Source organism: Anoplopoma fimbria, chromosome 14 (genome assembly GCF_027596085.1).
Source record: "Anoplopoma fimbria isolate UVic2021 breed Golden Eagle Sablefish chromosome 14, Afim_UVic_2022, whole genome shotgun sequence".
Lineage (NCBI taxonomy): Eukaryota > Metazoa > Chordata > Actinopteri > Perciformes > Anoplopomatidae > Anoplopoma > Anoplopoma fimbria.
The window spans coordinates 8,633,473-8,701,262 of NC_072462.1; the positions used below are offsets into that span (position 1 = coordinate 8,633,473).

The window sequence follows — 67,790 nt, forward strand, 5'->3', positions numbered from 1 at the left end:
TATCGATCCCCTTAGCCATGAAGGCCCTCTTCTTCCTGTTGAGAAGGCCCTTCAACTCTTTGCTGATCCACGGCTTGTTGGTGTGGTAGCAGCGGACCTTCTTTGTTGGCACAATGGTGTCCTCACAGAAGTGAATGTAGTCTGTGATGCAACGAGAGAGGCCCTCGATGTCCTCCCCGTAGTCCTCCTGGAACAGTTCCCAGTTTGTGACCTGAAAACACTCCTGGAGGGTCTCCTCAGCGTCCTCCGACCAAACCTTCACAGTCCTTGTGCTGGCTGCCTGTTGCATAGCCAGTGGCTTGTAGGTGGCCACAAGTTCTATTAGGTTATGGTCAGATTCACCAAGGGGGGGGAGGGCAGAGGAGCTGTAGGCCCCCTTTACATTCACGTAAAAGAAGTCCAGGATCTTGTTCTCTCTCGTTGCAACACTGACATACTGTTTAAAGTTGGTCAGGACAGGAGAGAGGGAGACATGGTTAAAGTCCCCGCTGATCATCATGAGTGAATTGGGATGTTTAGTCTGAAGCCCCGCTGTAACAGAGTGGATGACGTCACTCGCGCTCCTCGCTGCAGCTGATGGTGGGATGTAAACAACAACAATGGCGTGTGAGTACTCCCGCGGTAGATAGTAGGGTCTCAAACCCACCGCCAGGAGCTCAATGTCGGGAGTGCAGAGTACAGTGCCTTCACAGTGACATGGCCGGGATTACACCATTTAGAGTTGACAAAGACGGCAAGACCTCCTCCTCTCTTCTTACTGCTCTGTTCCCCTCTGTCCGCCCGAACCAGCGTGAAGCCGGCTAGTTCGAGCAGACTGTCCGGTATATTCCCGTGCAGCCATGTCTCCGTGAAGCAGAGCAGACTACACTCCCTGTAGGCCCGCTGGTTGCTCACCAATGCTGACAGTTCATCCACTTTGTTAGCGAGGGACCTCACATTCCCCATAATGACCGTGGGGAGAAAAGGTTTAACTCTCCTGTCCCCCTCCATCCTCTCCCGGACCCTCACTCCGGCTCTTTTTCCGCGACGGGGTTGTCTCCATATCGCGTCGGGTATGCGGGGCGGAGGGAACGCCGGCTCCGCTCCGGTAGCGCAGAAGCTTGTCGCGGGTGTAGGTCAAAAACATGATTAAAAGTTCCAGTTGTGTGCAGAGAAGGGGGAAAAAACGCTACAACTAAAACGCTGAAGCGGGAACATACAATTACCAAAAAAAAGAAGACAACAACGAATAAAAATAGTAGAAAAAATACAAAAGTAGCAAAGCTGGTAGAGAGCTGCTGCGACAGGCTGCCGACCTCTGGCGCCATCGTGTCAATGTTCTCAATTGGCTGGTCTAACGTGACCGTGTTCTCAATTTGCTGGTGTAACAGAACGTTACTCAAATCTCCCGGTCTAACATGACCTGGTCTAAAGTGGCCTTTTCTCATTTACCTGCACTCTAAGAAAAGAAAACTTGAGAAAACTTAAAAAAGTAAAGCAACCAGCTGCAAAGCCTTTTTGAGTTTACTCAACTCAGGGCTAATGTGTTGTGTCAACTTAGGATAAGAAGTTCACTCAAAGTGCCATCTTAAATTTGTCAAACTTAACATTACTATTCAGACCTACTTATGTACTTAAGTTAAGAATACTTAAAATATTAAATTGGAGAAACTTGAAATGGTGTGTTCTTATATATTGGAAACATACATCAGCAGCACTGAACATTTTTTGTTGAGGGAACCTTACTTTAAACTTAAAATGTTTTGTTACTCAATTTCACTGCCCGTTAGTTGAGTATACTCCAAAATATTTGCAATGTAGCCTTCATTTTTATTCAATTACAAATATACACAGTTTTGTTCGGAAAAGCCAATAGTTAAAGAAAACAAAATCATCCTCAAACACGAAATGTTTAATAACAATTAGGAAAAGTTTGCTTGTAAAACAATATTAACGTCTGTCAATTTCTGTGTCAACATTTGAATAGTATACAGCAGAGGCTCAATATACATAAAAATCTATATTGCCAGAACCCCATTTTAAATCAAATGACAGCAACCAAAGTTTTGTCATGTAAAAACAACATGTGTCTGCATGGCACTATGTGGCAGTAACAACAATAAACAAAAACAAATCTTAAATTATAATACACCTAAAGTGCAGGACCAGAAATGGATAGTTCAGCTGTACTATACAAAGTAAGGTGAATAATAAACGTAATAAACATATAATACTTAAGAATGTTCTTAAGTTAAGAACACTTAAGGAGACATTAGCCTAAATCAAGCAGTGAAAAAAAACAGCACTGACCAAAGGTGCGATGGATAAAACATTAAAGTACTTTACACCAAAATGTGTGTAGTTACTAGACAACATATTGGGAACGAATCAGGAACAACCTGATTGTTGATGAGTCTTTAAGAAATACTTCCAAAATAACTTTATATTCACCATTGTGTGTTATCCTAATCCTATATGAACTGACAATAAGAAAAAAAATCAACAACAGTATGTGGCCTGCCAACAAAGTGAAAACTGAAGTAGCTTAAGAACTGTTAATAAGATGCAAAAACAACCATTTACCACAAGTTATGCTTTCTTGAGCATACACGGTACCAATGCTGGTACAAATATTCTTTCATTATGGCCACAGTTCAATATGAACATTTCAACAATTCTACAAATATTCGTCGCACTGAACAATGAATACAATGAACATTGGCCTTTAGAAACTTTATTGACCATTTTGGTCAACTCATACCATCCGCATTTGGTCAGGTTAACGACATTTCAGTCCCTAATGTAAATCTAGCCAAGATCATAGGCTTTTTAACATGCCAGGCTACTTCAGCAAATTGTTCTTTAAGGCCTGAACCCGGGCAGAGCACTGGGTCCCAAAGTTCATGAACACCTTTTGAATGACCTCAAAGGTGTACCTTAAATCCTTCGGATAATCCAGGTTCAGAGCATAAATTAGTCCAAACAGAAGGGCAAATGCAGTTGGGAAGTCGCATAAATCATCCAGGACAATCCGCTCCTCAACAACCAAGGCAATGCTTATTGTTGTTGGACTTGAGCGGACCGTCCCAACGTCATCTTCAACCACTGTGAGTATTCCAAGTGCAACTCCCTTGACACAAATTTCCTCCGGGTCTGTATTCTACAGAAAAACAAGCATACAGAGACTATAATAAATATTCACCCCCTCTTTAAGGTTTTCATTTTTTTCCTCCCATTCCCTAACAATACAATTTAAAAGTAAAAAAACATTTATTTATTTTTTTGCTGCAGATTTAAAAAAAATAATAATATATATATACACCATTGAGAAAGTGATTGATGACAAGTTTGCATTTGTGTTTTCTTGCTCAATGTGAGACCTTAATGACATTACACATTAGTCTTACCAGACATGTCTTCAGAAAGCCGTCCGGCTTGTCCCTCACGAAGAAAGGTAGACCTTTTAGAGCTGCAGTCTTTCTATGTGCAAGCACATCTGTTGTCTGAAAAATACAAAATGAAGATTAAAAATATCATATTGCCTAAATAAAATCGTTTGTCTCACACCTTTACCCAATTGACAATTATAATGCAAAAATTCAATGTAAACTATAAAAGACTTCCAGCATGTATTTTTGTAGTTCTTAAAAGTGGAAAGTAGCAACCACATCATATTTAGCAGCAAATATCCAAACCTACCCATATTACATGAATATAAGTGTCACCATAACAACAGTACAGTACAATATGCTTCCTTTCATTCTGTCCATTTTATAATTGATGTCTTGTGTCACACTAAACTGTTGTGAAAATGCCCCTTATAGTTTTGGTCCCACTTCAAATCTAATTGAGGATTTACTTCCTACTTATTGATTACCTGTTTGTCGAAGTTGTCTAGAAGGATCCTCATGTCCTTTCCAAGTGTTCCGCTTCGTTTTCTGTACAGCTTAATAAGCTGCGATGAGTGTGCATCCAATGATGACAGGAAGGTCTTCTTCAGGTCCACTCGAGTTATTCTGAAGAACTCTGCACAGATCTAAGAAAGGTGACAGTTTTCATGGACATGCTCAATGTCCAAAACTATGGCAAACTGAAATATTATGTACAATTGACTTAAACCTTTGAAATGATTTACAAAAGGGAGAACATTTGAAAAATATCTAGTTAACACATTAAAAAGATACCAACCTGTTCTTGTAAAAACAACCCAGGCCACCTCTCCATGACATCGGCAACAAGTGGTTCTTCATCCACTATTTCCTTCCTCCGCAGAGAAAAAGTCATTTCCATTTTGTAGTCAATGAGGGCCTTGTTGGGATGTCTTTTTTTAGTTTCTTCCTGCAATGCATTTCTTTCACTTTCAAGAGATTCATCAGTCTGCCCTACTGGATTGTCTGGAAGAAAGTTCACCTCACATCTTTTTGCTTTCTTTATACTAGGGATGGGAAGATTCACCGGTTCGCACCGATGCATCGTCATAAAAGCTCACGATGCGATGGCCCGGATCAAAAATGGGTGCATCGGATACAATGTGGGATGAACCGCGATGCATCGTACCTAAAAATTTTGCATCGGTATAATCCGGTACAATTGTATATTTCTAGATTCCCCCTCTCTAACTGTTTCCTAAACGCGCTCTCATCTCCACTGCTGTCAGTGGCAGATTCTCGTGAAGTGTCGCGGCCAAGTATCGCGCGAGTTGAAGGAGTGTTCGGGAGAGTTACAATGGCTGATGAGGAGTTATACGTCCCTAAAGCTTGCAATAAGTCCAAGGTTTGGCAAAACTTTGGCTTTGCAAAGAAAGATGGAAAATTGGATAAGACCCATGCAATATGCAAAATATGTCGTGCTGCCATAAAGTACACAGGCAGCACGACTAATTTAGGTACTCACCTGAAGAGGCGACATGGTGAGACGTCTGCCTCATCCTCCGATTCATCTATGGCTCACATACACATTACACATACATGTTTTCTTTTGTCAGAAACCTTGTTACTGATTTGTTGTCTGACAAACAAAAATGTTACATTCAGAACACACTTACACACATACACATAAATGTTTTCTTTTGTCAGAAACCTGGTTACTGATTTGTTGTCTGACAAATAAATAAATCATTATGTATCATATTAAATTGCATAGAATTGTATTATTTAGCATCGCATCTTGTTGAATCGCATCTTGTTGAATCGCATCGTGTCGAATCGTATCGTGTCGAATCGCACTGCATCGCAATAGGGGTGAATCGTATCGTATCGCATTAGTAGCTGCTTTTATGTATCTTGAATGTATCGGATCGTTGGCAGTGCATCGAGATGTGTATCGCATCGTCCTCCTGATGGAGATGCACATCCCTACTTTATACGCCTGTTCCCCTCTTCCTCTCTTTTCCGGTTTATGCCTACTTCACTACAGCCTGCATTCCGTAGTTTTTTACGATAGTTGCCAAGCTTATATTTAATACTCATGACCCACCCATGATAGCCTGTTCCCACTCCTGGGTCCTTAAGACATGGGTGCTTCTCAATTAGCGCAGCAGCCACTGATTCAATTTCCTGATTATTTGGGTATGCCTTGTGGGAAAAAACAGCCTTAGCTATTGTCACACACCGGGTCAGGCAGTGGCAAAATAAAGGGAGTCCACACATGAAATAAAGAGAAACTAATTTATTAGTAACTCGTTTTTACTGGTTAAAGTAAACATAAGTAATTATACTTAAACAAAAGAGATTATACTTAAGACCACATGGCGGGTGGAAGACGGAGCCCAAAGCTCAGCCTAGAAGCAGCAAAGAGAGACTGAACACATGGCTACCCAGCCCTTAAATCTCTGGATCCCTATACCCCCACAGGTGTGGCCAATTGGCCTGACGCCCTTTCCCAATCTCCACCCACAACCAATAGGCAGAGAGAGGGGCAGGGCGTCACACCCCCCTCCTACAGAAAAGGGGCCCCACCACATTATCCCCCCCACTCCTCCCCATCTACCCCCGTCCTCCACTCAGCAACCTGGAACCTAGGAGCACATTAAGAGTAGTGAGAAGGTAGACCTGGAAAAGAACAGAATAGACAAATCAGTGAGAACACCACCCAACTTTAAGGCAACCGAGAAAGGGCATCCGCTATCACATTTTCTGATCCCTTTATATGACGAATATCCAGATGGTACGGCTGTAAAAACAATGCCCACCGCATCAGCCGCTGATTTGGATTTTGAAGTGACCGCAGGAAAGTCAGTGGGTTGTGATCGGTATAAACAACCAACGGAGTTAGACCAGATCCCAAATAAACATCAAAATGCTGCAATGCCCATATTAATGCTAGTGCCTCCTTCTCGATCACCGAGTAATTGAACTGGTACTTATTAAACTTCCTAGAGAAGAAGGCCACAGGTTTTTCAACGCCGTGGTCTCCTGCCTGCATAAGTACAGCTCCTGCCCCCACGTTAGATGCATCCACCTGCAGGGAAAAAACCTCATTCAACCGGGGGGCATCCAACACAGGTGCTGCACACAAAAGTGCCTTGACCTTTTCAAATGCCAGTCTACATCTATCTGACCACACAAAGTGTGCCTCTTTTTTCAAAAGTGCAGTCAGAGGCTCTACAACTGATGAAAAATTCTGACAAAAGCTTCGGTAGTATCCCACCATCCCTAAAAAGCGCATTAGCCCTTTCTTGGTGGTTGGAGGGGGATATCTTACTATTGTATCCACCTTATCCTGTAACATACGCACCTGACCCTGACCGACCTCCTTACCCAAATAGGTGACTGTGGCCTTCGCAAACTCGCATTTTGCCAAATTAACAGTCAACCCTGCCCAGACCAACTTGTCCAACAATGCGCGAATGCGCTGAATATGTTCAGACCATGTATCACTGTATATTACCACGTCATCAAGGTACACTGCGCAGCCATCCAGCCCCGCCACAACCTGGTTCATAAGGCGCTGAAATGTTGCAGGCGCATTACGCAGGCCAAATGGCATAACATTGTACTTGTACAGACCAGAAGGTGTAATAAATGCACAAATTTCCTTTGCCCGCTTAGACAGGGGAACCTGCCAATAACCTTTCAAAAGGTCAAACTTAGTCACATAAACGGCAGACCCCACCTGATCTATACAGTCTTCCATGCGGGGAAGAGGAAACACATCTGGCTTCGTAACGTTATTAACTTTACGAAAGTCAGTACATGGCCTAAAAGTTGTGTCCGGCTTACTGACCAACAGACACGGCGATGCCCAACTTGAAACGCACGGCTCAGCAATATGATTGTCCAACATATACTGAACTTCTTTGTCTAAAAGCTTGCGCTTATCTGATGAAACCCGATAAAAACGCTGCTTTATAGGTGCTGCATCACCAATATCCACATCATGCTCAATAAGATGTGTGCGAGAAGGTACATCCGAAAACAGAACAGGATAGCTTTTAATAAGGGTACCCAACTCAGCACGTTTTTTATCATCCAAATTTGCCAACATGTAATCCAAATTTTTCAGTGACTCTGAATTTTTCAATCGCCCTTGCAAAACCACATCAGTGGTCGAACTCTCCTCCATGCTGACTGCCGGAGATGAGCTCAGAACTGCAGATGCACAAACAGAAGCATTAACCATACCACTCCCAAGTTCCCCTTTCCCCACTGTCTGACGTCCGTAAAAAGGTTTTAACAAATTCACATGACACAGTCTAGTGGCTTTCCTAGAGTTTGGAGTGGCAATGATGTAATTCAAGTCTGAAGCCTGCCGTACTACAGTGTACGGACCGGAGAATTTTGCCTCAAAGGGAGAAGTCACAATAGGTTGCAGAAACAAAACCTGGTCACCAGCCTGAAACCGCTTAGGCTCTGCACGCCTGTCATACAGAGCTTTCATTTTGTGCTGTGATTTTACCAATTTTTCTTTTGCACTTTCAACCGCCAAAACCAACCTATGCCTGAAGCCATTGACATAGTCAAGCAAATTTTGGGGAGGATTTGTTATTTCCCAGCTATCTCCCAACACAGCCATGGGACCCCGTACCTTGTGACCAAACACCAAATCATTGGGGCTAAAACCTGTGCTCTCCTGAACCACTTCTCTGGCTGCCAACAGGAGCCACGGCACCCCCTCCTCCCAGTCACACCCCAGCTCTGTACAATAAGAGCGCAGTAAAGACTTCAGCGTTTGATGAAAACGCTCTAGGGCGCCCTGTGATTGCGCATGATAAGCCGAAGCTTTATTATGCTTAATGTGAAGCTGCTGCAGTATTTCGGCAAACATACCGGATGTAAAATTCGAGCCTTGATCGCTCTGAATAATTTTTGGAATCCCAAACACCGAAATGAACTGTGTCAGGCAGGGCGTCACACTATGTTGTCTAAAATGTCCATTCTCATATCCCTTGGTGTAGTGAGAAGGGCTCCACTTTCCTTGAACAACGCATTCCCTTTTGCTAACCTCAATTCAACATCATAGGAGAACACTGGAACTGGGAATGGAGATGGCCACTGCTCGACATTCTCACGCTGCATAAGCTGTACTGACGTACCCTGGCTTGTACTGGTGGATGAAGATGATGAGATGCTTTCAGATTCCAGAATAGAGAGGGAGGTGATTGTAGATAGAGAAGGTGCTTCTTCTGGTTGTCCTGATCATTTCCACAGAATTTTCAGCACAGCTCTGTCTTGAGGAAGCTCTTTAATGTCTGTTAAATTGCAAAGTTCGTTTCCAAAATCAGGGTCCTCAAACTGAATCAAAAAGTCACCTTTAAGTTCGAGCCTTTCCTGAAGAATTTCTTTTAACTGCTCAACTGAAGGCAGGTTTTCTGAAATATCCACTCTCCTGATGTTATCAGGGGACACAAAGACACGTAGCAACATGTTCTGTAAAAGAATAATTTGTACATTAGAGCAAGGTCAAGACAGAATACGTAGCAATGGCCATGATTTTTTTCTTTATTAATTTAGATGTTCAAAAGTAAAACTGAAAAATACTGAGTATTGCATGTAGAATAGTTGCAACCTGATAGACTAATTTATCAATTAATATTTCTAAATAAGAAATAACTGCTACAAGTTCTCAATCTACCTTTTAGTGAAGAAGAAACTTTTTCAGCGAGACGATTTCCTTTCCCTGAACTGCATAAGATGTTAGAGGATAGTGATCATTAAGGTCTTCTGGCTCAAGGATTTGAATGTCAGTTGTTTCAGACACCTCGTAACACCTGAAATGTTCAATATACCACGAAGAAAGCTTTCTGCACAAGAAAGAGACCTTGTTACTTGAAGAATTAACAAGAACAGTAACAAGTTTGAAGAACTCTGGTAAGCCACTGAATTGCCCAGCGGATACAATCATGCCTTCACTGAAGTGGGTTCCATGTAAATGTACATCTGAAGCAAGAGACAAAATTTCCAGGTGTGGGTATCTGTTTTTCACTGCATTCCTCTGTGGGACTTCTAAACTAGATGTGCTGACTGTTTTGATGTTCTGCACTGACAAGGAAGGTGAAAAGAGGCTTGGACCACTTAGGTAGTGAGCCATCATTAGCTGGGGCTTGGTTGCCAGGGTTAGTAGAATATTTTTGAAGTTGCGGACATCATGCACAACCTTTTTGAAAAAGCTGTGTTTAGCCTCATATTTCATGGTCCATAGGTCTACTAATGGCCCAAAGCATCGTATCAACTGGGGATAGTGCTCCACAAAGTGGTGTTTTGGTCATAATCTCAGGTCAGGGAATGTCTCCCTGAGTAACTCCCTATGGTCACCAGTCTTTCTCTCAAGGAAACTCAAGCTGGCATCTGATAAGTCTGCTGATACAACCAACTTAAGAATCTCTTTCAGGTCCATCAATATCTCACAAGAGGCTTCATTTTCTGGGACAAGATTACCTATCATCAATGGCAGTAATCGCAGTAAGGCCCAATTCTCATGCCCATTCCCACCTATTGTTGCTTTTAAAAAGCTGGACTTGGAAATTTTTTGGGGCCTATTCACTCTGTCAGAGTCCTTGTATGGGAAGTTAATAATCCGACTGTTCAGAGTATCAAGACTGTAGAATCCCTTTGAGATCAGGTCTTTTAAGCAAATAGATAACTCAAACGGGACAATTCCTTCCAAAAAGTCGTGGAGAAGATCTGGCGGGAACCCAGTTATAGGATGAAAGTAAGACAAGTTCTTACTGAGGACACATTCTCTTTTAACACCCAGTACACTTTGGCAGTCAGTCTCTCTTAACTGGGCTACAATAGAGTTGTGTTGCTCAACAGTTCTCAACTCACAATGGGTGAAATTTTTGGTCTGTATGTCCTCTTTATTGACTAAGCAAAACCTGCAAAGATTTTGCACTTGAAAGCTTTCTTGGAAGCCAGCTAGAGCATGGGCTCCAAGATTGTCAGCACATACACAGAACACTGTTCCCTTCAAATGTGAATTAAACGCTTTGACAAATACACCTTGCTGCTCTATACGACTTAAATCTTTGAGTAGTGGATCGAAAAAAATTTCACATCATCACTTTTACCAAGCAGTGCAAGCTGTATTGAGGGAAGAGTCGAACGGAACTTGGCAGGCAAATTTAAAAGCACCCAGTATACTGCTGTAATCTTGTGTATCTTTCTTGAAGTCCCCAGTGGATTACAGACTTCAAAGTCATCAATTCCTTTTCCTGTGCCGATGTGAGGGAAGGACAGAGGATGTCGCATGTGCACAGATTGTAAAGCCCTCTGAGGCAAATTTGTAATTTGTGATTCTGGGCTATACAAAATAAACTGAATTGAATTGAATTGAATGTAGACACCTAATGAAATGCAGTTTCTCTGGCCTCCTAAAAGTGTGTTTAATTTGTAATACTGCCCATTCCGAAAAGACGTGTACTGCCCTGGTAAACAATCTTCATCAAAGACAACTTTTTCTAAGACATCTGGTCTGTTGAGCAAAACTTCAAGGACTTCAAACAATGAAACATATACAAAAGTGTTTTGATGTGCTCTATTATAAAAATACTCAACAGGATCAATAACTTGAAAGTGTCCTTTAAAATATTTAGTCCTACGATAATCAGTCGAGAGACAGCCCTTTTCTGTTGTAGCCAGAAGAATAGGATGTGAGTCTAAAATCAACTCCGTTAGTTCTTCTGCAAAAGACTCGTCAATACGACTTTGAAATGTTTTCAAAATGTCCTTGATGGATTGCTTGGCTGTAAATTTGGAGAATGACACAATATCACTAAATCCACTTATTATTTGCTGAGTTGCACTTTTAGAAACATGCAAAACAGTTTGCATGTAAAGAAACAATGATGCAAGTTTGTGTTCAATTGTACAATTGTCCAAAGGCTCTAGGTATGCGCTGCTCTCTATTTCAGAACAACCAACAGTAGGCTGTGGATCATTGTACTCTGCAGGCAATTCTTCATCTGCTTCTGGTAGATCAGTTGGGAATATTACAGATAATCTAAAATCATTAACACTGTAAGATTTGTGCTTCCGGCTTATATGACTACTGAAGGATGAAAGGACATTACTTGTAAATTCGCAGATTTTGAAAGGACAACAAACAGTCACATGCTGCTTCAAATGAGTCCTTAGATGGCCTATGTATTTTGCTGGCGTGCAGCAGTCTTTAAAGTCACACAGTTCACAACAAAATGTGCCGTTCACTTCAGGTTTACTAGACTGTTTATGTACTCTTGAAAGGTGGGATTTCAACGCACCAGTTGTCTTGAAGGTGCAGATGCAGTCTGCATACAGGCACGGGAGTGGCCAGAATCGCCCCTGGTAATGTCGTAGTCTGTAGTTCTTTAGGGGAACATCTTGACTGGGATGGGAAAACTTGCACTCCTTGCACTGCATCCAAATCCTATGAAGCAAGGAAAGATAAGAAAATGTCAACAATGTGCATAATTGTCAAAAATGCATGCAAATTTAAGAGCTTCACATCCCAGTTTTTTTAAAATTGCACAAAATAGGCAATACTGAAAGCAAACTGGCAGCTAAAGCCATCCAAAACTAACGAAGCAGCAACATGTTAGCTAGCTAACAAAAAAAAAAAGCGGCGCATACGTCGATAAAACGTTCTGCACATGCGTACAAATTAGTAACGTTAGCTTTGGTACAGACATTTACTTTAATACTTTAATACTTTAATAGTGCTAAACCGATAGCCGCAGGTCGCTATGCTAAATTACACATGACGTTATGAAAACGGGAAAAGGTGGGACGGGTCCGTCACGTTGTAAACAATCCCGTTTCAATGTTAACTTTTGTATTAAAAAAATAACACGTTAGCTGACCTACCAGTTAGCTAACTCACTCAAGAACATAGCAGCCTTACCTGGTTCATTTGTTGTCGAGGCAGAAGGCATTCTGCAGCAACACTGTAGAAGAAGAGGAGCGGAGTGGACTTGCTATCTGTTACCGAACTTTCTGAATTTCAAAGTGCGCATGCGCAGTGGTAGACGTTCTCTCTCACTCTCTCTCTCGTCTCTTTACTGAGCGTTGTGAACCCACAGACTTTCTGTTAAGGTCATGGACATTCTTACACATTAAGATTCAGGTAGAAAAGGTAGATGTCAATCTGAAAAAATAAAGTATCTAAGCAGAATAATAAACAATGGTATCAAAAGTCAATGGATCTTAAACAGGGGCTACAGAAAATAATTATTATTTATTTGATTGTATTTATTTTATTATTTAAAATATAAGACTAAAGTAGTGAACTCAAGTCACACGTGTGTTTTTACTCATGTCTACCCATGCGCAGTGGCCTTAGTTACCTCAGCAGATGCCCAAACCACTATCCAAAGTTTTCTCCACTTAACATTTTCAGTGGATGGCGCTTCTTATTAGTAAACTTGACATTGTGGGTTAGTTCAACTTTTTTCAAAGGTATTTGTTGACCCAACTTTGAAAAAGGTGTAAGGATAACAATTTTGAAGTTGGGCTTTTTAGAGTGTGGTCTAACGTGACCTTTTTCCATTCCCCAGGTCTAATGTGACAGTTTCTCATTTCCCGGTCGGAATGTGACCCGGTCCCGAGGACCCAATTTCTCATTTCTCAATTCCATGATCTTTCAAGATCCCGCCAGACTTTACTGTGGTCTATCTAGACCCCCACTATCATTTTCTGCAGTCTATCGAGACCCCCTATCCTTGTCTGTGGTCTATCTAGACCCTATCCTATCTTTTGCTATGGTTTACTTGACCCCTCTTAACTCTCTGGCCTAACTTCAATTCATACAAGTTTTATCCATAAACTTTCTCTCATGACTAATCTTCTGTTTCTGCTTAGTATTCCTCTGCAGCAGTAGGTAAGTTATTTATTTTATATATTTATATAAAATAATTATCTCTTTTGGGGGATTGTACCTGTCTGACCTCAGCATCACTGCCCCTCTGTTAGACGGTTTCGCCATGGAGTCCAATCGCCAAAGACTTTGCAATATTAATTTCTTATGTAATAAATTGTTGTTAAATTTTATTGAAGTCTCTCCTGATTTAAATATTATGAGCAGAGAAAGAAAAAAAATATTATTTAGTAAATTACTTACGGATGAAGCCGATTTTTGTGGACTTTAAGGCAAAGGATTACGAGGATTGTACACTCAGATGCTCACTCTGTGGGTACATCCCAAGTCTCTTAAATTGCCTCCTCGATTCCCTCACTTGCGTCGATTCCTTGTGTAGTAGTAGTATTTTGTTGTTGCGCTATATATATTGAATAACAGTAAATTCCCGCAGTTACTAAAGTAGACACTGTTATTTTGAAGGGGGGGTCGGCGAGTACTGGCGGAAGTGGAGTGGGAGTTTTATTTTGGCAATGACATTACCCGCGCTTCCATGGGTGGGGCTTCCTCTTTGCCTTGAACTCCTTGGGAAGGTACGCACTTTTATCGCTCTTCTGACTTTTATTAGTTTTAAGTTGTAAATAACATCAGAAGTTAGTGTACATGTTATATAATGTTGTTTTAATGATTTCATGTTAGTTTGTTGTGTATTTGTGTAAACCTGCATGTGATGAAGAGGTGTGTCTGCTGTAGCGAGTTGCTCGTATAGGTACTGTTAGCATGCTTAGCGAACATTGTGTTTGTTAGCTGAAAGCTAAGTAACGCTATGTATATTGTACAGGCGATGAGCAAGCAGCCACTTCATCCAGACATTGTTTTGTTTCCACAATTGCAGGTATGTGAGTTTATGTATGTCTTGTTGTATTATTTTCTTAATGTCCAACACGTACGTTAGATTGTTTAATCTATGTAAAGTGTATTGTATTTACTTTATTTAATCTTATTTATGTTAATTACTTTATTTAGTTTTAGTGATAATTAATGTATATATGTTCATTGGATGGGTTTCCTCTTTGCCTTGAACTCCTTGGGAAGGCGATGAGCAAGCAGCCACTTCATCCAGACATTGTTTTGTTTCCACAATTGCAGGTATATGTTGGAGGTCAGTGTGGAAGACAAACTCTGAAAAGCCTGTTATCGGTTTAGCTGTTGCTGGACAGACAATAAAAACAATTGAAAAGATGTATTTCGAAGTGTGTCTTGAAAAAAAAACATTCACAACGCAGAAGTAAAGACACTACACTTGCGTCTTAGTCCCGCCCACCAGGGATGCATGGAGAGACGCAAGGAAACCATGCGAGGAGAGAGGAAACGAGGAAATGTGTTTTAAGAGACATGAGATTTCCTTTTCTCCGAAGCGTCACGTGAAGTGACGTCCGTTTCTGACGACGGCGGCCGCTGATCACAGCAGAGCACCTGGTCGTGGCCGGTTTATGGTGAAATGATGTTCTTTCCACTTCCGGATTATAGCCCCAACAGTGCTCACTGGAACATTCAGAAGTTTAGAAATCCTTCTGTAACCAATGCCATCAGTATGTTTTGCAACAATAAGGTTGCGAAGGTCTTGAGAGAGCTCTTTGCTTTTACCCATCATGAGATGTTTCTTGTGTGACACCTTGGTAATGAGACACCTTTTTATAGGCCATCAGTTGGGACTGAACCAGCTGATATTAATTTGCACTGACAAGGGGCAGGATTGCTTTCTAATTACTGATAGATTTCAGTTGGTGTCTTGGCTTTCCATGCCTTTTTACACCTCCCATTCTTCATGTGTTCAATACTTTTTCCCTGTGTCATTCCATTTTATTACACATAACTTATTTGTTTGGTTTTCTTTGTATGGATAGATTACTTGGGCTGTTACCGACATCTGGTGAACATTTCATGTCAATAGCATCTTTAGAAATATATTTACTGAGAAAAATGGTGACGTGTTCAATACTTATTTTACCCGCTGTATATATTTTCCTTCATTAAATCCTGCCAAACACAACAACCTGTCTGTTCCTTGGAGAATGCGGTGTTGGAGAATATGATGTCATGCCGGCTGTATAGCTGAATAATATATTTCTTGCAACAACTTTTAGTGAGGACAGCATAGTGTATGTTATGTGTGTTATTTATTTTATGTATGTATGTTATGTATTCAATTGGTGGACCAGCAAAAATAAAATAATAAATAAGTAAAAGCATAATGAAGGATGACCAGATGGATTGATGTTCAGGTTAGATGTTCCATTAAAATATAATCTATCATTAAGTTTGTCCAGTGTGCGATATGTTTGGTTTTCCTTGATTTCCAATTCATGAGGATAGTAAAAAGAGCAATCGGCGGTTTGTTTTGTGATGATTAATTGTTGATATGTCTCTTAGTAAAGGAGATAATGGGATGCGGCAGCCCAGGAAGATGGATAGTGACTCTGTTATTTCTTTCCAAAAGTGTATCACTCTTAAAACTGCTTTACCTGTTTCCCACAGAAGGGCTGGTGATGACGTTGGGGAATAATTTATTTCTAGGAAGGATGCCCACAATTTTTTAATGAGACTGTCAAACTGAGGGTCTTTGAGCAGAGATGTATTGAAGCCCCATCTGGTGGTGGGTTTAGGTAGAGTAATTCTGTTTCATGTAAATGTTACAGGAGCATGGTTGCTAATAATGATAGGATGGATCTTTGAGTCTGAAATATTGGATATAAATGAGTTGCTTGTGAGGAAGAAGTTAATGCGTGAGTATGAATGGTGAACCGGTGAAGAGAATGAGTATTCTCTTGAGGTTGGGTGCTGGAATCGCCAACTATCACCAAGACCAAAATTGCTCATGAACTGTTTTATTTTGTCTATGGATTGCCAGGTTTGCTCATCGTTTCAAATATTGGTTCTGTCTAGTGATGGGTCGATAACTGTGTTAAAGTCGCCTCCTATTATGACTGGGCAGTTGGAAATGTTTGAGAAGGATGAAAAAATTATGAAAAAAGGATGGGTCATCAGTGTTTGGGCCATAAACATTACAGATTGTGACTGGACTGTTGTTGAATGTTATGGTTAAAATGATAAAACGGCCTTCAGGATCAGTGATGGTGAGGTTTTGGACAAATTAAACTTTTTTGTTAATTAAAATAGATACCCCTCTGTATTCAGCAATAAATACCTTGGTGATCTACCCCGGTAAGAAGTGAACCTACGTAGTAGGACTGAAAAAACAGGGCTAACCCTGAAGTTACCTCGCTAACCCCAAATCCTGCTTCGTAGTACAGGCTTCAAGTCTTTTAATATCTGGCCATTGAGTCAGCTTGTAGTGGTCAGCCATCTGGTCGCAACGGTATATGTTTAACTTTCTCAAGTAACACTCGCAGACTTGATGAGGGAGTGACTGTACATATAAAAATAAACTTTCCTCAGCCGCTGTAAAAAAAACAAATCAACAAACCTTTCCAGCTAGCATTAGTTATGTGTTTAGAGAATCATTCTGCTTTCACTTACTCTCCCCACACCAAAATACATCATCATGTTTACTACAGAAGAGAAAAGGTGTCTATTGTTTGAAAGAGATATCTACTGAAATTAGCATTCCAATTAACTAGCCCCGGGTTAGGGTCATCTTCATAGTTAATCCAAAGTGTCAGAAACCAGAAAACGACTTGCACCCTCGCCTTGTCCCCCCCGCCACCAGGAGGCTGCTTCGCTAAGAGTAGGGTGTGCATCAGATTCACAAGACCTTCCCCAAGTTAGCAGTTAGCTCAAATTCAGCCAGCACAAACCCCAGTACTGTTTATGGAGTGTTTCTGATAATATTCCCCAAAGGAAGCATATATAAGGTGAATAAAAATGGTCCAAGCACAGACCCTTATGACTGACTTTGGTTTTCATTGAAGTATCATTGTTTACATACTGAGATTGATCTGATAAAATACGACCTAAACCAGCTAAGTACTATTCCTTTAATGCCAATAGAATGCTCTAGTCTCTGTAATAAGATTTGATGGTCATGGTGTCGAACGCAGCACTAAGGTCCAACAAGACAAGTGCAGAGACAAATCCCTGCTGATAATTTGTATTTTTTACCAGTGCTCTCTCTGGGCTATGATGCACTCTAAATCCTGACTGAAAATCCTCAAATAAACTATTGTTATGTAGAAAGTCACACAGCTGGTTTGTGACTGCTTTCACGAGGATCTTAGAGAGGAAAGGAAGGTTAGAAGCAGGTCTATAGTTAGCCAACACCTCTGGATCGAGAGTAGGTTTCTTAAGAAGAGATTTAATTACAGCTACTTTAAAGGACTGTGGTGCATGGCCTGTTAGTAAAGACAGATTGATAATATCTAGTGAAGAGGTGCTAACTAAAGGTAAAACTTCCTTAAGAAGCCTAGTCGGGATAGGGTCTAAGAGACAGGTAGAGACTTTTGCCCAATGGCATACACGCCGGTAGAACAAATTCAAAGTTATTAGATAATGGTCCGATAAAAGACGGTTCTGTGGAAAGACTATCAAATTTTCTATTTTAATGCCATATGCCAGAACAAGAGGTTGAGGTTGAGGTCGAGGATGTGGTTAAAACAGTGAGTGGGTTTCTGTACACTCTGACAGAAGCCAATCGAATCCAATAATGATATAAACGCAGCACTAAGGCTATCATTTTTCGATATCTACATGAATATTAAAATCACCTACAATAATTACTTCCATCCATCCATTATCTTAACCTCTTATCCTGGTCAGGGTCGCGGGGGGTGCTGGAGCCGTTCCCAGCTAACATTGGGTGAAGGCAGGGTTCACCTTGGACAGGTTTCCAGACTATCGCAGGGCTGACATTTAGGCAGACATCCATTCATGCTCACACCCATACCTACCGGCAATCTAGAGTCATCAATCAACCTAAGCTGCATGTGTTTGGACTGTTGGAGGAAGCCGGAGAACCCGGAGAGAACCCACGTTGACACGGGGAGAACATGCAAACTCCACACAGAAGGCCGTCTAGCCCGAGAATTGAACCCGGGCCCCTCTTGCTGTGAGATAACGGTGCTAGCCATCACATCACCGTGCACACAATAATAACTTTATCTGTTTTAAGGACTAAATTTGATAAGAACTCTGAAAATTTGGGTTAGACACAGTCTCTTTAGGGGTTTGGGTGGGTTACTGCTCTAATGGAAGTGCAGATAACTGGTAAAACTGCAACTCTGCTTCCTGGTCTTAACTCTGGGTTGTGATGAATTAGGTTCACTAATACACTGGGTCAGATTTCTAGATATGATATCCGCTCCATCCAAATTGGGATGAATCCATCAGTCCTAATCAGACCAGGTTTTCCCCAGATAGTCTGCCAATTATCTGCAAATCCCACATTGTTTGCTGGATACCACCTCGACAGCAAGCGGCGGAATGATGACATGCGGCTATACATTTCATCATTAGTCAGGTTTGGGAAGGGCCAGAGAAAACTACCGAGTCCAACATTGTTTTTGCATATGTGCACACCAACTCTACGTTAACTTTTGTGTAATCAGGTGTCATTACTGCCGACGTGACTAACAATCTTACTGTATTTACTTTTATCCTTAGCCAGCAGTTATATATGTGATTTAATCTCGCCCACTCTGGCCCTGCAAATGCATGTGACTATGGCCCCTGGTTTCGCTAACTTAACTATGGGCATATAGCCGCAGATGGCTAATTTAAACTATAGGCCAACGCCACACATGAAGATTTTAAGATACCAGTGTTATTTTGACCAGCTCTCAGAGTTTCACCAATGCGGCCGGATTTTGTTTAGACTTGTTGTGTTGTTAGTTGGTAGTTGTTTATTTGGTGGAGGGGCTTTTTGTAACTGACAACTGTAAATTTAGAATGTATAAACCCATTTACATTGATAAAGCTGCCCCCTATTTATTTTGGGATAGGTATTTCACAGTGCACTTACAACATTGCTAGCCCGTATCCATGAGAACAATATCCAGTGAACTTGGGCTTCATGAGGTTCTTAAAGGGCTGTGACTGATGTGCACCAGAGCAACCCACAACACTTATAGGGGTAGAGTTTTTGTGAAATATACAACAGCCTTTACTATTTCAGTGCTGCAGTGGATTTCAGTGCTGGCAGGATGTTCAGTAGCAGAATGGTGCATGCAACATGTCCACATACCTTGTGGTAACCTCATGGATGGGGCTTTCCCGACTTCTGCAATGCCTTTAGGTTTAAAGATTTTAAAGCAATTTCCAGCAATAATTTGAAATGTAACTAAGCTGTCAGCATTCACACTGCATCTTTTTTGTATACATTTTTTTTTCTAGTTGGTTACTGTTATCTTTTACAATACATTGTTGGTTACTATGATTTTCTCTAGTAACTTCATAACTGTGATTTTCATAGCAATATTTTGATTACTTTAATTTTTGAATGAATATACAGTACATAGTTCTCTACTGTCCACAAACACAGTAAATTACTCTGGAACTCATAGGCATTATCATCTGGCTACTGCATGTAACTCCACATCGATTACACAATTATACTGAATTCAAGCACCAAATGGATTTTCATTGCATGCTATATGACAGTGGCATGAATTTAGGATTTTGCTTCATAGAGGGTTTGTGTTGTATTTGATATTTACTGTAAGAGAGAGATCAATAACCCTCAAGAACACAGGAGAGTTTTTCCTCATTTTATTTTGTGGTACATACAGTAGTTTTTATTTATAAATACCCTAACTGCATCGTCAAAACCATTACAGTCAAGATAGTTTTATTATGCAATTGCCAAAATCTGAAGAATGCAGAAAAACTGAAGAGGCAGCAGTCACAGTTCATGATATAATGATACAAATTAACTAACAATTGTATTAGTTTGAAACAAAAGAAAATCCAAAAACGCTTATTAACTAATAAAACACACAGCCATCCAGGTCATGGTATACCCAAAAGACCTAAGTCAAGGGGCAAATTAACTTACTTTTGAGACTTGAAGAAGTTAACGAGGTGTAGCAGAGGGAAGCCCTAACACTGGGCGTTTCTTAAAAATAGAAACAAGATCCGGCAAGTCCAACAACTAGACGGTTTCTGCCAGTGTATAGCTAGCCCCACGGTCTGCCAGTCCTAAATTGACTCCCTATTGCGCCATCACGTGTGTACACCCCCCAAAAACACCTATCTACTAACTGATTCATTCCCAACTCGCACCACCATTCAATTTTGTTTCCCTTATCTTTAATTAAGTTTAATTCAAAAGAGGAGAAAAGAGAGCAGGAGCGTGATTTGTCAGAGCAGCACACTCATACAAGTAGTAAAAACAAAGTAAGGTTGTTTAATCCCTTCCAATCTGTTTATAGATCCGCCACTGACAATCAAACTCAACTTAATTTTTCTGTATCGCTCAATATATACTCTACTCCGCTGTATAGGGAAGCCAGACGTTCATCCCAAAACCAGCAGTAAAACCCAGACTGGATTTACAGACTGACTGACCTATTCTGTGAGTTATTTTTTATTTTGAGAACACAATTGTACTCTGCTTTTTAACAAGGAAAACCTTATTTTTGTCCGAATTTACTTGGACAGAAATCTAAACAAAAGTGTAACGGAAAACCATAGTGGAATTTTGAGTTGGAAAATTGTTTATGAATTGTGGAATATGTTTTTTTGTGAAGTCTTAAAGATATGACTATTATGGTTCTGTTTTTGTTCTTCTGGTTGGTTATTATGGTTATTTAATGTTTAGGGTGCATATTTCGATTTGTGTGCATTCCTTTTGTAAGGTTTGACTCAAACTCAAAAAAGAAAATGTGACTGACCAATCTTAAATTCCAGGAAAAAGACCTGGCTGGCACCCCTAACCAAATATTAAAATGAATACAAAGAACATCAAATTGTCACAATGAAGGCCCCCTTTAGCGGCTGTATGCAAGACAGGGCTGTCAACTATCTCCAATGTAAACCCTCCGACGTCATAGTGGATGATAAGAGAACGTGTTTTTCTTTTAGATACTTAACATGTAGATTGCTTAGAGAAGTAACTCCAACAGTCTACTAACATCTGAAGGGCTAACACAGTCTCACAGCAGTTTGTGAAATAGTCACAAAATTGTATCTTTTGGTTTATCTTTTCTTTTTCTGTCAGTCGGAACAACAATATGCTTCAGAAACAAAAGTTAGGTTGAGGCTACAAAACAACTTTATTAGGTTTAGGAAAAACATCATGGTTTGGCTTAAGATAAGAACATAAAGCTAGGTTTAGGTAAGAAACCGACATTTTGGGAAATGATGTATAATTTCCCAAAATGTTCGTATCAATCTTTTTCAAATAAATTTGGATTTAACAGCGCTATGACATGTAAAAAAAGAGCATGCGCCGCATTTAAATGTTGATTTAGAAGTTGAATGTCGACCTCATGAATGTGTGGGTGTGTGTGAGTGAGTGTATGTACTTGATATGTGTGTTAACAATTGTGTTGAATTGTATGGAAATTTCAATATGCTTAAATGTTTTGAATGTGTAAGATAATAGAGCTCCGAATGAAATTTAAAAATCAAGTTTCATATTCTGTTTTGTGAACAGGAAGGCACTCAGAACTTATATAAAAAGTATTGGACAAATTAAAATTTTGACCTGATGATAGCGCTTGGTTAAATGTCAAAACTATGCTAAAAATAACCTTGTAAAATGTTTCACTAAATTCATGTTACATTTTTTTTTTATTGCTACCCTACTCATAACATTCCTTACAGGCTCTGCATGCAGCAGCTGTCTGGACGTTGACTGTCAAACCAAATGTAAGTAGAGACACAGGACATAGGGCTCTCTGCATCCTCTTCTCTCTGGTTTTCAGTGAATATTTCTGTGTGAATCTGAGGCTGGAATCCACCGCAGCATCTCTCTAAGGATGATCCTTCCTGAAGCTCAGGACCTGAGTTGGACTCCGTATCCCCAGGCTGAATTATCAGGTTGTATGACGAGTTAGATAATACACTTCTGAATGACGAAGATTGTAACCTTGACTGAGATGGAATGGCTGTAGTGAGTAAAGTGAGGCGTTGAGGGGTGCACTTTTTCAGGCGCTGGATTTGGTAAACCTTTGGAGTTTGTGCGAAAACAAATGGCATGTTCTCCGGGCTGGCATATTCGTTCATTGGTCCTCCTGCACTACAATGCAGCTCCAGAACATCCACAAAATCTGCTTCACTGTGATGACACTGTTCCATGTGAAGAGGAAGACATCTATGACCACCCTTGAAAAACAAAAGACCTCACATTAATTTAAAGATGGGTGGCAGCTGGGGGTTCAAAATGTGTATAATATCTGAAACAATGAAGCAGCAAAGCACTGAAATGTATTTTCACTGAATATTAACATTAAATTAAAGCTGCAAGCAGCGATGATCAGGCCCTCGCACTACGCACACATCGGGGTACCAGCGAGACGCGGGCTCAAGAATGGTAACTAAATGAAGTACTCTAAACGTGTGTGCCAAGTTTGGTTGTGTTCCAAGTATTTCTATTCCCTCAAAAACATTTTCATTTTTCATGGCGAAGAATGCGTCGCCGCGGCAACAGCGTTTCACTAAACAACAAATGCTTTGTGGGCTGGCATTATGAACTTCTTACTTTTGTGTGGAAACATTTTCAGGTGGATCTGGTTTACCTACTAATTGTGGCAAGCCAAAGTATAGGAACATTAACTTTCTGTTACCAGTAGGTGGCGCTATTATTATGAGTAAAAATTGGACTGTAGATGTCTTCAGGCCCGGAGTCTCATCAAACATGTGAAATATGGAAAAGATCTGACCTTGCGGAGTTGAGTTACATCAGTTATTAGTTCACGGCGAAGGATCGAAACTCACCGAGCCGCCACGTCGCCGCCGTTTTACAAATCCTTTCAATCTTCACTATGAAGCATTATCAAGGTCTTATGGCTTTGCTGACAAAACTTTAGAGGGATCTGATTAATATGTGATGAGGAGGATGTAAGAGTACACAATATGTAACTTCCTGTTGCCACTAGGTTGTGCTGTTGATTCTAATTTGTCAGAAAGATGTCTTCAAGGTCAAGATGGCATGAAATATGAGAAATTTTGAGCACATTAGACAATGTACGGCCGAGTTATAACAACTTCCTGTTTCATTGCAAATGGTGTTTTTTTGACGCAACGCCACAGATACATAGTTCGATAACTCTTTGATCTTTTGATAACTTTTGACTGCAAAGGTCTCAAGATCATACTGACCGAATTTAAAGTCAATCGGGTTAAATCTCTAGGAGGAATTCGTTAAAGTACAAACCTCAAAACAGAAAATTGACCATTTACTGTATATCGCCCCCTAGTGGTAGAATGGAATGAAAATTTCATGGTATTTAACAGGATGCTGTGTGGACATACGCTGCAAATTCCGTGGTTTTTGGTATTTATGTTGTGTGTATTGATGTAGGAAGCCACACCCCTATCAAGTTCAATGGTCCATATCTTCTAAAAGCAACGAGAAGTCTTCGATAAGTTTTGATGAAATTGATCAGATAAGGATCCACGTGAAATTTGATAGGTATATGTAACATGATGGGACGTACAAAAAATCCAGTTAGACGTATGCCCTAAACCCAACAGGAAGTCGGCCATTTAGAATTTTATGACGTTTTTTGACCATTTCAAGGTGACGTACTTTAACAAACTCCTTATAGAGATTTAATTGCCTTCAAATTCGGTCAGTATGATCTTAAAAACTTTGCAGTCAAAAGTTATCAAAAGATCAAAAAGTTATCAAACTATGTAACACAAATAACAGATGGGACCGATGTGAATGTCATAGTTCTGCATTGCCATCCATAGAGCCACACCGCTAGCATGGCTAAAAAGAAAGTCCAAAATCAAAGCATCAGGGGCCAGATGCACCAATGGGATTTACGCCTGGTCTTAAACTGAGTTTGTCTTAACTTGGCGTTCTAAGCCTGACCTAATAGTTAAGCCGGTTGCACCATCTAGGCTTAAGCTTTGCTCTCACTAAGACTGGGTGTAAATCTTACACCTAGTCACGAGCAGTCGTAAAGTCAAAAACATTTGTGTGGCCAATAACCTACATAAAGGTGAGATTTCTTCCTGATCAGTAGTTTTTCAGTTAGTTTTGGTTTTCAATAGCCTACAGAAGGAATGCACCACTGGAACCACTGCATTATGTTCTTGTGCCAGATTTAACTGTAGCATTAATATTCGTATCTCGATGTACCTGAGATTTCCCTTTCTTTTTCTTTTATTCTTCATTATAATATTGTTGCAAATAATGAATGATAAGCTACAGATTAGCAAAACAGCAGGACTGTTAAAAATGTATCCAAGCAAGAGTAACTGCTGGGCCTTGTCCATACTTGCATGCCCATTCACATGAACGTGCATCGCTAACAGCCGAGCATAGTTAAGCCAACGTGAAGTCTATTTCAAAGACTGTACTTGTAAAAGACCAATTTAGCAGTTAGGACCAGTTTAGGTAAAGACCAGTTGTAGCAAACTGCTCCACAAGCAAAGAAAGTGTTTAGTATTGGACAATCTCCAAAGACACTAGATACCACTCTTCCCATAATGCCACTCAATGGCATCTATCATAAGAACGTTGCTGCCTTTTAAATGCCCACATCAAGTCTCCCTTTAGAGCCACTGCAGGGAGCTTTCACTTGAGTGGCAAGTAAACTCTGTGAAATTGGTTTAGTTCCCCTTTTAGACATGGTTGTGAGGACCTACCGGGGACATCAGCACTGGCTTTGGGATTGGAGGATAGACCCTCTGTTTGATACTGTTGGATGTAAGAATGCATGGAAATAAATCACACAGGTATGGCAACATCATGTAGTAATTGAAATGGAACAATTAGAGGCAACAATTGAGAAAATTGCACAGAAAATGAGTGTGTTCAATTGCTTACCTTGTCCAGTGTCTGTAGCAAAGGGTAGTAATGAGGGAAAGGAGACCAAAAACAATGGCCAGGGAAATGAAGACTGCCTTGATCAAGTAATCAGCTGGTGAGTTAAGACATACAGCTCGTATAAGGAACAGGAGTAAATCATATAAGGTAACAAATCCTTGATTTTATTGTGTTTCCATAGTTCTACTTAAGAAAATGAATTTCGACACAAGGAGAAATAGTGATCTGAAAAGGGAAAGAAGCAACATACTCAGTGAATTCAAGGTAACAGTAATAAGTGCTGCACCACATTCTCCAACTGATGTCAGTGCCTTCACTGTGAATGTGTAGGAACTGATTTTAAGGTTTCTTGCCGTCAGGCTCGTGGCTTCAGGATCGTCTAAACCAAGCAAAAGAGATTGTCATTATTGATAAACGTTCTGATAACCATCAAGGTCACGATTTAACACTATGGTGTACATTTCAATGAGTTAAGTCAGAAACTCTGCATTGTATGTGTAGATATGAAAGTAAACCTTTACTGAAGGTCCCACTATTTAACATTTACTATATAAGCAGTATACAAACACTTAATAATTAGTTTGTAATACATTATAATGTACTTGTATGCAGACATAAAGATATTTGAAGTATTTATCAATGTACATTATCAACTACTCATACTTCTCCTATGTAGACAATTTTGATATTATAACTGTTTTATTGTATTCTCATTCAACATCTGTTTTTAAAGCAGCCTCCACTTATGGGTTCTGAAAGGATAGGACTACATCTACTACACCTGCTTACAACTACATTATAGGCTTTGTGTAGGGCCTAACATTGGTTCTTACCTGTGATATAATTAAAACATACCAAGACCTGTCGTGAGCTATTGCTTAAATATACTGCTTGTAAATGTCTAATGGGGGAAATCAGGTTTAGTGTTTGCCCAATGGTAACAACATTGAAGTTAAGCTTTGTAAAGGTGTATACTGACATGCAATGTATCTACAGATTGAGAATGTGTAATGGGTCCTGTATGTAACCCTGGTTCTCTAGGGATAATCAGAAAATAGGGGGTTGTCAGAATACCTGTGCTGAAATTGATGATTACATTGTTATTGTCCAAACAATACAGGACATAGCCATGGATAAAAGCAGTCTGCTCTCTTAGAGATATAGGGTCCCAGGATACTTCAAAATCTGAATTGTGCTGTTTCCCCTTCAACGATTTAAACAGGCCGTCTTGTATTCCTAAGAAAGCAAAATGGGTGAAACGCAGCTGGACAAAGGACATTTTATGGTACTGACATATTTATAAAGCCACGAATCTTCACAGAAAAGTCAAACAAATCAATATTACTTTTCTCGCTGACATATCCCTCTCTTCTCTCTTGTAGCACTGGAGGTCCCTGGGTGCAGGTATATACTGACAATGAGTATCGCAGTCCTTCTTTGAAGTTTTCTTGGATGAAGGAATAACGAGTCATGTTTTGTAGCACAAGGAAATTTAATATTACATTGTAACTGTTTTGTGGGCAGCTTACTTGAAAATATACTGGTTTGAGTCTCATTGGGATGCACTTTCTTCCACTCCACAATGCATTGTCCTAGGGTAGGACACCAGTCGACTATGTAGCCACAGCTGGCTTTGGGACTGGCAGACCAGGAAAGGTTGAAGCCACCAACGCTGCCAATGAACCAAGAAGTGTTCACTCTATTTATGTCTGAAAATGAAGACGCCTTGAAAGTTAGATTTGAAATAAACATATAGCTTCAATTAATAGGCAATTACTGTCGCAGAGTAGATAACAATATCTTAAAAGCAATCATGTAATTCCGTATATGTCATTGATTGACAAAAAATCTATCTCATATGTGGAGGGTGAAGGAGGAATTAAGGAGTCTCCAAGCCATTGAATTCCGGACTATGGCCACTTAAATAAGTGGAACTCGTCCTCTCTGTATGACGCCTTTTACCATGGCTTGCCTGATAAAAATAAGGATGAACTAGCTGCTTGAGAATTACCGAGTAAGCTAGATGCCCTTATTGAACTGACGTATTGATAACCGCATGAGAGGGTAAAAAGAGGGAGAGATTCCAGTCCACAGTTTTCCATGCACATGTCCGCTCTTCTGTCACCACAGAGTCAGCCAAACAGCTACTTTCCTTGCGCCTGAGCTAGGAAGGACCCGGCTCTCCCTGGAGGATCGCCGTCAGTGTCACATGGAGAATCGCTGCATGTACTATGGCCAACAGGGACACTTCATCCCTTCCTGGCCAGTAAAAGAAAAAGGCTCACCAGTATTCTTGAGGGCGCTGGTGGGCCAGGCTCAATCCCTGAAAAGCTCTCACGACCAGTAGTCCATGCACAGTTCCTCCTAAATGGACACACACACGTTGTGTCAGTCTTCTTCGACTCTTGGGCAGATGCCAACTTTCTGGATTACCAGTTGGCTCAACAATTCTACATCCCGCAGAACCTCCTGGAGTCCCCCATTCAGGCCAGAACACTTGACGGCCACCTCCTTGCCTCAGTCACTCAGCAAAATACTCCGGTGCATCTCAGCATGTCAGGTTACTGACTGTTACTATTATTTGTCCTCTTCATCCCCTGCAGGAGCAGTGTTCTTTTTTGTGGACAAGAAGGGTTAGACCCTGCATCCCTGCATCGAGGACTTAACGACATCACGGTGAAAAACAGGTACCCCCTCCCACTCGTCTCATCCGCTTTTGAACTGCTCCAAGGTGGAACTATTTTTACCAAACTGGACCTTAGAAAATGCTTATCATTTGGCCAGCAATCGGGAGGGGGATGAATGGAAGATTGCGTTTAACATCCCTGGTGGCCATTACAAATTCTTGGTCATGCCCTACGGGGTAACTAACAGCAGTCTTCCAAGCCCTTGTGAACAATGTACTCAGGGATAAGCTGAATTTTTTTTGTCTTCGTTTACCTCGACGATATCTTAGTCTTGCTTGATCTTTGCAGGAGCACGAGTCAAGTGAGGGGGGGCCCTACAGAGACTCCTGGAGTACCATCTTTTTGTGAAGGCTGAGAAGTGTGAATTTCATGTCCCGGAAGTTTCCTTTTTGGGGTTTGTGCTCAGAAGAGGAAGCATCGAAATGAACCCAGCAATCACAGAATGGCCTCAGCCCACATCTCCCAAACCTCTGCAGCGATTCCTAGGATTTGTTAACTTCTACAGATGCTTTATCCGGAATTACAGTTCCGTGGTGGCCACTCTTACAGCCCTTACCTCATCTAAGATTCCCTACTCCTGATCTGCCCTGCTGAGGCAGCGTTACAGGAGCTCAAGCAACGCTTCACCTCTGCCCCCATTCTCTCTCTCCCTGATCCGTCCAGGCAGTTTGTCGTGGAGGTGGACGCTTTAGACACAGGAGTGGGGGCTGTCCTTTCCCAACACTTAGCAGAGGATCAGAAGGTCCACCCTTGCGCCTTCTTCACCCAGAAACTGTCATCTGCAGAGAGGAATTATGTCATAGGAAACCGGGAGCTACTGGCGGTCAAGATGGCATTAGAAGAGTGGAGACACTGGCTCGAGGAGGCCGATCTTCCATTTGTGGTCCGTACTGATCATAAAAACCTAGAATTTATACGCACCGCCAAAAGGTTAAATTCCCACCAGGCTCGGTGGGCTTTGTTCTTTAACTGCTTTCATTTCACTGTCTTGTCCTTCTTGTGTCCTGTGTTTGTTTGACTTCTTGTCTTTGTGGTTTTCCCTCCATTTTTCTGTGTATCACCTGTGTTGGATTGGTCTCGCCCGCCTTGCTCTGTTCCCTTGTGTTTATTCCACCTATCAGCTTTTTGCCTGCCCTCGTGTCTGCACACCTGTCTTGTTGTCCGATTACTTTCTTGTGTATTTACAGTTCTGTCTTTTATCTATTTGTTGTCTGTTCATCTGCTGTGTTCCCTGATTGTATCCCTCGTGCAGTTGTCTGATTTACCTGATCCTGTTATGTGTTGTTTTACCCATTCAGTTTTTCTGGGATTTCTAGTTAATCAATTTTGGACTCAACTGCCCCCTAGGTTTTGTTTTGGACTTTTCTTTCTTAAAAACACAGTTTAAAATCCCTCAGTTCCCTGTGTCCGTCTGTATTTGAGTCCATCCCTTGCTGTCCGTTTACCAGCCAATGACGGTACAAACCGACCCACATGGACCCAGCAGATGGTTTGTTAAAGGAGCGAATTTATGAACTGAATTATTCCCTTCTCTGCTTGTACGGGGAATGGAAGATAGCCGCAAGTAGGTAATACCAAGAGGCTGCTCTGAGGTTGACACGTAGGGAGGCGTCATCTATGGCATGGCTGGGGAGTTCTTTACCTAGCTGGGCTAAGGTCTTTCTCAACACCCCTGATTCCAAGCATAGCTTGCAGTTAGCTATCTTCCAGCCTGCTAGCCCTCAGTAAGCCATACCCCAGCCAGCTAGCCCTTAATAAGCAAGCCACCAGCCTGCTAGTTTCCAGACGGCTAGTCTCCAGCCTGCTTCTCAGCCTGCCATAGCCTAACCCATTCATGAGATCTTTCCTGACATTTGGAGGGTTTCATAGTTTCTAGTTAGCTAGCCATGAGCTGGTCGGCTTGTATAGCGCTTTTAGTACACATCGACATGGAATAGCTGATTTTCTGATTGAAGGACAACCCTGCTCTACCACTGAGCCACAGTTGACCCCCAAGAAGGAGACATGGGAAAAGTAGAAGTCAATCGCCCAAGCTGCCCATCAACCCAGACTCTGCTTAACAGCATTGCAGACATCTCTCCAGTTTTTGTGTTTGGGGCCCAAGTCAACGTCTTCCCAGTTCCTGTGTATAGGACCCGGGGCGACGTCTCCCTAGTTCCTGTGTCGGGAGCCCGAGACAACGTCTCCTCATTTCCTTTGTTGGCAGCTGGAGCCCACGTCTCCCCAGATCATGTGTCATGGGCCCAAGCCGACATCACTACCAAGTAAATAAATGTACACTATAAATGCATTTGTATATATAGTCTTCTGACCATTCAAAGCTCTTCTACACTACATGTAATTTGGTACAAGTCACTACATATCATTCACCCACACTCATTAATAGACTAATGGCCTGCCCATCAGGACTACCTAACGTTCAAGCAACTTTCACACAACTTGAAGCTTACAGGAGCAATTTGTTGTCAGGTGACTTGCACAACATGGACTGGAGGACAATCACTCTATCCCTGAGCCACAGCCGCCCTTAATGGAAGCATAGCACAGTTTAATTATTGTGCAAGTTATTGTAAAGTTTATTCATTATGGCACAATGACCTGCTGTGGTGCATCTTGGTGGATTTGTGAAGCACTGAATCTGCCCATTTGTTCGAATCAGCTCATTATGGAGTGGGTTTGAGACATTGTCCAAGGTGACACGTAGCTTGGACAGCATCCTTCTCTCTGTCACCTTGCGGATCAGTGAGTTGAGTCTGTTCCTATACGCTACCCTCAACCTGTGGCTCAAATCATTGTCTGGCATTTTTGAGGGATATCAGCCTCCTCAGTAAATAGAAAAGGTTCTGGGCCCTTCTTGTAGAGAGCTTCAGTGTTCTTAGCCCTGTCCAGTTTATTGTCAATGTGAACTCCAAAGTACTTGCAGTCCTCCACAATGTCCCAATTGACCCCCTGGATGGATACAGGGGTCACTAATGCGTCGGCCCTACTCAGATCCACAATCAGCTTCTTTGTCTTCCTCAAGTTGAGATGCAGATTGTTCTTCTTACACAAAGTCCCCCACCACAGCCCCGTACTAGTTTTCCTCACTTTTACTGATACATCAAACTATAGCAGTCATCAGAAAACTTCTGAAGATGACAGGACTGTGTGATAGTTGAAAATTAGTGGGGCAGAGGAAGGGAGAAACGACCTTCCCCCCAGAGCTCCAGTGTTTCTGAACAGTTACACGTAGTGTGGCAAGCGCATGCATTGTGGTCTTCCAGTCTGGTAGTTGACAATCCAGGAAATGAGGGTCATTCACCTGCATCACCTCTCATCCGGTGGACCTGGCCGGATGGTGTTGAAAGCACTGGAGAAGTCAAAAAGCGAGACCCTCAGAGTGTTCGCTGGCTTGTCAAGGTGGACGAAGACACAGTTTGCATGTAGAAGATTGCATTCTAAACTCCAAGTCAGGGCTGACAAGTTTATTTTTTGGCAGTGTCCAGTGTTTCAAATCTATCACAGAACAGATTAAGTTTGTTGGCCAAACTGCCGTCCACTGCTGTCAGTTGGCCTGAAACCAGTGATGGTTTTCATGCCACTCCAGACTGCTCTCAGGTTGTTTGTGCTACAGCTTCGTCCTTGACCTCTCTTAAGCCTCCCGGGTTCCTCTCCTCTCTAGTTGGACAGCTCACAGAATAAGTTTGGCAGGGTTGTTTTCAAGGTGACACAGTTGAAGTCATCCAAGATAGTTATGAAGGCACTCGGGTGTTGAGTCTGGAGCTGAGCTATGGCGGAGTGAATGGCGTTACAAGCTGACGTCGGGTGGCACAGGGGGATTCTAAACTGCCACTACAATGGCATATAAAAATTCCCTGGGGAAATAATAAGGTCAGAGTCCCATGTCCCTTTATCGTAATGTGACTAGGATTGCATCATCTGTTGTTAACTAGAACAGCAAGTCCACTTACTGTTTTGATTCACTCTCATCAACTATCAATGCACAGCAGCAAAAAGCACACAGACCCAATTTTAGACTGGCTGGTGCCAGATATGGACCAAGTCAAAGCAAAAAGTTGAGTGAAAATTAGATTTACATTTGCTGGGTAGCCAGAAACACAAATGAATGCTTGATTATTAATTATTTATATAAAATAGAATTTACATGAAACACGTGTTATGTGAAACACACCAATATTGACCAAAAAATGCACAAATGTTCACAGTATTCAATGTATAAAAAATATGTGAAATGCAGAAAAAAGAATAATGCAAAGATTTGCATCTATGCCACGTGTCAAGTTAGCCGTGGGGATGTTATATTAATGTAACGCATAGTATCCTTAGGGCAGGATAAGAGTCAGGTTTAGGTGTATCATTTTTTGTGCTGCCTGAAATGTTCCAAAATCAATTTTTTCACGGTTCAAAGCATATTTCTTCCCTAACTGTAGTATGTGTAAGCTCCATACCTGGGTTGAGGCTTGGGATGGTGATGGTTGATGGGAATGAGCTGCCGTTTATATTCCTTGCTGTAACTGTGACCATATACTCTTCAGAGGTGTCCAGACTCAGAGCAAGACTGTTGTTGTTGGGAGTCACTTTGGCTCTATTTTGTTGTTCTCTTTCTGCGGTCTTTGTCCAGGCCACTTCATAGTCTCTGATGTGTCCATGACTCTGGTTGGCGAATGGTATCTGCAGAGAGGTAGTCTCAATTTGCCAGACCTATCTCCACAGTGCTGTGTCAGCACCAAAGAGAGGTCTAGTTCCACACATTACCATGCTTCAAAAGGGGAAACAACTCTCTGGCTTGTTTGTTTGTCTTTAAACCCATCACAATCGTCTTAGGGGGTGCTTAACCTATGATGCAGCGATGGTGCCCTTGCAAAATAGACAGCAAGTGGCAAGCTACCACCCACAGTCTACATCAAGTGAGTCAGAAAGGTAACATCAGGGCCAGTTGCACAAAACACTGCCGGAGGGGAGGTGCGTGAAATGCGACTCAAAATTTCATTCTGAATTTCATTCTGAGGAGAATTTAGTATGTGTTAATGGGCAGTTTCCTTTTAGTTATTATCTGAATTTAGAGGGAAGTTAGCTCCTATATGAGGTTTTTAAGGGCTTTCATTTTTAAATCTCACAAAAGAATACCCTTATATTGTCTGAGTAACACACTGAGGTGGTCTGCTCTGTTATACCGCATCCACGTCGCCACATGACTGGAAAGCTGCACGGCTGAAGTTGAAGCAGGAGTAACATTACCATAATGGCTTTCAAATAGCGCTGGCAACTAATATTTATAAATTAAATAAAAAAGCATGGAGTGCAGCTGGCTCCAGTTCTGAAGGCTGCTCTAAAGTCAATCCATCAGAGCACGGTGCTGACACTGAGCTAACAGGAAGCAATACATTTGTTTGTTGTGTTAATGTTAGGTTTAATAACATATACACACAGTATATCATGCTTCAAAACTACAACTAATACTCCTGCTTTCTGTAGTAATGTAAATATTCAAGCCAACAGGGTAAGTGTAGTATGCATTTACTGTAACAATATGCTTGGTGTAGCATAATGAAAAGAGACAGAAAAGTATAGACCAAATTAGTACGCTAAAAAAAGACTGCTTTTTTTTTTCATGTGGCCATGACTGTTATAATGTTTCAAATGCAGATGGTCTTCCTCTGAGTGAAGAAGTGAATACACTGTATTTAATAGGCAATTAATGATAAAACATCACAGCATTATCTCCTAACTAGCAGATTATCTAATCAGGAGATGACTTGTCATCACAAACATTTCATCACAAATAAATACAAGTGTATGTTCACTTCTTTACCTTTACCTGGGGAAGACCATTTGTATCCACACCAAATAAAATAGGGTTTGTTATTTTTATTATCCTTATTAGGGTTCTAATGACTTTGTCTTAGTGATAGAGCGGATCGTCCTGCAATCAGAAGATCAGTGGTTCGATCCCTGGCTTTGCTAGTCCATGTCAATGTGTCCTAAGGCAAGACACTTTTAGATGTCCAGCTGAATGTGCTCTACACTCTGACTATACTATCCATCCACTAGATATTCCAATAACTTCCAAAGTTGCTCTGCATATAAACTGCCAGCAATGTCAGCAACCTTTTTGCCAATCACAGAAACACTTGCACACCATGTCTAAAAAAGTGACTGAAACATACCCTCAAAGATTCATGAAAATCCAACACACATCAAATGCAAGAAAAGGGAGCGTAGAATAACACAAATCAGACTATAAATCAAATATTCTTTGTCCAATCATCCCAAAACTTTCAGGATATGTCCAGCGTAGGTGAAACCTAACCTGAAAACTTCTTTCAAATTGACCACTGGCTGGTGCTACAAATGCAAAAACGGATATGGCACAACAGACATGAGACAAGGTTTAGTTCTGGGACACCTTCTCTTCTCTTCTCGCTCTACACAACATCTCTGAGTTCTGTTATTCGCTCGCATGACTTCTCTTATCATTGTTATGCCGATGACACCCAGCTGGTCTTGTCATTTCCCCCTGGTGACACTCAAGTGGGGGCACGCATTGCTGCGTGCTTGGCTGACATCTCGACGTGGATGGCGACACACCACCTGAAGCTCAACCTGGACAAAACCGAACTACTGTTCCTCCCGGGGAAGGGTTGCCCGCACCGAGACCTGTCCATCACCATTGATGATACCGTGGTGACGCCAACTCGGACTGCGAGGAATCTGGGTGTGACCCTGGACGACCAACTGTCGTTCTCAGCAAACATTGCATCAGTCACACGCTCCTGCAGATTCCTCCTCTACAACATCAGGAGGATCCGCCCCTTCCTCACTGACGAGACGGCGCAGGTGCTCATCCAGGCTCTGGTCATCTCCCGCCTGGACTACTGCAACTCACTCGCTTGTCCAGAAAGCTGCAGCTCGTCTGGTGTTCAATTGCCCCAAGTTCTCCCACACAACTTCCTTTCTCCGTTCTCTACACTGGCTCCCTGTAAGAGCTCACATCCAGTTTAAGACTCTGGTGCTAGCCTACAGGGCAGTGAAAGGAACAGCTCCTTCCTATCTCCAGGCCATGGTCAAGCCCTACACCCCCGCCCGACCACTTCGCTCTGCTACCTTGGGGCGATTGGTTGCCCCGTCACTCAGAGGTCCCTGCGGCCGATCCACCCGGTCACAGCTTTTTTCTGTCCTGGCCCCACAGTGGTGGAATGAACTCCCCACTGACGTCAGGACAGCAGAGTCGCTGCCCATCTTTCGGCGCAGGCTGAAAACTCACCTCTTCAAGAAGTACTACCCTGAGCCTTCCTCTTAGCACTTATTGCATTCGTATTAGTTTGTTGCACTTATTGTATTCATATTAGTTTGTTGCACTTATTGTATTCGTAGTAATTTGCTTCTGCACTATACTTTTGCTCTGGTTTATGCTTTTAGATGCTTGTTTAAGAAAGGAGATGCATTTATGACTTCTGGTGACTAGTAGTTCTCTTGAATACCTATGTTGAATACACTTATTGTAAGTCGCTTTGGATAAAAGCGTCTGCTAAATGACTGTAATGTAATATAATGTAAATAAATCCGTTCTGAAACCACAGGGGAGGACATCGGTTCCTGGGCCCTGATTCAGAAATCAGGTTTAAAAACCACGAGACTAACCCTGCGATGGGAAACTCTGAGCTTTAAGTTCCAGGACAGCTGATCAGAGTTTGTTCTATCAACTCTGAATTTGTTCACTTTGAGTTAAGCTCATGATTGGTGAATGAAAAAAACATCGTAATGGAGCTCAGATTCCAGGATTTACCATGGCATCAGGGAAACACAAGGCAGAACCTCAATTTTGATCCAGTGGATTTAGAGATATTAATGCATGTAAACTATCTACGGACTGTGCACATTTATCTTTAAACGAGAGCCTGAGTTTGAGAGGGTAAAAGTTTCAATAAGATAATGCAATTAAGTTTTATTCGGTAATGTCGATTAATTCATCATTTACCAGACTATAATAACGTTATGGAAATTTACTGTGTATTAGGCTGTAGCCTCCGTAATATTTTAAAATTATTTGTTCAGTTACTGCAATGCTGTTAAAACATGTTCACCATATGCAGCCTATCTAAAAACCTCACTTTCAAACTACATCCTTCAGCTGCATCACAATCCTGCTCACACAGAAATATTAACATAATCTCCAATATTATAAGGATTTTGTGTAATCAGTGACAGCTGACATCAACTATGTGCACACAGTCACAGCATTTTATATTTTATAAAAAGTATATCAACTGGCAGAGGGAAGGACATACAGAGATTACTTGACTCTGTGTATTATTTAAAGGTGAAGGCAAAAAAACACTCTTGAAGAAATGACTGACAACGCATAAAAGCAGTAATCTTAATCAGTAAACTAATACCAATGGGGATTTACATTCTGACATAGTAGCTGTGTCCCAATCCAGCGGCTGCATCCTTCGGAGGGTGTATTTGTAGACCGATTGCATCACAGCGGCCGCGATGAGGCTTTCCCATTTCAACGACTCCTTCTAATGCGGCCGACAAATGCAGCCTACTTTCCCCAGATTTGGAGGATATAACTGATGGATCCTTCACAGCCCAACATATCCCAAGATTCATTGCGTGCTGGTGAAGTTGATTTTTTTATTATTTTGTAATGACATGGCGACTAGTGGACCAGCAACGGGAGAATTCACATTTAAATGTAATTATTGGGTTTTAACTCACGTGAATATTTACAGATACAAGTGTTAAAACTAAAAACAAGGGACCTGATCAGATCACACGTTAAATTGATCGGTTAAGTTACGTGAGACTATTAACTAACCAGCTGACGCTACCGAGAGCCGCTGCGCTATTTGTAGCAACTCGTCCATTTACATTTTTTAACTTAGCTTTACCACTTTTATGACGACCACAGCTGGTTGCTAGGAGACGGGAGAGGCAAAGGGGTGGGGGCGCGAAAAGCTGGTCACGCAAACAGGAAATAATTTGGGGACCAGACCGTCTCATTTCGGGGACCGCTCGGTCCAGGCTGGGTCCTCCGAAGGCTGCAGCTGCTGGATTGGGACACAGCTACAGTAAGCCTTCGAGATGCCCTTTGATACTGACTGAATGAATAAAGCAGTGTCTGGCTTTGTAAAATGGAGGGGACAGAGGGAAACGTTGGCTTCATTAAGAACACCTACCAGCGAGCAAGTTAGGTTCACAGAGTCAGTTACCATGGTAACAGACCCAGAGTTTTAGTTATACATCTTTCTGGAACTGAAAACCAAGAGTTTCCCTCATCACAGTGTTAACTAACCAAAAATATTCATTAAACCTGCTTCCTGAAACAGGGCCCTGGTTCAAATTTGGCCATAAATCATTAACTTCAACATTTTTAACTTTTATAATAAAGCTGTTAAGAAATGTCCCCAAAACGCCAAGACATTTGACTGTACTGTGCAAACTGACAGGCTGCATACATATTATATTATTCTGAAACAAGTTTTTGACTGGTCTCGGACTTTCTTGGGATAGAATTAAACTGACTGTAGGGACTCGCTTGCTGCTGCATGTGGCTTTATTTTGGCAGTTGATCCGATTCCTTCTCTTGAGCAGAAAAAGGCGTCAGATTCTCGCTAATAGTTTTTTTTTTAAGTGAATACTTATGTACTCTTACTCAAATAGTTATTTTGATCACTACTTTTATTGCTACTTGAGTACTTTTTTTACAAAAGTTACTTTACCACCTCTGCAAGTCAGTAATTTCATGTCACGGTCAACAGGTCAGCTGTGGGCCTATTCATTCAACAAGTTTCAAACGTCAGGATTTATGAGCCCTTACTATATGAAGATCAATTTCTTAACAGAAAAAAAATCAACTTTCAATAAATATCCAGTTTGTCTGTAATCATGAAAATAAAATTACCAATGTAGTTGCACAATGGCCTGGCAGTATAACGGTCTCTGTGGAAACTGTAATATTTTACTCTGTAATATCTCTTTCAATGCAGTAAATGTTTTAAAGTTTGTCCTTAGCCGAGGAAACATTTCAAGGGTCTCTGTCCAACACCCTAAGAAAGTCCCTCAGCTAAGAAGAGACTAATCCTAAGTGTCATACCGAAAGCAAAAACGAAAGGTGCTCTGTGCAACCAGCGCCAGTACTTTAGCTAACCTGCCTAAAAGGTAAATGGGCTTGTACTTGTATAGCGCTTTTGTAGTCTTGTCTTCCCATCAAAACTAACTTACCAATTATACCCATTCATGCACTGATGGCACAGCCTACAGGAGCAATTTCGGGTTAAGTTTCTTGCCCAAGGACACATTGACATGGACTAGCAGAACCAGGGATTGTACTGCAGATCCTCTGATTAAAAGATGACCCACTCTACTACTGAGCCAATAAATATTTTAGCTATAAAGTGGTGCTCACTCATCTGACTTACTTTCCAGATGATTATAATTAGTTTTTCCTTCATCTGCATCCACACATCAAGAGCATCTGGAACTGTGAGACATAAAAAACAGAAAATGGTAACAGTATTTGTTAAATTGCTTCTATGAGTTATTAAAAGTTTGAACGTTTTTATTTTTTGCATTACTTACCATCACCCTTTGTTTGAAAGTTGACACTTGTGCTCCAGTCACTCCATTTCCAGAAATGTTGCGTTGTTCCACATCGTACAGTCACATTATATGTCCAATTTGGTATCAAGTCATTCAAAACTGAAAACGTAATACCAACTCCAATGTTTTCAACCTGGGTTCCACAAGATGGACAAAAATGATGATGTAAGTGTTGTTCAGAAAAGGATCTTACTAGAAGTGTTACAGGTTTTAACAATAAACCATGGTAAAATTCCTGACGGTTAGTATTATCATTTGAAAATTTGAATTTAAACTGGGTTTGATTACCAGCAGGGAGGGAGAGCAAGCGAGCGTGTGTGAGGGAAGTTAGCAGTAACATTATAGCTGTGAAGGTAGCAGTGCAGTGGGTGTACAGTTTAGACTATTTGTCCACAAATAACAACTCCTCAAGACCCTGTGTCTTGCTTGCTGATTAAAGTAAGGGGGATTAGCCCTTAAATTACCGACAATTTAGCCTTGAGGTGGAATGAATTTTGAGGTGTACCAGCTGACAGACTCCTCTGTATTTATGTTAATTGTTGGGCTCTAATGCAACACAGAAGATAGATTATGTGTGTGTGTAGTTTGAGTGAGGTATTTATTAATAATATGTAGTGAAAGTCGATGGAAAGATGATCAAATAAAATGTGATAACAACAGCATTGACAAAATCTTAACTTAAAACTTCTATCAGAAATGCTATCAGCAACCCTAGGTCACTAAAGCTTAGTTAATTATTGTCCTAGTGAAGCCGGCGCGAGGGGGCACCAGAAACTGCTGTAATCATGGCTTGCGCATGGTTCGCAAAGGCCCCGCAAGTGGTCCCAGTGCTTTGGTCGTTCACCACTATATTTTTCTAACTTGCCGCATATGATCACATGACTATCACAAAAAGTTCACTGTTAAAAGCACGACTTACATGTCTGGGGATTATACAAAGAACCCAGTGAGCACCTTCCGGGATTTCAACGTTGATTTCTGTTTGAAAACTGGGTGATATTTGGTCTGAACTTCTAAGACCTATTTTACAACATCAACATGTCACAGTACACCAACTTGTTTGAAATTGTTAAAGATTTGTTCAGTTGAAGGTTGAAAGAGAGATGGTATTTGTTACCGTGAACCTATTTTCTCCAAAGTCATGTTACACTAGTCGGTGAGATGTGGTCTACACGGCGACGTGATTCAAACACATTTCACATAAAAAGGCATAAATATGGAACTATAGAGGTTGCGTTGCCAACAAGATGCTCACAGGAAATCGTAACGGAGCAGTGTACATTCTGTCTGTACATTCATGTAAAATACGAGTGCTTATTGCTGGAATACGCATGAGCAGGAACTTAGGTTCAGACTGCATCTACAACTTTGAAAGTAGAAGCGGTCGGGAGACTCAGCATCGGACTTGTAGAGGGAAGTGAACGAGCTGACGGAATAAACGTGAGGTTTCACACGATCTATGTACTTTGTAAGTACTTGAACTACTGGATTACTATTATACAAAGCGAAATTAGCACCATTAGTATAATATTATGCTGCTCACGATGCAGGCAAGGCTGCTAGCTCGTAGCGTTAGCTTATAGCATTAGCATGCTAGCTTTTAGCGTACTGCAGCATGGACCAACAGTAAACAAAAACATGTGTTTAAGTTAATGTTGGCGACTGTTTTTATAGGCTGTCACTGTAGCCCAACGTTAAAAAAACGTTAAAGTGAGTTTTAAGGCCATTTCACAAAATACACAGTTTAAATGGTGAGGAACTGAGTAAAACAAAATTGTATTTTAAGAACTTGTTTGTGTTATATTTATATTGTTGCTTAATAAATACAAATTAATTGTTGCCACTGTCACATGGTCTTCTTTGTCTTGTAAGTGGAAACTGTTAATGTGTAACCATGACTACGTATTTAATTGCGGCATATTTTAGAGTGAGCATTTTAAAGTTCAAAAGACGTTTAAAATATGGTGATGGTTAAAATATGTTTAAAAGTGAAAGTTTATTTACCGACAATGTGAAGATGTTGATTAAACGTTCACGTTTAGACCATATTTCACCGGGATTTGCAATATTTGCCCTCAAATTGCCCTGAGAAATATGGATGTGGTTTCTTAGTAAGGCTATAAAATGCCAACATATTATTAGTAGCACAATGTAGAGAATGAAAAAATGCACTATTGCAAATCCCAATGATATGGTCTAAATGTGATCGTTCAATTAACGTCTTCAAATAGTCGGTGAAAAAAACTTTTACTTCGAAACCAATTTGAAACGCTTTTCACCAGTGGCCAAAGTTGGGTTCTAAACGTCTTTTCATCGGAAAATTGTTCACTGGAAGGCCAAATGCCTTTAGATGCTTTAGAAACAGGAGGATCTACATTTAAGTATTTATTTTACCAGCCGAATCCAATTGTTTACAGGATGTTTATTTTTAATGCATATAATACTTAACTTGTTTCTTTACAGGGCTTGTACAAAGGCAATAAAGATGTTGATGAATTTAAGATATGAGTTAACTGACAATTACAGCCCCTCCTTGGCCTTGTGGAGACTTTTTTGCTGGTTAAAACTATAACTTTATGGGTTACACTTGTTGTCTTTTTGATTCTTCACAGTTCTTTTTGTTTGTACGCCATCTGGGGTTTCGGAGAATAATGCATTGAACGGCGCATAGGGTATAAACACCTCTGTACATGCAAAATGACATGTACCTTAATGATGCTGAGCTGACATATGTTAAACAATAGGAAGAGTGCTTTGACATGTGGGGTTTGGACCTTCTGTTGACCTCGTTCAAATAGTATGATTCCTTGAGATATAATCAACAATACAGTCTCCTCTGTATTTATGTAAATTGTTGGTCTTATTGCTATTATTCAAATACAATTAAGTTTTCTATTTGGGTAAATAACAATTTCTGCATCTTAAATACTAATTCTAATAATTACTGACTCACTAAATATAGTGTGCCTTTTGAGAATACATTAATTGTGCAAAATAAAATTTACCAAATCTCTAAATTTTGAAACATCTATGTTTATGAATAATATGTTTTGTTAAGTTCATGATAAGTAACTTTTGTTACAGTTCTTTAAGATTCCAGTCTTAAATCATTTGGTGATTGTTCTGCCAGCAACTGTTTTAACAAATCCATTCGTTAAAAATTCATATAGGTAAACATTTATGTCTACATAGTTCTGTCTGTTTCATGATAACAAAGTCTATCTATGTTTTTTTGCTTAATTCACCTTAATTGATCAGTTGTAAATTGTTTAGCCCTGCTTTCAACTAAAGACAACTTGCATAGGTAAAATTGCATAGACAAAAGTAGTAAATTAAATATAATTAATTTAGTCAAAGAAAGTTGAAAGAAAGAAACAAGATAGCTGTTAGGATGGGAGTGGTTTGAATGCACCCCTTTCTCAAGAAGATAAGAGCAAAAGATGTCAGAAGAAACTGCTCCCCCCTCTCAGTTAAATGATGTAGTCAGTCCATCCATCTTCCATAACCGCTTATCCAGTTAAGGGTCGCGGGGGTGCTGGAGCCGATCCCAGCTGTCAATGGGCGAAGGCAGGGTACACCCTGGACAGGTCGCCAGCCTATCACAGGGCTGACATATAGAGACAGACAACCATTCACGCTCACATTCACACCTACGGGCAATTTAGAGTCTTCAATGAACCTAAGCTGCATGTCTTTGGACTGTGGGAGGAAGCCGGAGAACCCGGAGAGAACCCACGCTGACACAGGGAGAACATGCAAACTCCACACAGAAGGTTGTCTGGCCCGGGAATTGAACCCGGGCCCCTCTTGCTGTGAGGCGACAGTGCTAACCACTACACCACCGTGCAGCATGTAGTCAGTCCAATACATTTATAAAAAAAAAAAAAAAGAACTTGATCATTTGATTTGTGTCTATATGAAATAATAGGTCACTGTACACCATGACAAGAATTTAGTAGCAACCCTGAGATTGAGACTTAATTGACTAATATCAAACTTTGACGTTTTCCCCATGCATACAAAAGTTGGATGTGTCCTTAACTCAATCTGGAATTAAATTATTTTACTTAATCTAATCTAGTGCCTTATAGCAGAAGCTGAGTATCAGTATTCTTTTAATTCTAATTTATGGGATCATGATTCAAATTTGAGTTATTCAATTTTAGCTACTAAATGAATTCATTATAATTTAATGATACAACTACAAGCAATTAAGATACAAATACTAATGATACTATTATCATTATATTATGTATAATGATAACTGTGTAGTCATTTTTGAATATTTTCAGCACAGCCGATCACCGTGACCATTTTGGTCACCCTGATATGACATTATCATACAGTTTCATCTCTAGATGTAACTTTTAAAATCTTGCTAATGTAATCCTTCATGTTTTGTCAACTCACTATGGTATTTTCACCATTGCTAATATTTATTTGGCATGTTATGTTGAGATTATTGTACTGTGGCACCGTCCATCCCCACTCCAGGCTGACATTTCTGGCATTCAAAGTTGAAGCAGTCACTTGTTTTGGAGGGAACATGTGCACTGAAACAAAAGACAAATAACAAACAGTTAAATGTAATGATTAAAATAAGATGTCAATAACCACAATTCTATCATACAAAATTGCTTTTTTTTTTAAAGTATACCTCTTTTAGTCAGGTCTGCAGTGTCTGAAAGCTCCATCTCCCCAAACTTATTATGCGCTGTTAAAGTCCAGTTTCTACAACCAACATCTACTTGCACTTTTTGAGAGCATCTCCCCTTTGGACCCTTTGCACATGGACTGAAATACAAATGAAAGTTTCCATTTTCCTACAAATAAAATGCTTAATTCTTTGTTTATCCCAAAGGATAAACAAACAGGCACCAAGGACATCCAATATGGAATCAATCAAGGCCATAAGTTTAAAATTTTGTGAGCAACTGGACACAGTTCTAGTTAACTAACTCGGATATAAAATTCAAGTGCTCAATGTGTTGACTGGAATTATGTTGTCAGTTAATCAAAACTTCTCTTTCTTGGATCATGTGACTGACGAATGTGACCTGATAGGAAAATTGTCTGATCAATTGCATCATTCCAGCCCACATGCTTTCATTTTTTAATCAAATAAATATATTTGACTTGACTGGAATATTTAGATCTAAACATTGCCAGCCCGAACACTACGGGTTTGAAAATGAAAACAATCCGGAGGGGCAACACTTTAATCTCTTATCGAACTATCCATTATTAGTTTGACAATGGGTGTTTAACGCTAAATAGAAGTAGTACTCTGTAAAGTGTTGAGTAGTTTATAAGATTCAAAGCCTTATGGCCTTGCTTGGTTCCATGCTTTAACTTGTGGCTACAGTTTGGTGGTTTAGTTTACCTTCCAAGCAGCTGATAAACTGTTGGACTCTTGATAGGTAGGTCTGTGTCTCTTCCTACTGTCCATAGACATATGACCGATTCCAGATCTTGGGTTTCACACTGAAATTCACTTAGATCTGGTGGGTCTGAGTGATGGCAAGTGTCAAAAATAAGAACATCCAGCATTATAAAAAATATATAAAAAAAATCCCAAAATTCATCACAATACTAAGTCATACTTACAGCCAATGTAGGCACAAGCCCCATTTTCATTTGTATTTGTTTCACATTTAACATCAGTGCAACTGTCTTTTGATGCCTGGTTCAGGGTGACGGTCAAGGCATATATCTGATTGCCAATCTTAATAGCGTTCATATTATCGCTACTATACCCAGTCAGATGCATTTTGTTAAAAACTTCCTTTGTAGGCAGAACACAGCAGAAGGTGACTGTACTGCCAACCTTGAACTCTCTGTCCTTTGGAAAAACCTCTGGCATTTCTGGGGTTTCCAACCCTGCAAAAGCATAGTAACAGGACATAATAAGCATTGACATAACATGACCGTCAAATTTGTAATAATGAGTTCAACATTTTTTATGATCAAAACATTGAGATAAGTATGATGAATATTAACCAGGAAGAGTCCGTTCTTGTTTCCATGGGCTTGTATGGTTTTTGTAACGGGAACTTAGCCTGACTGAATGGGAAGCGCAGTCCAATGCCAAATAGGACGTCCAGTTCCAGGAGTGAGTAGATTCTATCTGGTCAGGCCTCACAGCAACTTCATCCTAAAAAAAATGTAATTACCAAATTAGTGATATGTCCCTTTGGCTACTTTAGAAGACTGAAGTTATTGTTATGGAAGTCAGTAATGTTGGTGTAATACAAATTAACTCTTACATAATGTACTTGCTTGTCTGCTATGAGAACCACCAGCTCATAAATCAGCACATCCTCTACTGCAGAGCATGAAGGCATGTCTTCCCATGTTAACAGGATCATCTGGCCAGAGCTGTTAAGCATCAGATTCTGAGGTCCACAATGCAAGGCACCTGAGAAAAATGATCATTGTAGATTTTGAAGGACTGTCCTTATAGCAAAGAGACAAATAATAGTGAGGACATCTGCACTGACAATAGAATAAATATATATATATATATATATATATATATATATATATATATATATAATGTATAATGTATAAATCATTCATTAACTTCTACAAAGGAAAAAATTTAATTGTTGACAAATACAAGAAACTAAAAAATATAAAATAAAAATGAAGAACCGCCCCCTCTTTTGTGACTCGCCTTTCGTGTGGCTGCAAAGAGCACAATTTATGAGACAAATGTTTGGAGGTGAGATTTCATTTTTCTCAGGGCCCCTCAGAGCCGTAGGCTTGCGCTGTTGATGCCCACTTTCATAAAAAATAAAAAAACTGAATTGAATACAGTGTCTCTAATAAAAGAATGAGCCCAAAAAGTCAGTCATTAAGTCTTTGGAATTGACCCCAGAAAGTATTTTCCCTCAGAATTTCTCTATCTTATCCTATCATAAAGTAACGTAAAGTAAATTAAAGTTAAGTAAAATAAAGTAAAATGTCTTTTAGTCAATTGTCTTTTTACGTTATCTGGGTTTATACCGCTTTAATAGGATCCTGTTCAGGATCCACTTCCATCTTTAAGTTTGTGGCCACTACGAATTTACCTAAGATGAAGATCCAGTACAACTTGAGCTTATAAAACCAGCCCACTACAATGGAATTTGAAATAGATTATTGCTCTATTTTAAGGTGCTAGCTGACAGGAAAGTTCTGGTCTAGCACTTGAGAAAAAAAATGAAAAGAAAGATTGCTCTAAAAAGTTAAAGCTGTCCGTCTGCTCTAGCCATATCTAACTATAAAGCAAGGGATCTCTGTCCGTCTGACTTTTCTGTGTTCTTCACGTATCTCTAGTACTGCTCATCTGATCTACTTCAGACTTGGTGTGTGTATTTTGGGGCTTTAACTACTTTTGCATACCTTCAGCTACCAAAACCATTTAAATATCAAAATATTCAGCTCTTTGGGGACATTCCGGCTACGACTTTTCTTGTTTCTACCCGTTTTACTTTTTTTAATATTAAGCTTTTTTTCTCATTTTACAGTGTAACTCAATGACGAAATTTCTACTTCTACTACTGCTGCTAATAGTATTAGCCCTACAACTACTGTTGACACTACTACTACTACTGCTGTTGCTGCTTCTACTACTGTTGCTATTACCTATATCTCTGCTATTATTTCTACTAATCCTACTACTAGTTTTGCTGCTACAAATTCTGTTTCTACTATTACTACTTCTGCAGCCATTGCTTCTTTTACTACTACTTATATTGCTAGTACTGCCAGTCTTACTCCTGCTACTATTGCTGATCCTAACACAACCAATAATACTCATACTGCTACTACTACTACTACTACTATTTCTGCTGTAACTGCTACTATGGCTTCTGCTGCTACTACTACTTATACTATTGATATTACTACTACTACTGTTCCTGCTGCTGCTTTTACTGCTACTACTATGTTTGTTTTTACTATAAAAATTGAATAAAACTATTAAGCATTATTCAATTATTTTTACAATTTAACTCAATGGAGAAATCTTCAAATACTCTTAAACATAATCTACTTTGAAATGCTACTGCTTCCCTATACTTTGAGCTACAGACACCATTTCCTCTTTATACCTTAAAGTTAAGAGACTGAACCGTTAAGGTATAATTCAGTATTGAACAGAATGTACAAAGCTAGAGAGAGTGGCATCACACAGTCACGACAGCTCTTCTGTTTTACATAAATCATTCACACTTTAGCCCTTGTATGCCTCACAAATACACAATTTATTCATAAAATGTAGATATTTTCCGTTCTGTTTTAGATGAAATGTAGTAAGTGTGTGTGCTACAAATACTAATACTACAACTACTGGTAGTACTACTACAGCTGCTTCTACTACTAAGTATTAAGTTTAGCTTCCATCTCTGCCAGTTTTACATTTAAACTACCAGGATTTTCATCAGTGCAGTTCAATGCTTTTGGAATTGAATTTTATTTCAGGCAAATAATTGAACAATTTTGCATTTTTAGCAATGCTTTGCAATTAATTTCAGCTTCCAGCGTTCACAAGCATTTTATTTTTTTCAGGAAATGCATGTTGTAGTTGTTTGAATGTTGATTAAGCACACTATCATCCAACCTATGTTCTTCTTCACACCAACATTCTATTTGTGTAAATGCTGATTCAGCAAAATTATCCCCACTCAAATGAAATGGTGAATGTCTCAATGTGTCACAGTAATCAACCATCTACTCATTCACAAAGAAACTCCATTGAAACTTCGCACAGTTTTACATTGATGTGTTTTGGACCGAAAGGCTGGAGCTAGAGTAGGAGAGCCAACAGTTCAATAGAAATTATCCTTAACCTGCTCTGTTTCCCACATTTTTCCCTCTTTATACATAATTTCAGGACAAACTGTGGATACAAACAGATTCAAGCACTGGAACATAGGAGCCTGAAAGTGACTAGATTTCCAACTGCAACAAAAGATCTCATGTAAACTGACACCAAAATCAACAAACCATACCAGTTTTTTAACCTGCTCCCATGCTCGCACTTTTGACACAACACAAACAAATTTCACACAACGTGTTCATTGGGGGTCCTTTCTGTGGGAAGCAGTTGTACGAGATGTGCACTTCAGCTTAAACCCAATGCAAAACCTATGTCACTGAGTTGTCACTTTTAAGCTATTATGAACACACACACACACTTTTTTTTAAGGAAAAAACATCTTATTCTATCCCTCCCCTTCTCCCACATATCCCGCCCGATCCCCTTGAAAATAAAAATAGAACGCGCATCTCGCTATGAGCCATATCATTGAAGAAACTCCCTCTGTTATAACATCCTTAGGGATTCCTCAGACAGTGTGTCTCTCCCCCAAGCATTCTTAAACCTTCAAAATAAAAGTATAATTGTTTACTTTACATTAATAGGAGACTCAGAATAAGGTCTATCATGGAATTACCCCACCTTTTTCTAACTCATTCTTAGTCCTATAACTTTTTTTTCATACAGATTAAGGCCAGCAATCGAGTGTGGCTTCAGCTTTTTTACAGAATTTGAAATACTGCACATATTTCACACATCATTGTTACTAGTCAACTCTTAAAGTCCACAATGCACTGTAAGCATCAGCTATTCTTCATATAGAATCCAGCACTTACACCTTGACTTCTTCAGAAATTACATTCTAATTTTTTTTAACAATAAAGAAAAACAAAAATAAAAAAAAATAGTTACCTTTGCAACTTTTTCAAACATCAAAGGGTTCAGAAAGGGGTAAATATCACACATATATATTCTGGCTATTACTCAACATTTAAACTTAATAAATATTCCACCTCATGTGAAGCTTGGTAAAAATGCCCTTCTGATATTTTAACTTTGTTGTGTATTGGAAGGAATGTTCAGAGCTAGAGTAGAGGAAACAACAGTCAGAGTAGAGGGGAGATTTAAAAATCTTCAAAAAATATCCTTTTTAACTTGCTCTCTTGTACAGTCCATTTACCATAGAAACGGTTTTCATTGCTGGTATCCACAACAGGTCACCAAAGCAGGTGTTTTTAGTACTAGTTAAACAATGTTGGCATGTAAACATTGAGATTAGGACAAATAATCTACATACATATTCAGAAACATATTCACCTTTTTAATTTAGTGTGCCATGATCTTGAAAACATTTTGTCCAAAGCTGCTTTGGACTCCCAAAAATGGATTTCGGGCTTTGGCCCTGATCTGTGTGTATATATATATATTCAAAGTTTTAACTGAGTTGGTCTGTGACTGCATCTCCACCAATGCAAACACTGCATGCAGTCTTAAATATATGGTATCATTTCATATTTCATGTCAGTACAAGTTATGAAAACATTTTAAATAAGCACTGTTAGAACGCAAAATAGTTTTTTAAAAATTGTAATTATTATTGCAGTAAATAGGTTTGCATATATACTTATAATCTAGAGCAACATTTAAACAAGTATAAAGACTATTGTCTTCTTTAAAATGCAATGCAATTTGCATTATAAATTCACTATCGAATAGGGCAAGATTCTTATGCTAATTTAACAGTGTAGTATCAGCTGTAAATAATATCTGTTAGCACACACACTTAACAGAAAAAGCATGCCACACTCACCATTTTCTTGTGTGCTCTTGAAGAACAGTGAGACCAATAATAACCATGTGATCATCATAATCCCCTTCACTATGACCATTTGTGGTCATTTGTTGTGATCCCTTCTAAAGTAACCTTTCCGGCATGTCCTCATGGTTTAAGAGCTTTCATTATAAAAAAAAGACATCAAAACCATCTGCTCAGAATACCTGTGGAAATAATTAAGTGTCAAAACAATATACACTTAATTAAGGAAGATATTCCTGAGGCATTTTTATAAGGGTGAATAAAAATACTTACATGTTGAAGTCTGAATGGTTGTTACGGATCTTACACAGGGATATTATAATTCGGAGGCTGCAAGGACTAAGACTTAAATACAAAAAGTCAGTGTCAAGTTACTCCCTGAACAAACACTCCCTTCACAAGTAGTGTATGATACTGCTTTGGAAATCCATTTGCTGTTGGAGCTCATAATGATTGTGAAATCCATGTGGACTTCATTCCAGGAAATGGATAGGCTGCCTTCTCATAATCATGAGTCACAGTGGCCAGATCCGACATGTCTCTCATTCACTCAGAATGTTTAGATTGTAGTCTCAGTCTGGCATGCCTTCATAAAGACAGGAGATTGATGATTCCTCTTGTGTTTAATGATTATTTCTCAAGATGCTCTACTGTGGAGAGAATTCAAGACTTGTCAGTCTTTTCCTGTTCTCTGATACAGACAGTGCTTTACATAAGCCAAACATGCCCACACTGAGAACAAAAAGCTCATCTAACTATAGGGCAAGGAATCTTTGTCTGTCTGTCCTTTGTATATCCCGAGAACCACTCTTGATCTTCACACGTGGTGGGTGTTTTGCTGGGGACCCCATAGAGTGATTTGTTTAATTTGGTGCACTTTGGACTTGCAACACGGTCAATATGAATAACTTTTGAATACATTGACAGACAGCGCTCTATGTAGCAGCGGGTTCCGAGCTTCAGGGCTCTGCTGACTTGAGCATGTTGTCCACAGCGGGCTTTAAACTCCTCGGCACATTGACTTCAGTTTACTATTGCTGCTGGATAGAATTATGTTACAACCAAACTCTTCTTCTCCGTCCTTCAGCACTTAAGTCAAGCAATCGATTCACTTTGAAGGGGTACATGTTCCGAGGAAGCACGCCTCGCAGTCGCTCTCCCTCTGTGTGTGTTGTTATCCGGGCTTCACCTCGCTTTGTTGAGGCTAGAGACATGTCGGATCTGGCCACTGTGACTCATGATTATGAGAAAGCAGCCCATCCATTTCCTGGAATTAAGGCCACATGGATTTCACAATCATTATGAGCTCCAACAGCAAATGGATTTCCCCGGCTGTGCATGATTTTAGTGCATGTTCATGCATGCGAGCGTGCCCCACTGGATAGCTCACAGCTGCAGCTAAAAGTGGTGCTCACTCATCTGACTTACTTTCCAGATGATTATAATTAGTTTTTCCTTCATCTGCATCCACACATCAAGAGCATCTGGAACTGTGAGACATAAAAAACAGAAAATGGTAACAGTATTTGTTAAATTGCTTCTATGAGTTATTAAAAGTTTTAACGTTTTTATTTTTAGCATTACTTACCATCACCCTTTGTTTGAAAGTTGACACTTGTGCTCCAGTCACTCCATTTCCAGAAATGTTGCGTTGTTCCACATCGTACAGTCACATTATATGTCCAATTTGGTATCAAGTCATTCAAAACTGAAAACGTAATACCAACTCCAATGTTTTCAGGAGTTCTTTTCAATAAGCACTGTATTGTTATGTGCTATTGAGTGGAAACCAATGGGAAATGATTGTTACCAGCAAAAGACAAGTTAAACTATGGAGGTAAAGACACTGAAAAATGTGTACAAGTTGTTAACTAGGATAAAGATAGTGTCGGTGAAAAGTTTCTTTAAGGTCCAATTCTGTGGCTGGTTCAGATGAGCTTTATTCACTGCACAGTGGAGACAGAACTCCACAGTATGCTTGTAGAATTCTCTCTGGGCTAAGCTTCTCAGGAAGGAAGGACCTTTGATCTATCAGCACCCAGGATATGTATTCATTGTCAGTTCAGAGACAAGAAAGAGAGAGATAGAAAATGTTCTTCTACAATAGAAAGAGATAAGTTTATAGGCAAATACAGCTGGACAGAGTTGATACGTTGTAGTGCAACTTTGATAATATGTCAGTGAATGGGACAAACAACCCGAAAACATAATGCCTCTTGCCAGCTATAGTTGGTGCAGAGATATCAAAATTGGTAAAGCCAGTTAGATAAAGGTCCAAACGAGTATATATTAAAAGTACTGCTACACTGCTGTACTGTACAGTTTTACGCCCTTATTTGTTTAACAAGATATTGGACTCAGGCGTTATCTTTGAAGACTGGGTGCCAATCTTTAAGAAGTAAGGTGACAGCAGGGAATTTAATAGTTACAGATGTATCACACTTGAGTTGTTGGGTAAGCTGTTTACAAATGTATTGAATGCAATACAAATACACTGTGCAATACTATAACTATTCTGTCTGTATTTATAAGATTTTTTTTTAGTTATTGTGGATTTTTTATTTTTCTTACTTACTTTTAAAATACTTGTCTGTTCTGAGAAGATATTTCTATTAGGGAAACCCAGGTGGAATTAAGAATGAGTTACTCCGTTTCTAGTCATAACTTTGTACTTATTTTATTAATTTGTTATGTTTTAAAAAGAAAAGCCTTTTTTGTTATTTTACTGATTACAGTAAAGCATTTGATACAGTTTGTAAATAGCCAGGTGTTAATGGAAAATTCCTGGATGAAGTAATGAATATGTACAAAAGTGTCAATGTCATTTGAGGAATCCATACCACAGAATGGCTGTGAACCTATCAATTGTAAGCACACTGATAGTTATTTTCAGCTTGTTAGTACTTTTGTACAATTATCCTGTTTATAACATAAAGGGTTGCAGAAAGCAATATATATATATATGTATCATTTCTGTAAGAAATGGACATTTAAGGTCAATTGTAATAAAACTGAAGTTACTGTTTTTGGTTGTCGAAAAAAAATTAATAAACAAACAAAATTTTGTATGTAATGGAGAAAATTTAGAGATCGCCAACTGCTTTAAATATCTGGGTCTGGTCATAATGAATAATAATGGCATATCTAAGATTGCCATTGAGGAGCTGCATAAGCAGACCTCCACAGCTATTGCTTTAGCTATAGTTTGCCCTCATTAATGCATTTAATTTACCTGTATATACGAGTTGGATCTTTCTGATAGGTTAGTCACACCAGTTATTTTGTATGCATGGGAAGAACAGTATAAGTGGTATACCCTAAAAGTTCATGACAACCTGAAAATATGGTAGGACAGTAGAACTGTCTACATGCCCACTTTTTCTTAGAAAATTGGAAAATGTAGGGAAAGAGACCTCTGTCATCACCAGTAGTTCAGTATAGTCAATATAGAAAATTAGTGAGAAACGGTGAGAGCGTCTGTATGTATGTATGTGTGTGTGTGTGTGTGTGTGTGTGTGTGTGTGTGTGTGTGTGTGTGTGTGTGTGTGTGTGTGTGTGTGTGTGTGTGTGTGTGTGTGTGTGTGTGTAAGATTACCTTTTTCTCTGGGTTGAAGGTATCCAAAATATCCATGGTTGAATAATCTATTACAAAACCTCTGACTGGAGTTGAGCGATATGGAGATTCCCCATTTACTGCGAAGATCAAGCCATCTTCAACACAAACACACATGCACACAAATAATTGCAAGGCACTTGGGATTACACAATATTAAGGGAATCCTTGAATTAAAAACATTTACTAAAGCTGGAGTGCGGGACTTTTACATATACATGAATGTAATTTATATTCAAGCCTTAACCAAAGGAGTTAACACAATGCTGATTAAGTCCATCACTGCCAGTAAAGCGCTCTTTCTTTTTCTCTCTCTCTTTTTAGGGTTCCCACTCTTTTCTACAGATCATTTTCTAGGATTTTTCAAGATTTTTTCAGTGTTTATCTAGCTTGTATCACACCATACACTAATGCATCCATATTTCCTAATAAAGTATTTTAATCATTGCTGCCTGAATTTTGCCTACAAACAAATCTAGTCCAAACTTTGCATACTTATATGTACGATTCAAAGTTAGAGTCACGTTTTCCTATATTACACCCAGTGACATCTACCGCTACAAGAGTTAAACGTTTGATGTCATGTTATGGTCCATTTTACCTAAACAATGCAGCATTGAGTTTGAACAGACAGTACTAGAAAATTTAAAAAGTACCGTTTAGCCAGTGTGTGGGGTCTCATTCGTTGTTCTGGCTCTGGCTTCCCATTCATTAATATACAACTCGCTCTAAAGTCCCACACACGTTTGAAACCATTGCTAGCCGGAGTTGAATCACAAACACTTTAACCTTTTCAGTCAAAACAATCTCGGCAGCTTGTTAATTTTAGCAACTGAACCAATCACGCCAACCAATTTACAATTATTCAACTGTTGAAAACCAGTTGGGAAGAAAGCAACGTTGTATAGTGTCATCCAACCTGCATGTGCTACCATATGATTTGACTTGGGGGGGTGTTCACAGCATATCCACAATATAACCAAAATGCTTTCATCTATAAAGTACCCTTTGAATGTTAATATGATCCTCAACATAACTTAGCCCTTTCAAATTGCAATGTTATCTGTTTTGGGGGGGTCCTCTGATAGATAGCCTTGCAGCTGAGGTCCCGCATTGCCGACAAGACCCCCGCTGCTCCAGCCGACGGCTGTTATTTTAGTTTTAAACCGTCGAAATGCTACATGTCTATTGCCACGCAGCCCAGAGCTTCGTGGCGCTGGTAGTCGGGCGTGAGTTTGACCTGTCTCTGCATCATTGGATTTATACATTGTTTAGAGGTCATAGATATGAACATAACGCTTATTAAAAATCCTCTTTGCACTCAAAGAACATGAATCTAAATGGTACCAATCAGGTGTGACACATGTTTAAAACACATTACCTTTCTGCAGTCACACAATACATTTACACATTGGAACAATAAATGACAATGTATATTTTCACATAATAGAGAACATTTGTAATCCTTCATCTCCATGAAGCCTTATTGACACAAAAGTTCCGCAATCCAGCTTTAAAGGCATATTCCAGCATTTCCAGCTAAGGTTTCCCAGCTTTTACCCTTAAGTATTGGCTCCCAAAACATTCACATTTTACATTATGCAATTCCTAATAAGTATGTTTTACACCTCCAGTTTGTAATACAGGAATTCTGCTTTTGTCCCATGATGATGTCATTGTGACTTCTTCAGGGTTATTTTCTAAACTCCTTGAGATCCTCTGAAATATATTACATACATATGAATCATTTATGTCATGTACATTGAATGTGTTGTATCTCTGTTATGCTGTTCATTCTGTACACATGACATCTATTGCATTCTGTCCATCCTGGGAGAAGGACCCCTCCTCTGTCGCTCTCCCATAGGTTTCTTCCTTTTTTCTCCCTGTTAAAGGTTTTTTTTTAGGGGAGTTTTTCCTGTGCCGATGTGAGGGTTCCGGGACAGAGGATGTCGCATGTGTACAGATTGTAAAGCCCTCTGAGGCAAATTTGTAATTTGTGATTCTGGGCTATACAAAATAAACTGAATTGAATTGAATTGAATACCCTTTCACAGTCCAAAGAGTTCTCAACATGAATATAAATAGAGGGCCTTTTCATTTTCATTACGACGGAAGGGAATCGAAAAGGAACATAATGCAAGATTTATCTAGTGGTAGGATAAAAGACTATTTTTAAACAATATGTGATGAATGTCCCTGGTCAGCTCAATCAGTCAACTCACCTCCAGCAGGGCTGTAGGTGATGGCAAACACCTCCCCTCCAAACTCCTCTTTCTTTATTTCCTTGACAAACTCTCCAGTTTGGGCTATGAAGCACTGGATACGCCCGTTTTCCCTGTCAGCCACACAAACTTCCTGTCTGTCAGGAAGGAACACCAGGCTGTGGGGTATTCGGAACGGTATTCGCCTCTTCCTGTCTGACGAGCCTTTAGTCAGAAAAATAAGACAATCATAATTTATGTTAGCAATACATGTAAGAAGTTAACTGAAAAAGTACTGGCCAATTTAAGTATTATCTGGCACTGAAGAATTTCTAGCATGTAGGGCAGTTTACATAAAATAATAAGATAAGATATACTTTAATGTCACCAAGGGGAGATTTCGCTTGGGCAATAATGCAACAGCAACACAAAGCGATTCCTTAAAAAGAGACTAAATCACCTTAACCTGTTCGTTTTTTTGGTGTGGGTGTGTGTAACTGTCTCTCTATGTGTGCAAAACTGCACTTATTGGGTCAACTCAATCAACTGTTTGTGCCTGCCAGCAGTCAAAGGTTGCCAGGTTTACTTCAAAGTGACTAGTTTGTAGGCTTTGTATGGAGTTTAAGCTGATGTGCAACTGTCATACAACTTACTTATATACATAAACTCTAGCTCCTATTCCTTAGATATTTAACGGTTGGAGTTAATTCTTCCTTGATGAACACATTGTGTGAAATTGGTGTGTAGTCTAATACATGTGATCGTGAAGGCAGTTTAGAAATGTGGTATGGTTTTCTGTTTAAGCACTTTTTGGGGACTGAATTAACAGGGTTTCTATGGAGCAGTGGCCAAATGCTTAAGTCTGTTGAATTCCATAGTAATATGTAAAGACTTTGACCAGCACAAATTAGCAAAATCTTGACCAAAAATTAAGCACAAAGAGTGAAAATTGTGGGAATGGAGGAAACTTTAAAGAAATTGTTTTTTCACAAGTACTGTAAAGTACTCAAGCGTCATTTCTCCAACTCTAGTGCTACCAAAACACACCCATTAAAACATTTAATAAAAACAGTCAGGAAACGTAAACTGACTGTATTTCAAAATGGAATATTTTTAAGGCTCCTGCTACAGAATAGACTTCAATTTGTTCAATTTAGCAGCCACCTTATGGACGTTATATTGACCATCGATTGGTTTTTGTGACCTCAGGCTTTTGTTAGTGTGTGTGTGTGAGTTTGTGAGAGAGTGTGAGTGTTGGTGTGTGTGAGAGAAAAACGAGAGAGAGAGCGTGCACGAGAGAGAGAGATAAATATATAAACACATATATATATATATATATAAATATATATATATATATAAATATATATATATATATATATATATATATAAAAATATATATATATATATATATAAATATATATATATATATATATATATAATATATATATAAATATATATATATATATATATATATATATATATATATATATATATATATATATATATATATATATATATATATATATATATATATATATAGATATAGAGAGAGAGAGAGAGAGAGAGAGAGAGAGAGAGAGCTCACACCACTGTGCTTTCACTATGATGAGGGAGCTGTAGGGACAGAATTACATTTTCTAACACAATCTCAGGTCTGCAGAAATATCAGGGACGAGTTATCCCCAAAAATTAGAAAGAGAGTTGCCCTGATTTTGGAAGTCTGACAGAAAGAGAGAAATTAACCCTCATTATCATTAGCTCAAATGTTACTTCCTGCCTCAAAAACTTTTGTGTGTTTGACAGGGAACAGTTCCTGAATATTGTTGTATTCCAATTCTGTGTTCACCCAAACACGAAGCAATTTTTCCCATGACAAGACGCAAAATCGTTTACACTGAGCATATGATGGGAATGAATTACTAAATAATAGGCCTACATGCCTGATTAAGTTAGTTGTTCCAAATGTTGCTATGTTGTTAGCTTCTTTAGCAAAGCAGGACTGTGCTGCCAACATGCTGTTAACAGTTTACATTTGCTTTCCTCTTGGCAGTTTCAACGGATTTGTTGTTCACAATGTACAACTTTCAAAGATTGGTGTCCTGATAGCATTAATATTGATCTTTTTGTGAATATTGGCCCATAGTTAAGGTTAAACCTATTTTTTCACTTGTTCTCAAACATAGATTTTACTTACAAAAATGACATGCAAATCCATTTTAATTTCAGGTTAATGCAGCAAAACATGAAAAAACGCAAAAGGCAGTGATGCATTTGCATGGCAGTGAGACACTGTAATAACACTTGTAATATAACATGCTCTCCACGTGAAGAATTATCTGTCATTTACATTTGTTGCCTTTACTGAAAGTGAAACTTAATTATTCAGTCCCTTGTCTAACAAGACCTGCTTTAAAACATTCAAGAGTCTTTGTGTGTTTGTGCGTGTGTAGAGTCAGATTCCTACCTGCACCCCACTGAGACAGGTATTTGCCATCAGCTGAGAACTTCAGTATCCTTGCATTGCAGTAGCCATCAGACACAAAAATGTTCCCAGTCTCAGTGTCTACAGCCACATCAGTGGGCTGGCAAAAGTGGTTGTTGTCGCTTCCTGGAGTGAAAGCCTCTCCAAGTGCCAGCAACATTCTGTCTCTGCCATCACTGCTCACCTTTAACACCTGATAAGTGACAGAAGAGGGACTTCTTTGATGCTGGTTCATTATGCGGTCATAGATTTCATCTGTGTATTTAATTTGTTCTTAATACCTTAACATCAAACGGACTGTTAACAAATTACATTTTAATGATGTGTAATAATTATTTACAAATAATTTACAAAAACAACTGTGTAAACAATTAGGTCACCATTGACTGATCATCATTATCAATTGTGACATTGAGAAATATATATTTCTCGATGTCACATATTGAGTTTTCAGTCTCATAATGTGATCTGGACATTTGGCATTACCTTTCATTTTTATGATGTAACTGATTAAACATACTCAGATCGGATGGAATACCACCTGCACATTACCTGATGAAGAGCCACATCAGTGACCCAGTAATTATTCTTCTTGTCTGTTGTTATTCCATGAGGCAAATAAAACCTGCAACATCATAGATATGAATCATTAAAAGACAGTTTTACTCTGGTTGTGATACAGGATGTTCAACACTACAAGAAATGCCTGGTTGAATGCCTTGCATTCTTAAAAAATACAATAAAACTTACATTTCTCTGCCAGATGCCTTCAGAATGTTGCCGTTGGCTTGGTCTACAACCAAAATAGTGGACTGCTGAATAGGACCTTGGGACCTCTGCTGGTATCTAGCCTGGCTGTTAAAAGAGCTGAAAAAAACATTTTGTTTGTAGTTCCACAGAAAGAGATTTTTTTTTCCATGCCGCATTATCTACATTGATAGGAACTTGCTGCTATGTATATAGACTGTAGTTCCATCCAGATCTGTTCTGTCTGCCAGTGATGGATTATCTGATGGACAACCTGGGCTACAGCCACATTAATATGAGCAACACACATGAGCGTTTTATCACAGAATAACAAATATTCTCCATCCATACTAATACGCCTAAAAAAGCATATCACATGACCATACATGTTCACTGGGCATGCGCGTGCTAGTGTAAACAGGAAGCAGGTTATCTACTCTGCGGTTGGATGCTTAGTTACAGAAAATATAACAAAGAATTGTTGTACTTCCTATAATAAAAGTTCTTGTTTGATACTTAAGATGTTCATCTATATTTGCGAAAGGCAATCAGACAGATTTAGTGGAAAAACTAAAGTTTTATTTTTATAACCTAGATACAAGGCTCCATGGAGGACCTTCTCGCACGCACACGCACACACACACACTTTAAAATAAACAGATACGAATCAAATTATATCCAGATTATGGGTCTAGAAATTTGGTCAACACACGTCTTTCACTCTAAAACACCGGGTAGTGTTTAAGCTATGCTTCGTTTTAAAACAATAACATGGTAGTTTGTTCGTAGCCCAAAAGCTGAAGTGGTGGTAGTGTGATCTCCAGATAAACAAATTCCATTACATTTAAAACATACATAACAATGTTTCAAGGACTGATAGAATCCATTTATTACCAAAAATAAATAAATTATAAGTAAAGCGACTTACCTTGCCCCCCAGTGGTGGTCCCCTCTGTGGAAAATGACCAAATTAGCATCTGAGTCGAGGGCAAGTCCTGACACCTGACCCAACTGGAGAGAACTCTGAGGCCACGCTGAGACTTGCTCCAAATGGTAGTCTACACCACACACACAACACACACACAACACACACACATGCACACAGGTTGAGGTAATGTTAACGTGGTGTCAAAGGTGATCCCTGGCATTCTGTAACTGTTAATAAAAGAGGCTTCACAGATCTGTTTATATTACTGTATCTCTTGCTCAAACCTCAAGGTAACCATGGATAAGCACACACAAACACAATATTGCAACAAGTTAACATGAATACATATCTATGACAAAAACTGGCGCTTACTCCCAGATTGCATATACAGCAATAGCCCTGACAAATTCCAAATGCATGTATTTGGATTTCTGTTATTTTAATTTTGTACAGTTTATACATGAGAAGTCTAAGGACTGGATTATGCTTAAAAAAATTAACTTGTACAAAATAAACAGCCACAGTCGAAAGCTGGGTGAAAAGCTAGCTGTCATAGAACTCTGCCTTTGCCCAATGTCAGCTGGGATCAGCTGCAGCCCCCCCGCGACCCTGATCAATATAAGCGGTTAAAGATAATGGATGGATGGATGAATATTATGATCTATAGTGATTTATGTTAATTTTTTTTTTTTTAACACTAGACTATAAAAAAAAGTACACATTTAGATTTTTCCACGCTGCACCATGCAGCTGCAGCTGAGGTGAATATAGGTCCATATATATGAGGTGGTCTCAAAGGAAGTACACACACTAAAAATATGTAAGCTGCTGCCATTTAAAAACGTTTTAGCAGTGCCTCTTTTTTCTACCTGTCTGAGTGCAAATAACATTCCTGTATGTGTGTATTGTTATTAGGATTGTAGTTCTGTCCTTAACTAGTGTTAAAATACATCTCAAAAGCCTCTAATGGTTTCATTACCCTTTGTCAGCAATGATACTAAGGAATTGTTAGACAGATACTTGTTATTTTGAATTATGTTAGAAGTTTATGTTAAATGAGGAGCAGGAATGTTCCACCACTTGTGTTCTTCAGTGCAAGATGTTGAGATGTATGCTCAGGACTGCATATAAGTGTTCAGTCGTTTTAATAAGGTTAACCGAGTTCATCTGTCCTTATCCAGGCAAGTTGAAATTTAAAAGGCTTGTATCCAGTTTTAATGCCTCTCTGTATGTGACCACTTGTTCACAAGGCCAGATACTGTATAATGCTGTATGTTCATATTCCCTCTCTAGAGAAGTTGGAATTTTTTCTTGTCTTGTTCACAAAGTTTTCTTTTATTGCTGCAGTAAAAAAGTTTGTGTTACAATGCAAGGTTTTACAACAATAAATCACATTGGAACATTTAAATGTTTTGTTTAATTTTATTTTCTTCTATACAATTTTGTTGAAACAATGTATTTAATATAAACTCAAATAGTATAACAATAATTAAAAGTAAAGACATTACTTAAATAAACTAATGATCTTAAGTAGACATAAATACTGTTATATTTGTGATTTGTTATATATGTTTATGTATGTTTAACTTAAAATAATTATTTAATTCAACTTAGACTAAAGAAAATAAATAGTTTAAGTGAACTAATGATTTTAAGTAAATATTACTAATCTTGACTTAAATATGTCTACTGCATATAAGGTTCTATGTTAACACAACTTGACCTGTTGAGTTCCTTCATGTGTAAAAACTTAAATTATTTGAGGCAACGGGTTTCCACGCAATTTTCTAGTAAAGTCAACTTATTCGGGATAAGAGTGTGTCTTGTACTTGGGTCATGTTTCACCGGTGATGCTGCGGGGGGCCCTACACTTGGTTAAGATACTCCTTACAGCCGCAAGGAAAACCATCACTAGAAGTTGGTTTCAACCTGATTCTCCTAAGCAGGATCAATGGTTTGATGTCATACAGGAAATAAGGACAATGGAAAGATTGACTTGTGTGTTAAGTTTGAGGGAAGATCTGTTTGCAAAGAGATGGCAGAAGTGGATTCTTTACCTAGAGAAAATATAATATAACCTATACAATTATGTAGATATTTAAGTGTAAGGCAGCTACTGGAAAATAATTCCTTAATTTATTATTGTGGCTATCATGTTCTCTCACAGGCTCTCTTTGGTTTTGTTTGTTTCTTTTTATTTTACCCTTTCTTTATTGGTTTACAGTCTGGCCAACATTTTGTATACTGACAAGAATGTACAGTTGTGATACTCTGAAAACAAAATAAAAACTAATGTGAAAACAAAGAAAAGGAAGCTGAGGCCAACAGGAAAAGGACGATTACACTTCAAACAAAGGTTATAGTTATAAAAGCAGCTAAACACGTCATGATAAAAAGTATTTTCGAAATTCCTCTTCTGAAATGGAATTCACAAAACTTCAATCAAATACAGATTTTTTTGTGCATTCATCAAATCTCCCATATCCTAAAATAAAGCAAAATAAGCGAAAATTGTTCCATCTGCTTAAACAGAAAATTAGATAAGATAGAACTTTATCAATACTGGAGGATATTATTGTGCCAGAGTTTGCTCAAACATTAGGATAAAAGAATATTATTAAAATATAAAACATATCAACAATAGAGTGATAAGTGTCAGGTTTTGGGGTAAAGAGGCAACAGGAGATGGACCCAAACGCAGACACATGAGAGGAGCAGAGGGATCATTTTTTTTTAATAAAAAAAAACTTACATGGGGGTGATGACAAAAGTAAATACCTGCAAACTTGTTGCTTTTCGGCGAAAGTCGCCATTTTGAATCAAAATATGTCTTCCACGTGAATTGTGTAGATCCGTAGAGTATTTTTTTTTTTTTGGGGGGGGTCAATTGGCCAGCCAGCGTTTCTGAGATTGGAGTGAGACAAGGAGAAAAGGTTATGTCATGATCTTTGCAATAAAACGTCGTCTTCATTCCCCTCCAACTTTTCATCCTTTCACTCCAAGTCGAAGTTACCGCCGATACTGGATCTACATTACAGCAATGAACGCTGGTTTTGAGGTAGCGTAAGTCTTTATTGCTAGGAACGATGTAATATGCTGTTTAACTAACTTAAAGTTAGGTAACTAGTCGGTAGAGTAACGTTAAACTGCCATATCAAGTTGTGTGTCGTAATATTTTTGTCACGTTACCCCATCAAATCTTTCCCAACCTGTTTATAATGGAAAGTTAGTCAGCTTTATATCACGTTAGCTAACGTTAGTGGATTGTGTATTGGCGTTAAAGTTTAAGTTACGTTATGTAGCAACATCAGTACAGCAGGAACAAGGGACAAGGCCCAGAGACAGAGTAAGTTGCGCATAGCCAGAGAGAGGAGGATGGAGCTTGAGTGTCAGCCCGCAACATCTACTGCTGCAGAGAAAAGGAAGCAGGAGGTAGAGGCAGAAAGGCTTGAGGTCCTTGAAGGACTTGTTCAGGCCAAAAAAAGGATTTTGGTTCACCAGCCACAACTTGTTCAACTCCATGAATTACTTTAACCATATTGTATATGATGATTGATATGTGAAAATGTATATTTGATGTTTTATTCATGGTTGTTGTTTTACTGCCTTTCTTGTTTTTATTTATTTTATCTGAGTTGTTATATGACTAAAACTTTTTAAAATGAGACCTCAGTCTCAATGGATTTTGTCTAAATAAAAGGTTAATAATAATAATAATAATAATAATAATAATAATAATAATAATAATAATAATAATAATAATATTGATTGAAAAAAAACTAGACAGCTGTTCAACTAGAGCTGAAATACTGATTAATAAATTAGTTTTTTGCTTAAAGTAAATGTTGTCTTATCACTTAATTTTCTTCTCAGAGTACACCAGAATGCGACATTTTAAAGCTCATATTTAAAATAAAATTCTCCCAGGGGAGCATGCCACCGCACCCCCCGACTCTTAAAAGTGGTGAGTGTGTCTGCCCCCCGGACTGAAACTGGAACCTGGTTCCACAGAGGAGGAGCCTGATAACTGAAGGCTCTGGCTCCCATCCTACTTTTATATACTCTAGGAACCACAAGTAACCCTGCATTGATTGAGCACAGCTCTCTAGTTGGGTAATATGGAACTATAAATTCCTTTAGATAAGACAGTGCCTGTCCAGATAGAGCTTTGTAGGTGAGTAGAATCATTTTGAATTATATTCTTGATTTAACAGGGAGCCAGTGCAGAGAAGCCAATACTGGAGTAATATGATCTCTTAGTTTTTGTTAGAACTAGTGCTGCAGCATTCTGGATCAACTGTAGGGATTTATTTAATATCAGTAATGCTGCAGCCCTAACCTTTATACAGTAAACGGTTAACTAACCAAGTAGGTAGTTGTTGAGTATTAATTGTAACTTTGTGAGGGATGGATTAAACCTGACCAAACATTCACCGGTGCTTACGAGTGTCAATGGATGACCTGCAGCTACCAACATCTTTGAAATTGCTCATTCTGCAGACAAACATGTTTACATTTTAGATCAGTTAGTAATGTAGCTAGCAATGAAGTGACAATGTATTCAAACCTTAGTACCTGAGACTGTCAAACACATTCCTTTTGATTTATTATGTCAAAATGCAGATCTTTCATCCAGGAAACCACTGTTAGACCACTGTTCTTTATGTATTAATCTCCTATTTTTGCACATTACTGACTTCTTCCCTGGAGTCCTTTAGATTTCTCGCCTCGCAGGTTCCCAGGAATCTGGGTTATATTTGGACTGTCATCGTGCCACCTGCTGAGGCCCTGCTGACACCCACTGCTACTACCATTATTATTATTAGTCACATTACTATTACTATTACCTGTACCATTACGCATATTAGCTTTAAGTCCACCCTGAAGCATTTATTGCTTTCTCGCTTTGCAGGTTTCCATGAATCGTTGTGGTACCTGGACAGTAGTCGAGCATCCTGCTGTGAGCCGGCTGACACCCACTGCTACTTCGATTATTATTATTAGTCACATTTCTATTACTATTCCCTATTTTCATAATTATAATTCTACTATAATAATTGCTGCTGTTATTTTAAGTAGTCTTATTTTTTTTCCTTCGTTACTCTGCTTACTACTCCTATTATATGAATCATTTATGTCATGTACATTGAATGTGTTGTATCTCTGTTATGCTGTTCATTCTGTACACATGACATCTATTGCATTCTGTCCATCCTGGGAGAAGGATCCCTCCTCTGTTGCTCTCCCATAGGTTTCTTCCTTTTTTCTCCCTGTTAAAGGTTTTTTTTAGGGGAGTTTTTCCTGTGCCTATGTGAGGGTTCCGGTACAGAGGATGTCGCATGTGTACAGATTGTAAAGCCCTCTGAGGCAAATTTGTAATTTGTGATTCTGGGCCATACAAAATAAACTGAATTGAATTGTTAGTTCCCCATGTGAAATGAAAAGTCAATGTTGATTTGTCACATAACTTTTGTACTCACGGCACTTCTTTAGTTATTCTAACCAAACAACAACCTTTGTTGCCTAAACCTAAGTGGTTTCCTGTGAATACGGAACTTTATCTTCAGAAAATTGCATTTTACAAGCTTAAATTGACAGAAAAAATACGAACAAAAATGAGGAGTAACTTTGGGAATAAAACAATTTATTGATTTCTAAAGCCACCTTTAGGCATTTCTATTCAATGATTTACTCGTGTCATAATAAAGTAATGTTTTGAGTAAAACATCCTCATTTGGGGACTTTTACAAACAAGTATCGATATATGCGATTGTTTGTGTTTAAATAATCTACAAACAAAAAGAGAATTCTACAAACAACAAGAGTCTTTTGTACAACCAATAGCTTTTTGGACTTAAAAAAAGTCTTCAGACAGCTAAAGTAAAGACAACCAATGTCTTCCACAGAAAGCTAATCCAGTCACATCCAGGATTTGACAATGCAGATACCCCGCTTGAGATAATTCAAGAACTGATCAATGACGGAAAAGGTGATCCTCTGCAGCAGGATGGACAGATGTAGACTGAGGATGATTTAGCTACAGGGGCTTCTAGACGCAAAATGATGGAGTCTACAACTTAAAAAAAAAGAACATCAGAAAGCATGTGGCTGAAAAATCCCATTTCAAGAAGTCTTCAACTAATAATGAACATTATTTACGGGTAATTATTCAGCTGTCATTTAATAATTCACAGACAGTTGTAAACTACTAAGTGTGGGTAATTAAAATATGAGATTTATCTCTCAACACAGTATACACTAAAATAAAAATAATTGCTGAAAATACGTCCGAAGAAAATCTCTGATGCATGAGCTTCTCAGGATGGCTCAAATGGAGAGCAAATATCAGTCCAAACAAAATCACTTGTGAATCCATCCAAGATCTGTGAGAAATTACAATCTGATCCTCAAGGACAACTGACACTTGGGTTGCCTTTAACTCCTGAAAAGAGAAAACATGTTCAGTGTGTGTGTGTAATTAGACATTAGGAGCCAGGTATAGCCTGAGTTATTTTGTACACCTTTTTTGGTCACTTACGGTGAGTCATGTGGTGTTGGGGATAGCAATGGAGATATTAGCTGTGCAGTAGTTTAGTTTTGTGAAAGAGGGAGTGAGAGAGAGAGTCTTACTTTTGGATGACCTTTATTAACACAGTTTATGCTATTTACAGGTGTTTGGATGCTATTTGACACTGTTAATCTTTGTTGACTGCTGTCGATCGCTTTTTTAGTTAGTTTTTCATTACTTACGAAAGTCTTTGGAAAGATTTTGAACTTAGGGTTTTACGCTCAGCAAAACCCTAACACTAGGGTTTGTTTGTTTCCTGCAAATAAAACTACAAAATGCAGCTACTGGATTGTTGATTCATTGCCGGCTAGCGTGTCTGCAGGTTAGTCTCCTCTACTTAGCTTCTCTGTGACTAATTTAAGTAGCAGATAGTCACCAATATACACAAATCATCAACATTTTAAAAAGGCTAATGATTTTAAAGAAATCATCATTACTACATCACTCGTTTCAGATTTTTACCTGCACGTAGAATATAATACAATATAAAAAGGAAAACTTTGGGGGCTGAAGTAAATAGATGCCTGGCCATAATTCCATGAACACAGCAATGTGTTGTTTCACTGTATTAACATCTTTTGACAGACTAAGAGTACAAGATTATTCAAACAGATTCATTTCTCTTATTATAATTGTTAGGCTCAAATGTCTGACAGTGATCAGTTTAGAGAAAAGGTTCCTCTTTTTTAAGTGTTTCAAGACGTAATCAAGGGAAACTAATTTAAAAACAGATTGATATTGGTGAGAATCTACACACATAGTAGAAGCTTTCATAGTTTCATAAAGCTCAAATAAAATACACAATGACTACCAAATATTGAAGGTCTTTGATGCTCAGTTATTTTAGAAACTTTTAATTTATGTTCCAAATTTGGGAGCAGATAATAAGTTAAATTTGTCTGTCTTTGATTACAGATGATATTTGGCACCTTTTAATAATGTGTATAACATGAACACCATTTAAAAAGTTAGCCATGAAAGATTCTTAACTAAACTTAATACCACACAAGTACAGGGCTCAGTCAAAGATAAACCTCCACTTTCTGATTCTATTGTCTCATCTCACTCTTGTTCACTTTAGGCTACTTTACAATAAAGACTAGGACCATCTCCACACCATTCTTGCAATAACTACAACAATGTTAACATTCAACAGTCAACATTTAGTAAAGCATGGGGGGATAAAGCCTCATCAAGGCTCGATATTGTGACGCCTCTTATTCAACATTTGACTTGAATCTTACTTGACGTAAATAAAACACAAAACTGTCTCTGTTCTTTTTGTCCTGACAGACATATTTTACGACTGAACTTCATGATTAAAAGTAACATTAGGGTCATTGGGAGGAACTGCATTCTGCAGTGGACTTCACACACACAGGGTGGAGTTCAGGGTGAGTCAGTCTTCAGCCGGCAAACAGAGAAGTAAAAGGGTTAAAATCAATTGTCAGAGCGTGGAGCTGAGGCCTTATGTGGCAACATGGACAGGATGCTCTCTGCCTCTTCATACATCTGACTAATACACTGACTAATCTGTTTAACTAAAAATGTTGTGTCAGCTGTTACTTTTGTTTTCACCTCATGACCACCGAACATTAAATTGAAATAAACCTTATTATACACAGTAAGGTAGTTTAACCCATGATAATGAGTTCCCTGATATCAGACGGACTCATCAACACCTTACCTTCTGTTTCCATCTTTATTTTCACCCATTTCTGTGGGATTGGGTGATTTGTGGCAGCTTTTCCCTGACCAATCTATAGAGATCAATGTATTTGTCTGAAGCTAACGTCATTTGTAAGGGTAACTTTGGATATATACCCATACATGCACACACATGGACATGCACAAAAAAGAAATCCACTCAAACAGACCACATCTCGCCTCCATGAATTCACTTACATTTCTAACTTGGAACAACCGTGGAATTGGTTCACAGGCAAAAAGACTAAGGTACTCAAACACATAAACAAATTACAATCGGACATAATCCTTCTTCAAGAAACTAATACATCTGAATCTGACTGTCATAAATTAACACCACAATTCAAGCACATCTTCTCCTGTCGTTTCAACTCCAGGTAAAGAGGCGTAGCCATTTAATACACAAAAATCTCTCATTTA

The 67,790-nt window shown here is 39.2% G+C and overlaps 2 protein-coding genes across 2 annotated transcripts; both read right to left on the bottom strand.

Moving 5' to 3' along the window:
• Nucleotides 1-20,362: 20,362 nt before the first annotated feature.
• Nucleotides 20,363-49,194, bottom strand: LOC129102468 (leukemia inhibitory factor receptor-like). Its single transcript, XM_054612631.1, has 17 exons — nucleotides 49,107-49,194; nucleotides 44,769-44,920; nucleotides 44,503-44,656; nucleotides 44,110-44,382; nucleotides 43,886-44,012; nucleotides 43,160-43,296; nucleotides 42,913-43,055; nucleotides 38,482-38,635; nucleotides 38,322-38,383; nucleotides 32,343-32,565; nucleotides 26,737-26,916; nucleotides 26,553-26,654; nucleotides 26,282-26,443; nucleotides 25,458-25,586; nucleotides 25,208-25,301; nucleotides 25,027-25,078; nucleotides 20,363-22,530 (listed from the first exon to the last, which is right to left on the bottom strand). The coding sequence occupies exons 1-17, from the start codon at nucleotides 49,192-49,194 to the stop codon at nucleotides 22,024-22,026; spliced, it is 2,739 nt and encodes a 912-aa protein (XP_054468606.1). The 3' UTR covers nucleotides 20,363-22,023.
• A 1,384-nt stretch (nucleotides 49,195-50,578) lies between these two features.
• Nucleotides 50,579-59,220, bottom strand: LOC129102772 (peptidyl-glycine alpha-amidating monooxygenase B-like). Its single transcript, XM_054613041.1, has 7 exons — nucleotides 59,096-59,220; nucleotides 58,171-58,287; nucleotides 57,973-58,045; nucleotides 57,403-57,613; nucleotides 54,960-55,163; nucleotides 52,717-52,832; nucleotides 50,579-50,611 (listed from the first exon to the last, which is right to left on the bottom strand). Coding segments are annotated over exons 2-7 (639 nt in total). The 5' UTR covers nucleotides 58,173-58,287; nucleotides 59,096-59,220.
• Nucleotides 59,221-67,790: the final 8,570 nt, after the last annotated feature.

Excerpts from the sequence above, each read along its gene's own strand:
- LOC129102772 (XM_054613041.1), bottom strand. Across the intron at positions 52,833-54,959 it reads CACCTACAGCCCTGCTGGAG|ATGGCTTGATCTTCGCAGTA; the intron begins GTGAGTTGACTG and ends TTTGTGTTGAAG. Across the intron at positions 50,612-52,716 it reads CCTTCAACCCAGAGAAAAAG|TTCCAGATGCTCTTGATGTG; the intron begins GTAATCTTACAC and ends TATGTCTCACAG.
- LOC129102468 (XM_054612631.1), bottom strand. The coding sequence starts at position 49,194 with ATGGTCATAGTGAAGGGGATTATGATGATCACATGGTTATTATTGGTC. Across the intron at positions 43,056-43,159 it reads TGCAGACCTGACTAAAAGAG|TGCACATGTTCCCTCCAAAA; the intron begins GTATACTTTAAA and ends CTTTTGTTTCAG. Across the intron at positions 26,655-26,736 it reads TCAAACCAGTATATTTTCAA|AAAACTTCAAAGAAGGACTG; the intron begins GTAAGCTGCCCA and ends CCTTCATCCAAG.